Raw genomic sequence first — 72,089 nt, forward strand, 5'->3', positions numbered from 1 at the left:
AGAGGAGGACTGAGGATGGAGCTCCTGTCCTGTTCGGTCCAGATTGACATCCGTGCAGCAGTTCCAATCCCCCCCCATTACAATACATTCCCCTTGACCAACACTACCCAACATGTTTTTTAATAATTTAAAAAGAGTAACCCGTTCAGGACCTTGGTTGTGTGCATACACGTTGATTAAATTAAAAATAATACTGTGTATTTCTACTCTTATAGTCAGAAACCTGCCTGCCATGCTCTCTGTGCTGGATAGAATTGTCATGTTTAAAGAGGGAGAAAATAACACAGCGACTCCTGCGCTCAGGTTAGAGCCATGGCTGAGTATGTGCTGCCCCCCCCACCATACTCCCCAGTCTGTCTCATTCAGGCAATCACTGTGTGTCTCCTGTAAAAAAAGGACATCCAGCTTTTTTACTTTAAAAAGTTCTGATACTAAAAACCTTTTCTGAGCACTTCTACCCCCGTTAATGTTTAATGAGGCTACCCGTAATGCCATGAGAGGATAAAAAATGCAGCTTAAAAAGACACACAGGTACACACAGCAGAAAGAAAACACCCAGTGATGAATGGTCATGGTCAATTTTATTTACAACTTTTTCTTCTCTTGGACCGTATATTACATGGTAGACCTTTTTTAGCCGCAGTGACATGCTTCCTGAGCCTATACCTTCTTTTCTCATCCAGGACATCCGTCCCCACCACCTTCTGCAGTGTACTGACTGTCTGAATGAACTTTCCTACGTCTGGGAAGTACTCCCCTACTTCCACTGCTTTGCCAAATGATTCATCCAGAAACTCATTGACCTCTTTTAATGAATATAAATCTGCGCTTAGTAAGATGCTGTCAGCTAGAGACACATTATCAGATTCATAATCTTCCTCCACATCCATCTCACTAACCTGACTGTTTTTTACTTCAGCCTGTGGTTCTGCCTGCTGTGCAGGACCACACTGCATCTCCTGTTGTTGCTCGGCAACAACCACCTTTTCTATTTCAACCTGTTTCTCACATCTCTTCTTCGACCTCATCGCAGCCACCGGCACTACCGGTACCACCGGAGCCGACCCGGGAGCCGCAGCCACCGGAACCGCATCCGCGGCACCGGGAGCCACCGGAACCGCATCCGCGGCACCGGGAGCCTCAGCCCCCGCAACTGCATCCGCGGTGCATCACCGCGCGGAACCCACTCGCGAACTTCCCGAACCTCCTCAGCTCTCTCTCCAGAGCTTCATTGGGGATGAACGGGGGGACACCGGACACGGTGATCCGGGTGGAAGCTACCGCTAGCGGGGACACTTGAATGAACTCCTCCTCTAAAGTTAAACCGCTCTCAATTAGCTTAGTGACCGAGTCTGGATCTTTAAAAAAGATCACCAGCGCCTTGTTCATCCTGGAAGCGTAAGAGATGTTCTCATGTCCCACCTGCTCCCCCACAGCCAACAGCACCTGCTCCACCGTGGAGCTGAGCTGAGGCACCAGCCTGACGCCATGTCTCAGGGACATCGGCGGCGTCCCTGCGGACGCCATCCCCCCCACAGACACGGCAAACACACAGACAAACTACACTAAACGTACACAAACACTACACAACAATGAACATACAATAAACATACAGAAATCTGAATAAGTTTGAACGCGCTTTCCTTCACCTCCTCTGTCTTCACAACTACACCTCCACCAACGAAGAAGAAGAAGAAGAAGAAGAAGAAGAAGAAGAAGAAGAAGAAGACTTTGACTTTTAAATAACTTTATTTAAGAGACATTATCAAAATAGCTCTTAATTACTCAAAAATTACTTTTTTTTTTTTTTTTTTTTTTTTTTTTTTTTGGGAAAAGACAAGGGATGAAAACATTATATACACGCACACATCATAAACCAACCCTAAAAAGTTAAAACCAGAGACTGGTTCTCCCCCAGTGAGCATAGGACCTGTCCCACCCCCCACACAGCCCTGAAACCCTCCAAATTGCTAGTAAGTGTAAAATACGCATGTTCAATGCTCAGCCGAGCTGCCACAAACCCCCTCAAACAGCGCAGTGGATCGGTCCATCCTCCCCCAGCCATTTTGTTTTTTCTACTAATCCAGGTTGCCATCTTTGCATTAGAAAAAAGAAAATTCATTAAAACCATAGTATGTTTTTTCCTTGCTGTGTACTTGGGTCCAAACACAAAAAGTGGCAACGAGAAAACCTCTCCTAACCCCCCCACCCACTCCTGCAGCTGTTTAAACATTTCAGCTAACCTGGGACAGGACACCACTAAATGCTCCAGGGTCTCAGGCAGTGAACAGAATGGACACCCCCCCTCAGTGCTTGGGTCCAGGTGAGCTCTGTATCTGTTTGTAGCTAGAGCTCCATGTATAATTCTCCACTGGATGTCTGCCATCCGTCTCTCGACCGGAGGTTTATACAGGACCCGCCAGCTGCCACTAGGGGAATAGTCTGAGCCAAAAACCTCAATCCATTTCGACTCCCTGACTCCTTCAAGAGAGCGACAGTTCAGGACCTTCACGCAGCTATGGTAGAGCTGTTTCCCTCCAGAGTTGTTGAAGGTGCCCAGTGCTGGAGTCCTGAGGGCTAGCAGTTGGCCGCTCTCTTCTGTCCACTCCCCCACTGCAGGACTCACCTTCAGGATAGGGAACACGTATTCCTGTGTTTTGGTCCACTGGTCCGCCTGACTTTTGTTCTGGGCGAAGGTCCGCAGAGCCTGGGGCAGTGCCTGCCACACCTCATCCACGAGGCTCCGCAGCATTCTGGTGGATCGAATTCCCGTCACCTCTGCCAGCCTCTCAAGTGACGTCCGGGTCAGGTGGCCCAGCTTCACTATTCCTGCCTCCCTGAACTTGTTTTTTACCGTTGTTGAAGTGGGTGTAGATGTCAGGACTGAAGTGACCAGGAAACCATTATCAAACAGTGGCTCCTCAAATAGCCACATCCCAGGCGCGGGGTCAGGAGGTCTCGTGAAGTTGAGTGTCCTCCAGGCATCTATCACAGAGGTGTAAAACTGCGTGAGTCCAGTTAGTTTGTGCTGCGGAGAGTTCAACAGGAACAGCTGTTTGTCATAACCAAGGCCCCCGGCTCTCCAGAGCAGCAGGCGGGCCACAGCCGACCAGCACAGTGTGGGGCCGTACAGGAGCCTCTGGGCTGCCTGCAGTCTGAAGGCAGCAGTCCTGGCGATGATGTCGGTTAGTCCATGGCCCCCCTCTGCCACAGGGAGGTACAGCACGGACGCCCGCACCCAGTGGTGACCCGACCAGAAGAAGTCCACCAGCAGCCTCTGTAGTTGCTCCATGAGTCCCGGTGGAGGAGTGAGCACATAGAGTCTGTGCCACAGGGATGCTGCAACCAGGTTATTGACTATCAGACTTCTTCCCCTGTAGGACAACTGGGGTAGCAACCATTTCCATTTAGACAACTTGACCTGCACCTTTCCCAGCACTCCCTCCCAGTTCTGCCTCTCTATCTCTTCACTGCCGATATGCAAGCCGAGGACTTTTAACCCTTTAATTCCCCATGTCAGGTTCCCAGGGAGACGGGGTACTCTCCCTGCGTCCCACTGACCAATCACACAGGCTTCACTCTTACCCCAGTTAACTTTTGCCGATGAAGCCTTCGCATACAATGACAGACTGCCCTCTAATTCTTGTATGTCTGCCTGATCCTTGACAAAGATGTTCACATCATCCGCATAAGCTGATATTACTATTGGGGGGCTGTGAGCCAGCTCAGGCAGACGCAGGCCTTTCAGCCGAGTCCTGAGCCGACACAGGAGCGGTTCGATTGCCACACTGTAAAGTTGGCCTGAGATGGGGCATCCCTGCCTTATCCCTCTTTCAACTGGTACAGGTCTGCTCAGCCCTCCCCCCACCTTCAAAACACAACACGTATCATTATATAATAGTTTCACCCAGGACAGAAAATGCTCCCCAACACCGAAAGCCTGCAGTGTGGAAAACAGGAATGAACGATCGACACGATCAAATGCTTTTTCCTGGTCAATGGAAATAATGCCAATATTAATATTACACGTTGTACACAGATCAAAAATGTCTCTCATTAAAAACAAATTGTCTTGCATTGACCTACCTGGTACACAATAGGATTGGTCAGCACCAATAAACACTTCCATAAAAACCTTGAATCTATTTGCTAAAACCTTAGATAAAACTTTATAGTCACTACATAAAAGAGAGACGGGTCTCCAGTTTTTCAGCAGGGTCAGATCCCCTTTCTTCGGCAGGAGTGATATTACAGCTCGTCTGCAGGAGGCTGGAAGAAGCCCCTTCCCAAACGACTCCTTCAAGACATCCAGCAGATCCTGTCCCATAATGTTCCAGAAATGTTTTAAAAAATCTGCCGGTAAACCATCCAAACCTGGTGACTTGCCTGCAGCCATCTGCGAAACTGCAGTGGTCAGCTCCTCCAGAGTGATGTCCGAGCTCAGGATGTCCCTCTCACCTGGACTCAGCTGTGGGAGGTCCTGCAGCAACTCGGCCACAGCTTCAGCGTCACACTCCTCTGCCCCAAACAGGTCGGAATAAAACTCCACTGCGTGTCTCCTCATCTCGGCTGGTTCTGCTGTTATATTCCCATCCGGCAGCCGGAGACCCACCATCTGCTTCCCCTGGGCCACGGATCTCTCCAGATTAAAAAAGAAAGAAGTGGGTGCGTCTATGTCTTTTAATTTCTGGAACCGAGCTCGAACCAGAGCTCCTTTGGCCTTCTCCTGGAGAAAGGAGTTTAGTTGTTGTTTTTTAGTTTTTAATGTCTCCGTGTTGGTAGGTACACTTTCCAGCTCCTTTATGTCGGCCTCTAGCTGCTCCATTGCTCTTTTAATGTTCCCTGAAGAGTACGCAGTGTATTGCTGGCAGAACACCTTAATTTGACCCTTGCCAACCTCCCACCACTGACACAGGGAGGGAAACAACTCTTTCTTTGATTCCCAGTTGGCCCAGAACAGCTTAAAATTCCCACAGAAATTTAAATCCTTTAAAAGCTTAACATTAAAATGCCAGAAGGATCCAGGCTTTCTAACAGGAGATAAAAGTAGATCTACTAGAACTAAATGATGGTCTGTGAAGCCAACCGGGTGAATTTGACAGTTTGTCACACGGGTAATAAAAGGAGCGGATATGTAAAATCTGTCCAGCCGGGCACCATGGATCCTGCCGTCTGTTATCTTTATCCAGGTGTACTGCCTGGCCGAAGGATGTTGCCTCCTCCACGGGTCCACTAGATCTGCCTCCTTGACTGTCTGGCCCAGGAAAGAGGAGGACTGAGGATGGAGCTCCTGTCCTGTACGGTCCAGATTGACATCCGTGCAGCAGTTCCAATCCCCCCCCATTACAATACATTCCCCTTGACCCACACTGCCCAACATGTTTTTTAATAATTTAAAAAGAGTAACCCGTTCAGGACCTTGGTTGTGTGCATACACGTTGATTAAATTAAAAATAATACTGTGTATTTCTACTCTTATAGTCAGAAACCTGCCTGCCATGCTCTCTGTGCTGGATAGAATTGTCATGTTTAAAGAGGGAGAAAATAACACAGCGACTCCTGCGCTCAGGTTAGAGCCATGGCTGAGTATGTGCTGCCCCCCCCACCATACTCCCCAGTCTGTCTCATTCAGGCAATCACTGTGTGTCTCCTGTAAAAAAAGGACATCCAGCTTTTTTACTTTAAAAAGTTCTGATACTAAAAACCTTTTCTGAGCACTTCTACCCCCGTTAATGTTTAATGAGGCTACCCGTAATGCCATGAGAGGATAAAAAATGCAGCTTAAAAAGACAAACAGGTACACACAGCAGAAAGAAAACACCCAGTGATGAATGGTCATGGTCAATTTTATTTACAACTTTTTCTTCTCTTTGACCGTATATTACATGGTAGACCTTTTTTAGCCGCAGTGACATGCTTCCTGAGCCTATACCTTCTTTTCTCATCCAGGACATCCGTCCCCACCACCTTCTGCAGTGTACTGACTGTCTGAATGAACTTTCCTACGTCTGGGAAGTACTCCCCTACTTCCACTGCTTTGCCAAATGATTCATCCAGAAACTCATTGACCTCTTTTAATGAATATAACTCTGCGCTTAGTGAGATGCTGTCAGCTAGAGACACATTATCAGATTCATAATCTTCCTCCACATCCATCTCACTAACCTGACTGCTGTTTACTTCAGCCTGTGGTTCTGCCTGCTGTGCAGGACCACACTGCATCTCCTGTTGTTGCTCGGCAACAACCACCTTTTCTATTTCAACCTGTTTCTCACATCTCTTCTTCGACCTCACCGCAGCCACCGGCACTACCGGTACCACCGGAGCCGACCCGGGAGCCGCAGCCACCGGCACTACCGGTACCACCGGAGCCGACCCGGGAGCCGCAGCCACCGGAACCGCATCCGCGGCACCGGGAGCCGCCGCCCCCGTAACCGCATCCGCGGCACCGGGAGCCGCCGCCCCCGTAACCGCATCCGCGGCACCGGGAGCCGCAGCCACCGGAACCGCATTCGCGGCACCGGGAGCCGCCGCCCCCGGAACCGCATCCGCGGCACCGGGAGCCGCCGCCCCCGGAACCGCAACCGCGGCACCGGGAGCCGCAGCAGCAGAACCAGTAGCCGCAGAGGACGCAGCAGCACCGGCCGACCGGCCCCACCCAGGCCGAGTCACCCCAGCGCTGCCCTCCCCTCCTTCTGCTCCAGCGGCCCCCCCCGCCCGTCTCCCGTTCGGGCACGTCACCTTCTTGTGTCCCACTTCTCCACACTGAAAACACTTCATGCTCCCCGAGCTCGCATAAACCATGTAGAACTGTTCCTCGTAGCGAACCCGGAAAGACACGTCTAGTGTCTGAGACTCATTCTCCAGATACATGAAGGCTTGTCTCCTCAGAGACTGGACATGCTTCAGCTTCGTGTCTCTGCACCCCAGAGCCACCGCGCGGAACCCACTCGCGAACTTCCCGAACCTCCTCAGCTCTCTCTCCAGAGCTTCATTGGGGATGAACGGGGGGACACCGGACACGGTGATCCGGGTGGAAGCTACCGCTAGCGGGGACACTTGAATGAACTCCTCCTCTAAAGTTAAACCGCTCTCAATTAGCTTAGTGACCGAGTCTGGATCTTTAAAAAAGATCACCAGCGCCTTGTTCATCCTGGAAGCGTAAGAGATGTTCTCATGTCCCACCTGCTCCCCCACAGCCAACAGCACCTGCTCCACCGTGGAGCTGAGCTGAGGCACCAGCCTGACGCCATGTCTCAGGGACATCGGCGGCGTCCCTGCGGACGCCATCCCCCCCACAGACACGGCAAACACACAGACAAACTACACTAAACGTACACAAACACTACACAACAATGAACATACAATAAACATACAGAAATCTGAATAAGTTTAAACGCACTTTCCTTCACCTCCTCTGTCTTCACAACTACACCTCCACCAACGAAGAAGAAGAAGAAGAAGAAGAAGAAGAAGAAGAAGAAGAAGAAGAAGAAGAAGAAGAAGAAGAAAAAGACTCAGTGGTAATATCAATAAAGGAAGAAGGAAATTCATTTGTATTCTTTTTTATAGCTGCACAGGACCGACGCGAAGACGTAGGGCCTGTAGCACGTCGGCCGGGGTCCCGGTGACCCGAGGGCACGCGCCGCGAGCATCCCCAGCTGCCAGCGGCGCGTACTCGAGCCTGTTGTTGCTCGGTGATGCGAACGACAAGAAGAAGAGGAAGAAGAAGAAGAAGAAGAAGAAGAAGAAGAAAATGAGGTGGCACACGTTTTTTCTAAAAATTATTTGTATTGCTGCACGCCACGCACAAAGACGGGAGACTGTCACACACAAACAAACACATGCTGGGTCAACCAGACCCTGGGACAACACAAGGGTTAAGAAGACCTTCGTAAGGCTCAGCAAGCAGTCTGTGACCAACATCTTCTCTGACAAATAGTATACGGCTAAGAGCATCAGCTACAATGTTCTGCCGACCCGGGACGTACTTAATATCAAATTCATAACTAGCCAGCTTTGCTACCCAGCGTTGCTCACAACAGTCTAGTTTCGGCTTAGTCAGGATGTGAGTCAGCGGGTTGTTGTCTGTCCAAACTGTGAATTTGTGGCCTTTTAGCCAGTGACTGAATTTGTCACAAACTGACCATTTCAAAGCGAGAAACTCTAACCGGTGGGCTGGATAGTTCTTTTGGGACTGAGACAATGACTTACTGGCAAAAGCAATAGGTCTGGCACGCGTATCGCCTTCCTGGATTTGGGACAACACAGCTCCCAAGCCATCCAGTGATGCATCAGTTGACAGCATGAAGGGTCGGGTGAAGTCAGGGTGGGCCAAGGCAACACTTCCAACTAGCAAGTCCTTCAGGTCTTCAAAAGCTCGGTCCTGCTCTCTAGTCCAGTCAGTTTCATGTAGCTTCCTACTTGACAATTTGATCTTGAGCTGTTTGCCTTTCCTTTTTCCACCTTTCAGCAGATCAAAAAGCGGCTTGGCGATGGCGGAGAACCTGGGCACAAAGTGTTGGTAGTAATTCACCATCCCTAAAAAGGACCTAATTCTCTTCTGAGAAGGTGTCTTGCCATCAGGCTCCATCAAGTCTTTGCTCGTCATGCTTGTGATGCTGTCAACCTTAGATGGGTCTGTTGAAACGCCATTCTCGTCTATAATGTGACCAAGAAATTTTACGGATCTCCTGAGGAAGAAGCATTTCTTAGGGGACAACTTTAGGTTATGACCACGCAACCTACTAAACACCAGCTCCAGCCGTTGCAAGGCAGTCTTCTCGTCGGGTGCAAACACCAGCAGATCATCCAAGTAGCACAGCAGACTCAGATAATTTTGGTCACCAAAGATGCTGGTCATCATGCGCATGAAGCTCTCTGGGCTGTTACAGAGACCTTGTGGCAAACGGTTGTATTCGAACAGGCCCATGGGTGTGGTGAAGGCAGAATACTTCCTATCATCCTTGTGAAGGGGCATGTTGTAAAAGCCGGAGGTCAGATCCATTGTACTGAACAGGCAGTTGCCTCCAAGCGCTGCCAAACAGTCCCCTTGATGAGGAAGAGGGTGGGCGTCCTTCAGGGTTCTCCTATTCAACCACCGAAAATGTCTGTACAGATGCGGAGATCTCCGTTCTTCTTCCACACAAGCACCAGAGGCGATGCATATTCACTGGATGACTTTCTAATGATTTCTTTCTCCTCCATCTCGTTCAACACTTGGCGAAGTTTCTGGTATTGACCAGGGGGCACTCTTATGTATGGGAGTCTAAATGGTCTGTTGTCGGACAGGTATATACGGTGAACAAAACCTTTCGCCTCACCACAGTCTAGGTGGTGTTTTGAAAATATGTCCTCATACTGCAAGACAAGATCGGTAATTTTTCTCTTGCAATCCGCTGACACCTCACATGACTCAATGTCAACATTACTGAGTCTAACTGACATGAGCCGGTCTTTGACAGAATCTGCTTCAGGAGCAAGTGGCACAGTTGACTGAGTGTAACTGGGGAGGGCAACCTCAGGGCTATCAGCAACATCCATATCCTCAAGTGCTACACAGGAGAAGATGTCAGCCAGTTTTGCGTTGCGCCTCATCACTATAGACTTGCTTGTTGTGTTGACTAGCTTGAGTGGGACCCATCTGTCTCCCCAGAGTGTAGTTACAAGGCTCGCAACCATAATGCCTCTCGGAATTGATCGTGATGACGTAGGCTCTGACATGACAGCACTGCCAGGTGAAACAACAGTGTTTTTCTGCAATTTTCCCCAGATGAGATATTCCCGACCAGGCTCGAGACATGTGGCTGAGTTACACCTCACCGTTCCAACTTTGTCAGGAACTGCATCCCCTTTCCAAGGGTTCACACCAGAGAGCATAGACAGGAAATTTACCGTTTCTGAGTCAACGGTTGAGCAGGGACCAGACACTGTGTCCCAATATAATTCACGCTGCTTAGACTGATGCATGACGTGTTTTATGACATTAGTTCCTATGATCAACTCATCATGCTGTCCTGGAACAACTAGTGTGGGAACCAACATCCTACAGCCATACACTTCCATCTCCACATCAAAAGCACATTTGGGTTTAACACGAAGCCCGCCGCAACCAACAAGGACTACATTCACGTCAACACACGTCTGATCTGTAATTGACCCAGCATTTCTCAGTTTCATCTCAGCCTTTTCATTAATACTGCAGGCCATAGAACCACTGTCCAACATACCACCTATCACTAATCCATTCACCACTGCAGGTGTGTTGAAAAGACTGTCACTATTGCCAATTCTGTGAATATTTTGATAAACAACTGTAGAGTTATTACCTGAGTCTTTCGCAGATATGTAAACAGTCTCAGCATCAGACATATCTTCAGTTTGGAAGTTTTTGGTGAAACCTGTACTGCCTCCCTCCAAATACAGGCCAGTTAGTTTCCCTCAGCGTGAGGAGGGGAGGAGCTTTTGACAGGACAATTTGGTCGGGTGTGGCCAGGGGCGTAGCAGCCAAAACACAGTCTCTCGGCCATGCAGTGCGAAGTGGTGGTGTGGCTAGAGTCGTTACACACTCTGCAAAACGCCTCTCTGGAACGTCTGTCGCGAGGGTTATATTGAAACTTACTTCCTCGAGTCGGGCGGTTAATACTGCGCTGCTGCATTCTCTCCATCATCTCCTGAAACATGTCCGCTACGCGAGTGAGGAGCCTATCTTCTGACTGTTGTAGATTTTGTGCCACAGCTGGCACAGGGGCATAATTCTGAGCCGGACGGGATTCACCTTGAATTGTTTCCGACGCTGAAGAGGGGCAAAGGGTGTGATGCTGCTCGGACACTGCTGATGTGGATTGCTCAGGAGCTACAGAGGCAGTGTGGCTTTTTAGCTGACTAGCACTGGTGGTTCTGCTACTAGCTCTCAACTCCCTCTCATAGTCATCAATCCTCAGCTGAACATCACGCGAGTTCCACTCGTGGACTGGTTTACACTTTAGGATGCTCGTGAGCTCTGGGTCTGGACAATGCTTGACAAACATCAGGGCCACTTCATCAGCCATGTCCTCCGTCTGCTTCCCTTGCCTGCGCAGGCCCTCATTGGCTTGATCTGCTGCTTTATTCAGTCTTATCCAGTAATCGACTGGGTTCTCTTTGTGCTTTGGTAGAGTGGCGTAAAAGTCTGCCAGAGGAAGACATGACGAAGCATCACTAAAATACTGGAGAAGAATGTCATACACCAGTTCTGGTTTCTGTCGTACGTCAAGAGCTGGGTTACTGCGTAGGGCGATTTTCACAACATCCCTGGCCTTGCCCATTAAGTGACTTATAATTTCCTCTGCCTGGTCTTGTATAGGAACATCTTGCTTTCTGAGGTAAGTCTTAGTCATGTCAATCCAGTCCTGGACTGAGTTTTTGTCAGTGCTGTCACCTCTGAAAGTCTGTGGTTCTCTGTCAGGCTTAACACGTACAGTCACTTGTGGAACATCATGTCTGGTAGTGTCACTAGGTCTGTTCTCAGTCATAGGAGCAGTATGATTACCACTATTTAAGCTTACAACACCAGCCGACATCAGCTTTGCTACAATAGACTCACCAATCTGAGCTCCTAACTGTCCTACCATGTCTGTGAGATGGTGAATGGCATCAACATCACTGCCAGGAGTGGAAGTATGTGGACCCCCCCCTGTAGGCACATTAGTGGGAGTATAACTTGGGATCTGACCTAACCCAGTATCTGCATAGCCATCCGGCATTGCTGTTGAGCGTCCCACATCCCTACTGTTATTAATAGCACTTATCCATGCACCTCTACCTTTTGGCAGAATAGGACTAGAAAAATCATCCATTGTTAATTAAAACAACTCTTGACCATGAAATGTACTTGCGTTGTGTATAAAAAAATAAAAAAATAATCATATATATATATGTATATAAAAAAAAATGTAAAAAGAAAGGTTAATAAGAAGTACACAGATATTTAGAAATGAAAACAGTTGTCAACACACTGGAGGGGAAGAGAAAAAAATAATAATATATGTATAAATCGCTATGCCCCAATCAAGGGTCTTCTACAGGTCTGACCGCACTATAATCTTGAGACGTGGATCAGGATGGCAGCACAGCATCCACGGCGACGAGCATCAAGCTGGTCTGATGATCCGAAAGGTCACGGCACCAGTGTAACGGATGTAGAAATGTGACTCAGGACTTGGTTTTTGGGTATTTATTCACCTACAAAAACTGCAGACACCTGCAGACAACAACATAGGTTTGCTGTTAAAACCTCCTTTTTCTCCAACGAACGACACCGCGGGACGAACTCTCCTCAGTGATGAAAAACTAAACTGCTCAGTAACACATTATTGGTGAAACAGTTATTAGATCCAAAAAGAAACTCACATACCTGCAGACAACAACATAGGTTTGCTGTTAAAACCTCCTTTTTCTCCATACAAAAGTCTACAAAACAGAACAAATTGACATCAAAGGCTGCCGAAATCCGCGGAGCGAAAACAAAATGGCGGCCGCATTATGTAAATAACATCTCCGTGGATTTCAAACCACAACATTGTCAAAACATATAAACATTCAAAACAACAGCACACTGTACTCATACACGCAACATACAATCCACAACGGTCATTCCTTCAAGGAAAACTACAAAACAGCACAGAGCTTCTACACAGGTGACTCACCCTCAGTGATGAAAAACTAAACTGAGGGAGGGAAGGGCTAACAGGAAGTAACAAACTTTTGGGGAGCACAAAAGGTAGTGCACAACGACATCACCTCCACAAGTAAATTCACAAATACAAATTATAAATAAAATAAATACAGTGCATTCTTAACTCTGTTACACAAGGACTCCAGCGTTAGCATTAGCCAAACGGATAAAAGATAACATTTATTTCACTTTGCCCGGAGTAGGGGGGTGGGGGGGGGGGGGGGGGGGGAGAGGAGCGGACACCCAGCGGCCCCTGCGTGTTCTCCGGTACCGGCTCCGTGTATCTATGAGCCCGGCGAACAACGAACGACACCGCGGGACGAACTCACCTCAAGAGTCGGAAGAAAAGTGAAAGAGTTTGTAGTTTGAATCCTGCACGATGTTTTATTTAGATTCCTGCTTAGCGGCCCCGCCCCATTACGACCAGGTGTCCCATAGTCGTGGCGCCGGCCGGCCGCCAGGGGGCGCTGTTTCCCCTCCAAAGTTTAAAATGTATTCAAAAACATGGTGCAAGTGTGAGGAGCCATGTTCAATATAATACTGATATTTATGCGTTTTTAATTCAACTCACAGTGTATGTGTCATTCAACAGATGCTTATTTAAACCACCTGATTAAACATATAGATACATATACGAGGAATCTTATTCTATGTGCAGCTTTGTGTCGATTAACTGATTCGACAAATGTCATCTTGGTTTTAAGTTATTCCTCATTTCTGGAACAAATGCGTCTAAAGAATAATCTGATCTTGGATTTGTGGGCTGCTATGATTGTATTTATGTTTGTTTATATTTTATTTCATTTACAGATATTGAAACTTAAAAAAAATGGAGACTAATAATACAATTGAATCTAATAAAAAAATTAATCATCTAATTAATAAAAAATATAGGTATATATTTTAAAAGAAAATAAAAATCTAAAAATGTGAAATTTTATAAAAATATATTAATTGAACTATTAAAACCTAGGTTTAAAATAATTAAACAAATCTAATAATACAATTGAATCTAATAAAAAAATTAACCATCTAATTAATAAAAAATATAGGTATATATTTTAATAGAAAATAAAAATCTAAAAATGTGAAATTTTATAAAAATATATTAATTGAACTATTAAAACCTAGGTTTAAAATAATTAAAACAAATCTAATGAAATATAGCCATATCATAATTACAAAACATGTATGAATATGAATTTTTTTTAATAATATTTCTATACATCTTTACATGTATATATACAGTGCCTTGCATAAGTATTCACCCCCCTTGGACTTTTTCCCATTATGTACTGTTACTAACTGGAATTCAATAGACTTAAATAAACTTTTTCCCATTTGATCAACAAAACATGCATAGTACTTTGGAGGTGCAAAATAAATTTTATTGTGACACAAACAATAATGAGAACAAAAAAGTTGACATCTGTTGGGTGCATAAGTATTCACCCCCCTGTGTCAATACTTGATAGAACCCCCTTTCGCTGCAATTACAGCTGCAATTAGAGCTGCAAGTCTTTTGGGGTATGTCTCTACCAGCTTTGCACATCTAGAGATGGAAAGGTTTGTCCATTCTTCTTGGCAAAAAAGATGAAGCTCAGTCAGATTGGATGGAGACCGTCTGTGAACCGCAATCTTCAAGTCTTGCTATAGATTCTCTATTGGATTGAGGTCTGGGCTTTGACTGGGCCATTTTAAGACATTAACATTCTTTAATCCAAACCATTCCTTTGTAGCTCTGGCTGTATGTTTAGGGTCATTGTCCTGCTGGAAGATGAACCTCCGCCCCAGTCTCAAGTCTTTTGCAGACTGCATCAGATTTTCTTCAAGGATTTCCCTGTATTTGGCTCCATCCATCTTTCCCTCTATTCTGACCAGTTTCCCTGTACCTGCTGAAGAGAAGCATCCCCACAGCATGATGCTACCACCACCATGTTTCACTGTTGGGATGGTGTGCTCAGGGTGATGGGCAGTGTTGGGTTTTCGCCACACATAGCGTTTTGCATTGAGGCCAAAAAGTTCAATTTTGGTCTCATCTGACCAGAGCACCTTCTTCCATATGTTTGCTGTGTCTCCCACATGGCTTCTGGCAAACTCCAAACGGGATTTGTGATGGATCCCTTTCAACAATGGCTTTCTTCTTGCCACTCTTCCATAAAGGCCAGATTTGTGGAGTAGACAACTAATAGTTGTCCTGTGGACAGATTCTCCCACCTCAGCTGTGGATCTCTGCAACTCCTCCAGAGTAACCATGGGCCTCCTGGTTGCTTCTCTGATTCATTTTCTCCTTGTCCAACTCTTCAGTTTGGGTGGACGGCCTCCTCTTGGTAGGTTTGCGGTTGTGCCATATTCTTTCCATTTTCTTATGATGGATTTTATGGTGCTCAGAGAGATGTTCAAAGCACTGGATATTTTTGTATAATCTAACCCTGCTTCATATTTCTCCACAACTTTATCCCTGACCTGTTTGGTGAGCTCCTTGGTCTTCATGATGCTGTTTGTTCAGTAATGATCTCCAACAAACTCTGAGTCCGTCACAGAACAGGTGTATTTATACTGAGATTAAATTGCAGACAGGTGGACCCTATTTACTAATTATGTGACTTGCAAATGTGACTTGTGAATGCAATTGGTCGTTAAAATGTAGAAAAGTCCAAAGGGGGTGAATACTTATGCAAGGCACTGTAGATATCTTGGAGAGAGAAGCATCCTTCAGGTTCATTGTAATTGAATATGAAGATAATGAAAACCTTTGAACCCTGAAACTATCTACCTCTGATACATTTATATAGGATGCCTGTCTGCTAAGACTCATGTGAGCTGGAGTTCTTCACCAAAACTATACAAGCTAATTTACCTTGGTGAAGTCTGAGAGGCCTCATCTGTTACAATAGAAGAATCATTAACTGATTTCCTCAGACACACAGAAACCAACCAGCTCCCTGATTAGATGATGAATCAATTCGTAGACAATGATCAGTGAATAAAGGTCTTTGTTAAAAGGAAAGAATCCGTTGTTTCTTCAATCTGATTATTTGCTGGTTTCTCAGTTTTCTTGGATTTTGTTTTTTGACAGCTTGTTGACAAGTTTAAATTATTTAACTAACTAACTATAACTAACTGAAACTGGCTGGTTACTAATACAACTGTGCCTGAGGTTCCGTGAGTGCTTAACTTCTTGTCACAGAGAAACAATTGAAGCAATTTGATAAAATAAAATCAACACAAACATTAACTGAAACAATATTAGTCTTAAAACTAGTTTAAAAACATATCACCATTAAATGGTTAATGGAAGATCCTACATAGATGATATTCTTCTTCACTGGTGCAAACTGGAAAGAAACCTTCAATGAATTAAATTATGTAGTGATGCCATGGAGGGAAAACCTTTGGCTTTTGGGATCCTTGTGTTAGTTTCCCACTTTGCTCAGTTGGTAATCCAGCCATGGGTAGACCAACATATTGAACTTAATAAACTGTGAATATAGACTTACAACTCCAGTAAAAACCGATAAAAGAAAACCTTCATGGGAAATAAAGTGGAACAAACATCTGGTTACCTCTGTCTAATGATGACACAACAAAACAACTTCTTGTGATCAGCAGTGGTAGACAACCGTTTTGTATCTGCCAACATAAGTCACTTGTTTCAAGAGTAAAAAAAACAAACCCCTTAAGAACACACACACACTGAACAGAGAACTCATATCCTGAAACATGAGCCTTTAACCTTCACTGAGAAAAAGCAACAGTGATAATATAAAACATTTGTACAATATTTTCATATTTCAGCCTTTTACCACTTTTGTCGTATTTAACTGTAAAGTGAATATTTCAGGGTTTTGTGTCTAATCTTCAGTTCTTGAAAATACCTGTGAAACAATTATATACAGTCATATTTAACAGTGCAAGATTATTGCTTGGACATTACCTAAATAATTGCCAATAAATTGAATCATCAGTTAACCAATACGTCTCCGGTATCCATGTTCACAGTGGGTGTGTTTTGGGCGACCTGGTGGTCACGTGACCACATTATGACGGACAACACTCAAACATGTCATGGCTTCATAAACACACAATCTAGATACACACATACAAAAGATGGTACAAATAAGAAATATATGAGGCGACAAGCTGCTGAGACACTTTCAACGACACGGTGCTGTTTGATTGTTTGGGCTGCGATGACTAAACAGACCAAACGAGTGGAACCTGTGTCGTTGATCCTGAGGAGCCGGCAGCTCATCGCTCAGCTGCTCCTCCTGGTCTGATCACACAGGTCATCTGACGATGCTATGGCAACTTCCAACACAACACAACTGTCTCAGTTCATCACACACAGACACACACACACACACACTGAGTCGTATGCCCTTTAAGCACCAAAACATGGAAAGAACTAATCATGAGAATGAGCATTTTTAACTACCTTTTATTATTAATAAATTAAAAAGTGCGGAACGTTGCAAAAGTTTGGAATCCAAACTCGTCAATTGTCTTCCGACTCCGCCTCCTGCAGCCATGTGAAGAAGGCTGTGACGGTCTTCAGGGCCACGCCCTTATCCAGCTGATTGGCCGGGTCTTTTCTGGTCCCCGACTTGCAGAATGCGTCCTCGTCGTACATACACTCGAAGAATATCTTGAGGAGGTCTGGAGAACAAATACATGTCAGTCATCGTTTCAGCTGTGACGAAATTGAAATAAATCTCATTTTTCCGTGAGGTGAGACCAATTCCTAATGTTATCAATTCAAGTAATGGGATTTGTATCTAGATAAGAAACCAAAAATTGATGTATTAGAAATAACTGAAGACGGCATTGTGTTTAGCAAAAGTTATTTGGAGTGATGTTTCTCAAATGAACGAATCAAGTTAATGTCAGTGGAGAAAAAATTTGAGATTCAAAGTTTTAATCCAAACTTTTCAAATGTCCTTAAAAAATAGACGGAAATATGAAAATCTCCAATTCCATATAACAAGGCGAAGTTCTTCTGCTGATGAGAATCATGTGACAAGAACTAAAGCTCCAGAAAAGCTACTAAATGGACCTTGTAGTGAGATTGAACTGTTCCACTGGTTGGATCACAACTGAGAACTTGTTACACAGTTTATTCTTAAGAAACAAAGAAAAGGGATGATCTGTGAGTTTCATTTGGAGTGAACTCTGATGCAGAACTTACTTGGAGGATGATCGAGGGCGACGATCAGCGACTGAAGTTCCTGAAGAGCATGCAGATGTCGCTCACTCTCTGAGTTCCGGTACTGGAGCAATACAGGTAATCTCTTTTGAATGAGGGCCGTGTGCACTCGACAGTTGGTGTTATCTGCACAGTGAAGAAGGAGGCAGATTAAATTCATACGCTCGGCAGAGAATAAATATTGTAATCAGCGGTGCGATTTGAGCAGAGGAGTCTTTGCTCCGGCTGGTGGAGAGCTTACTTTTCACTGCTGCCTTACACACAGCCGTCATCAACGCCCTCAGGTAGGGAAACAAGCTCAGGTGAGATTCAGTCAGGTTCTCCTGAGAAACAGAGAGATCAGAGGAGGAGGAGGAGTAAAAACACAGCGTCTGTCAAATTCACAAGAATTAGCTCAGAAGTGATGACACTGAAGAGCAGTAAACACAGAGTTCAAAGTATGTAGATGTGTAACTAACGTATTTCTGGTCTAGAACTGGAGCTTATGTTTTCATTTGTTTAGTCAGTTTGTCAGCAGGATTCATCAAAAGCTACTGAAATGATTCCCATGAATATTTGTGGACCCAGGGAGGAAACCTAACATTTTGGAGCACAGGTGGATCCAGGAATTGTATTGATGAGATCTTACCAACAGTCGTGGACCAACATTAGCTTCAAGGTCCGAAATATAATTATATTCAGTTACTTTACAACAAGGTGTAACTTAGCCCCACTCTGTCTGCCCTTCAGGATTTTTACTACTAACTCGCAGAGACTGGTTGATTTCACTTTTCGTACCTTCAGACACTTGGCTTCGAAGTCTTGGTCCTGTTGAGGAGTGGTGTCAGAAGGCAAAGTTTCAGAGGCGGCCTCTCTGTAAACAGGACTAGAGACACTGCTGCCCTCTGGCTCAGGTTTGTGCTCTGAGACATTCGGTCTCCTAGGCACAGCTCCCTCTGGCTCGCTGTCTCTTGGCGGCTCCTCCGGGGTTGGCTCCTTTGAGCTGCTTCCCCTGGTGTACAGATCAGGCTGAGACGGTGCAGAGCTGAGCGGCTTTGCGCTGCGCTTTCTGTTCTTCCTGCGCTTCCTGCCTGTACGGCTACGAGTGATGGGGGACCAATAAACGAAGAGTCAGGAAGGATGTCAGTGTAAATGAGAAACTCTGAATATCAAGCTTTTCAACCAATTTGGAAAATACTACAAATTATTATCAGTGACCTAAACAGAAGCGAAATAAACAAAAGATTTTTTAAGTCAATGGAAACTAGTTAATCAGAGTTATAAATATCCTGCTAGCAGGAGAGATAAATATCAGAATCACAGACACTCTCCTCATGCTTCAGAGAAACCTAACACCAACAGGATCTTTCAAATCAGACAGCGTTGTCATCTCATACCTTCCCAGAGTTGTCCTGGCTTCGACGTCTGGGTTCTGTTGAGGAGTGGTGTCAGAAGGCAAAGTTTCAGAGGAGGCCTCTCTGTAAGCAGGACTAGAGGCTTGGGGCTGGAGTGCAGCAGGGGGCATGAGAGAAGGCTCAACGGCGGCTGTCTCCAGCTCAGTCTCTGACTCTGCAAGGCTGTTCAAAGCCGTGGGGGCTGCTCCAGACAAGGCAGCCAGAGTTCCAGGGGCGTCTAAGAGAGGCTTGTCTGTGTTCAGAGTCTGAGGTGGCACCAAAGAGGGTTTCAGCTCCTCGACTGAGGACAAGTGAGAAGAAGCTGGTTCCTTGGCTGAGGGACGCTCACTTGAGTTGGCCGCTTCAGGTGGGTTGGCCTGCCGGTTTGGCGCATCCTCTGGAAGAAGGAAAAGTACAGATGAATACATGTCTTCAGAATTCAATCAGCAAAAGGTAATATTTACACTTAACAGTTCTTCACATATAAGTAATGTGAAATTGGCCAAACAGTTACAGATCTTAATTAAATTGAATGTGCTGATTTGGTCACATGAGAAACACATGGAACTGAAATTTGTCATATCACAGATCTTAATTAATGGAGATATGGGCTTTCCAAGATAATTATTTAGGGGTAATCTGACTTTGACTGGTCATATCTCCTTTAACATGAGAAATAAACAACCACAGTCACAACAGTGTGATTAATGGCAGAGAGTGAATGTGTCAGTATTATCGTCCTGTCTGTCCGGTGTTGGACAGTGAAGTGCGTCTCACCAGGCTCTCGGACACTGCTGCCCTCTGGCTCAGGTTTGTGCTCTGAGACACTCGGACTCTGTGGCTGAAGAAACTGGAGTTTCTGTTCGAGTGGAGACAACATTGATATGGTGAGGAAGTATAGAAGAGAAGGACGGCGTGGAAACAATACAAAAAACATTAGAAAGTTCTTATTTGTCTCAATTAGTTAAAAAGTCTTCAAACAGCTGATAGATGGTAACAGAGGGTTTCCCTCCATTGATATTTCTTGAGTCTTGATGAGTGTTGACCTTCATCACTGACCTGTTGTGAGATGAAAGCCTGGACATCCTCTTTCTCCGGCAGAAGGTCAGTCCAGTTGAGGCCTGATTCTTCCCACAGAGAAGCCACAGTACGATGGCCCTGTGGACACGAGACGGGACAACGTCACAAACCTATGCTCTGAAATGTCTTTTCTATTACGTCTAATTTACAGCAGGGAGAAATATTTCATTCATAAACTTACTTAATGAATTAGAAAATATTTGCTTCAAATCAAAAGATCAAATCAGCCTAGTTGATTTCAGTGAGATTTTTCATTTAACTGGTTTATAATAATTATAGCAGAATCACAATAATAACACTGAATGAATAATACAAAAAAAAAAATGCTACAGTGAACTCCAGTGCAGTGTAAAAATATTTCAATAAAGATTGTATACAAGTCAATAATCTATGTGTATTTAAATTATATCTACAGCTGAGTCACTGGTTATAATCCACCTGCTTCATAATGAGAACAGGTAACAGGAAAAAAGAGTGAAGAACAGACTGAAGTGTTTCTTACCATTTGTTTGCATAGTATGAGCAGTATTTCAGAGATCAAGATCCCAGCTCTTCCCACAGGAAGCAAATGTTTGCTTAATTCACTGTGAACAAACAGAACATGACAGAAATTTAAATAAATCTTAAAAGTCTGAGCAGATCTTTACTTCATACACAGCTTAGTTTAGAGCAGAGTTCATCACAGTCAACACGTTTGTGGTCTCGTACCTAAAGAGCTCTCTCATAGAGAAGCCCCCCTCCTTCAGCACAGGGCTGAGCAGCTCAGCCAGGTACAGCCAGATGTGGGGAACGTCGATGGCCATGTCGTCCGCTTGCTCCAGCGTGTCTGCAAACCTGGGAAAAGAAACAAGGACGTTGTGGTTAGGAAAAAGAGCCGCTCCGAAAAACATAGTCAATATAAATTCAGTAAGTTAAGAAGCAGAAAATGTTTACATGTTCCCCAAATAAATAAATGAACGACAATATGGTCTTTTAGAAAACCAAAAACCACTGAAAATTGACGGTCATTCTCGCTTATTCTGGTATCGACAGGTTTTGAAAAATAATTAGCAGGAAGATAAATGGCTGGACAACATCAAATAAATCTTTTTATTTCACCCCAGCCAATGTAGAAGCAAAGGCTGTGTACATTTGCAAATACTGTGCAAAGACCTCTGTTAAGAATGACACAAAGATGCAGAAGCAAATAGTCAAGTGCCCAAAGTTTCCTCAGGGCTCAAATCAGCCTATGACAAAACAAAATGTTTATATTTATGTCTGTATATGACAAGGTAAATACAGTTAGTATAAATTAGCCACACAATGTCCAGTTTATTCCTGTATATTCCCGTATATTCCCGTTTATTCCTATGGAAAGTTTCCAACTTTTAATATTCCCGGAATTTTGCAACCCTAAGTAGAACTGAGCGGGGGAACTGACCCTTTGTAGAACTGGGGTTTGGGCAGGATTCCCTTCTGCGCCAGCTGGAAGAAGAGCTGGCCCAAGTGGTCCCGTGTGATCTGACTGCGCTCCAGAGTCGACTCCACCCCCACGCGTATGAAGATGTGCGACTGAGAGCCCAGATCAAGCTCCACCACACACTGGACAGCCTCCTGCAACAAAACAAAGACGCATGTTCAAGACTTATACTTTAATTCTTCCCTTTAAGAAGGTTTATTCTATGAAATCGAAAAGAAAAAAAATCAGTTATCAGTTGAGTGGATCTCAGCACCTTGAAATCTTTAAGGTGCAGGAACTCGTCGATGATGGACTTGCACTTCCTCTCGATCTCCTCCTCAGACCGAGCAGGTTTCTCTCTCGTCTGAACAGGCTCAGGTTTCACTGTCGATGCAAATAAACAACCAGAGTCACAACAGTGTGATTAATGGCACAGAGTGAATGTGTCAGTGTTATTGTCCTGTCACTCCGGTGTTGGGCAGCAACGTGTGTCTCACCAGGCTCTCGGACTCTGCTGCGCTCTGGCTCAGATTCGACCTCAGTGACTTTCGGTGCAGAGATCAGCGGCTTGTTGCTGCACTTTTTTTCTGTACGGCTACGACTGGTGGGGAACGGATAAACAAAGAGTCAGGAAGGATGTCAATGTAAATGAACATAAAGCTTTCTAACCAATTTGGAAACTACTACAAATTATTATCACTGCCCTAAACAGAGAGGAAACAAAACCCTAATAACAAAACTGATTTATTTTTTAAGTCAATGGAAACTAGTTAATCAGAGTTATAAATATCCTGATAGCAGGAAAGATAAATATCAGGATCACAGAGACACTCTCCTCATGTTTCAGAGAAACCTAACACCAACAGGATCTTTCAAATCAGACAGTGTTGTCATCTCATACCTTCCGTGAGGGCCCAGCTGGATCTTCTCGTCCATCTGCAGAAAGAGAAACAGACCATCAGGCACAAAAAAATGAGCCTTACAACTTTTCACGTTGTCTGTGATCAGTTTCTACTCAGAGGTCACTGCTGATTTCACAAAATATACTATATTCAGCTTCTCTTGTTTTGAAATTGTTTTACATTATTAAACTCATTATACAAATCATTATGTATATTGTTGAATTGATTTACTCTGAGTTGAGGGCGTGAAATCGTGGGCGTGAGGAAGAAGCAGGAACAAATCGACACAAATGCCCCTGTTATGAGTCTTTTATCAGTAATAAGTAGAAAATCTAAGAAACTTGTTTACCAATGTCTGTATGAATCATAAAATATTACATATTTCTGATTATACAAGAGAAACTTAACAAGTCCTGACTCTGCTTTAGGTTCCAGCTTTAATTCAAATTCAAATTTCAAATCTCTCAGATCAAACTATCATTAAATCAAAATTAGTTAAGTTATTTAAATGTTTAAAGTCTGTAGCCAATTCTCCAGATTTTACCCGGAGGTCACGCCTGACAACGGCTTAAGTTTCCATGGAACACGACCAGTTAACACATGGTAATTGTTTGTCATTGTTTTTGTGATTCCAATGTAGAGATATGAGCAAATCAACTATGAGGGACAGAAAGTAAATAGCAGCTTCATGTCTCCTGTAGCAGTGCATTTGTACAAACCTCACAGTAGAAGGTAAGAAAAAGGTAAAATGGTAAGATCTGTGTCGAAGCCTCGGAAAGCTCGTCTCACCTTGGAGATCTTTGGGATCTTGTTGGGGTCGATGGTCCTGCCATTCTTCCTCATGGGCACAGTTTTCCAGGTCTCCTCTCCCTGTACTTGCGGATCTCTCTGCTCCCTCTGCTCCCTCTGATCCCTCTGCTCCCTCTGCTCTCTCTGCTCTCTCTGATCCCTCTGATCCCTCTGCTGTCTCTGCTCTCTCTGCTCTCTCTGCTGTCTCTGCTCTCTCTGCTGTCTCTGCTCTCTCTGCTCCCTCTGCTCCCTTGGATCTGTGGAGACACACCCACACAAAAAAACAAGAAACAAACAGGGAAATACAGGTTTAAGATAAGTTCACAGGAAAAACAGTGGAGTCAAACAGCTGTGAAAGTGGCAGACAGAGTGACATTTCTGACTGTTTTAGTGGCATGCTGCGTTACAGGATGAAATATTATAGGTCAGCTAGCAGATGGGAGGGAGCTAGGGGGCTTTCTGTCTGCTGTTGGGCACAATAGCATCTCTGCAGGCTATAGGGACAGGAAGTCTACAGCCTGTCTTCCTGAGTTACTATAGCTGTGCCAATGTAATTCTAAACCTTAAAGAGGATTTAGACTGCAGGCCTGACCTGGCCGTCTCCTGGTGTCCTTGAAGTACAGTTGCTGCTGCACTTTTCTCTGCTCCTCTTCCTCTTCAAGCTTTGCCTCCTTGTGGATCTGATCAATTGTCTTTGGACCCTGGTTGGCTCTTCTTGACACCCATTTGTGCTGAAGAAAAACAAATGTACAGAACAACAATGACTTCAAACCTGAATCAGACAGATTCTGTAGTGTTAAACAGATGTCTTAGCTCAGCTTCAATCACAGAGGAATATTCTAATGACTGGGGACACACTGATGAATTCATTAAAGATCAATAGTTATCACGTATTCCTCAGGTTTCAACCATTTTTCCCTGTTCGTTGTTTCTATGGAATTTTCTTACATTTCTTCGCCATTATCTATGTATCTATCTATATCAGTCCTTCTAAAAAGCATCAGATCTCCTTAACAACAGCAGTGTAGATATTCATTAAACAGAATAGGACCAGAAAATATAGTATCATGTTCCTGGTCATCAGAGAGATCGATGAAATAAATCTCTCTGGTAAAATCCATCTTACGGTTAAGAATTTGATTCTTGGACTCTTTACAATTGTGCAAATGAAAGAAAAATCACAAAGACCCACTCACCAATCTTAGGTCTATGGTATCCTGCAACATGAACCTTGTGCGTGAAGACGTCTTCCCCTCTCTGATGATTTTTTCCATCTGCTTAAAATAGTGATCCATCCGAGGCTGGTGAGACACAGAGGGAGAGAGACGGTTAATTTGAGACACGAAAGTCATGTTCAGCATGTCTCCATTCAATCTACCAGACAGCAGGTTGCAGATACTATTATTTTCAGAGTTGACCAATTGTCCAGTTTATCACTTGGAACAGTCCTGACCGCCTGAGATGAAACCGGAACATTTCATCAACAGCCGTAAAAGCCGTAAAGCTTCCGTGCTGAGGAAACGACCACAACCTACTTGTAAGCAGCTGCTGTGGGATTGTAAATCAGAATCACCTTCTAAATCACTTATTTGACATTTCCAGAAGAAAACATCTTAGTGGGATGAAAGCAGAGACATGAACTGATCTTTGGCTGCCCTAATGTCAAAAACACTGCTGACAAAAAGTTCTCATCACATCTTCATCCCTGCAAACAATGCATTTCTCTTAATATTTAATTTGAAAGGGAAACCAGCCGCATATTATCCTGTAGATTATATTCAAAGTTTTCAATCTGTAGCCCCTCAGACCTTTCTAAGACCGTAATAAAAGAAATTTAAGATTTATGTAAAATGTACAACCACCAGCTCACCTTGGCCTCCACTAAATCAAAGTCCTTGCCGATGGTGGTGAGCAGCCTGCAGAGACACTCCAGGGAAGCTTCGTCGTGGTTCCCCAGCAGCTTCACCACGCAGTCATGCATGATGGCCTCTGTTAGCATCTTTAGCTTGAACAGTTCACCAATGAACTTTATGTTGCTGATGGATCGCCGCCGGGCAATGTCCTTGGCCTCCTGCAGCTCTACCTGAAGTCGGTCACGCTCCGTCTAATGGGACCAAGGAAACAAACCTCTTGAACAGAGTTGAAACAGAAACTAAATGTTGTTTTGGTAAAGATCCGGTGTCACACTTACCGATGCAGCAGAGTCCAGCTCCTTCTGCTTCCTCTCAAACACCACATCATCCACCTTGTCTTTCTCAAATTCTTTCTGGCAGCGGCTTAGCAGCAGCTTTTGAAAGTTCACTGTGTTGTTGGGAGCGTCAGTGATGGGCACTTTGAGCTGCACATGAAAAGTAAGTGGAATGAATTCAGTAGAGAACATAAGCATTAGAATAAAATAAGTAATGAACTAACCGGGAAAAAAGTTTTCAGCGGTTTAACATTTCTTTTTATATTTCGCAAATTAATATTTTCGTATCTGGATTATTTAGATTTTAATGACTGATATATTTTTAAGGTTATGTTATCAAATGATGGAAGACAGAAAATGTAATAGTTTCTCTAGAACTCTTGTTAATAGTGTCTATAATTAAGGATATGCACGTTTAATAAATTGTGTTTTAAAGGATTATTTGTGACTGATTTTCAAACTCCTTAATAAATAGTGTCGTCTGGTGTACACTCTAGAGGCATCAAAACAATAAAACCTCATCATCACATTGTACTGAATTGTGTTGCTTTTCACAGCATTATTCTGCATCAAGGCAGAGCTGAATATGAACCAATTGATCCATTTGCTGCATAAACATTTAGCAAATTGTTGACTATATATTGAGACACAGTGTGCACACCCCTCCAATAGATGGTTTAAAGATTACACTTAATTCCTCCATCGTGTTTTTGCATCTGATGAATGCGGCAGTTTACGAAAAAGCTATATTTAAGTACTTCTCCAAATCCAATTCAAACAATTACATTGCAAACACAAGACTCTCTCGTTCCAAAGTCGACACACTTCTCTGCTCAACTAAGCGACCAGCTTACCGTGGCGAGGCAGCGGCACATTTTCCCGTAGGCCACCGAGAAGCTGGGCTCGTCGATGGCCTTTTCAAACACCAGGTCGATGACTCCTTTGAGCCGCTCCTCAGTGTCGATGGTCAGGTCCCAGACCTGCTTCACCAGCTGGCTGAACTTCTCCGGCGTCAGCTTGTTCAAGATGCTGCGGACCTTCTTGAACAGGTCCTGAGGGAGTAGGTCATAACATGTACTTAAACTCTGAGGTCATCGATCACAAACACCAATCTCTCACTCCACATGAAAAACTACTCCTGTTGTAAAGCTACTAGTAATACGGAAATTAAATACTCACAATGATTTCCTATATTTACAGATTTAAACAACATTTTTACTGGAATTTCCAATACTTTGAAAATCTTCAATCACGTAGACTAACATTTATTATCAGAAAATTCTGTATATGTAATTTCTATATATGCCCACTGCTTTGTGGATTTCAGATTGTGTATATTTGGTTGTACCTGTGTTTTGTTGGACTCTGGTTCCGCTGGGAGGCTTTCCCTCTTCATGCCTGGTTTCCAGGCATTCTCTGATTTCTTCAGCTGAACATCGTCGTGCAAAGACAGGCCCATGATGATCTTCCTGGGTGGTGGTCGCCGGGCCCCAAGGTTTTTAAGCTTAACACAGGAAAAAAGGGAAAAACAGTATTATTACCATGACAATATCTTTTAAAGAAAAAGACAGGGGGGAGCCAGAGAGAATGAAGACCAAGGTCGGAAGAATGGGTAGATACAAAAATAAAAGGGTCGAAAATAGATAGAAAAAGAGAGAAAGGCTAGGGTGATATGTGATCAATATTTAGCATGGCCCTTGAAGGAGATTCTAAATATTGAAATGGCCCTTGATAGAAAAAAAGGTTCCCCTACCCCTGAATGAGAGCAACCATCAACTGTAAACAGGTCAGTGTGTTTCTTTCACCTGTGCAGCCCGCAGGGAAGGGAAAGGCATGGGTGCCATGGGCTTCATGATTGGCTGATTAGTTGGGTAGACGGCTAGAGGAGTCTGTGAGACAGGCTGTTTGGAAGACGTGTTTGTCGGGATGGTGGGCCTAGCAGTCTGTATCTGAGTCCTCTGGAAAAACTGTAGGTAAGATGGGAGAGAAACACAGAAGACATTAAGAACGATCCCAGAGACAGCTGACTCATTTCTGCAGGCTGCCATGCTTTGATCTAAAGTACAAACAAGTTCAGTTTTTTAGACGACTATTCTTCTTATGTTTAAGTCAAAGTTCAGATGGACATCTATTAAATAACATTATATACAATTCCAAAAAGTTTTACGAATAACCAGGGAATAATTACCTGATGATGTGTCTGTCACGTCTCAGTAGCAATCTGTTGGGTTTCTGATATATCACCTAGCCCTTGATCTTTAGTGGACAAAGTCAAAAGCCAAAGTTTAGCAAATAGTACAGGGAGCTAGGCACAAAAACCATATCAATAATTATCGTAATATAATTCTCATCAATAATTGAATAACTACATTCACATTCGACATTCCCTTATATCTTTGTCTTCTGACACTGGGAAAAGATATGGTTATGATGATGATGGTGGAAGAAGAGAAGCAGGAGGGAACTTACAGTTGGGTAAATTACCAGATGATGCGTCTGTCGTGACTGTAGCAAACTGGTGGGTTGTGAGGAGATGTCCAGCAATGAGGGAGAGAAGGAATGATGTCAAATAAACGTCAAAGGAATAACAGAGCACATTATAGAACAGAGAGCATCACTCTGGAGAGAAAAAATATCTGCCTATAAACTTACAAAAAAAAAATGAATTGTGTCATTTATCATGATAATTCCTGATATATCACCTAGCCCTTGATCTTTAGTGGGCAAAGTCAAAAGCCAAAGTTGGCAAATAGTACAGGGAGCTAGATACAAAAATGATATCAATAATTAACGTAATATAATTCTCATCAATAACTGAATAACTAAAGACATTCCCTTATATCTTTGTCTTCTGACACTGGGAAAAGATACGGTTTTGATGATGATGGTGGAAGAAGAGAAGCAGGAGGGAACTTACAGTTGGGTAAATTACCAGATGATGCGTCTGTCGTGACTCTGTAACAAACTTGTGGTTTGTGAGTAGATGTCCAGCAATGAGGGAGAGAAGGAATGACTACAAATAAACATCAAAGGAATAACATAGGACATTATAGGACAAAGAAAAATCTTCCTTTAAGCCGAGGCGCATCATGGACAAAGAAAAATCTGCCTTTAAGCCGAGGCGCATCTTGGACAAGCTGCAGTTCACTGGGTGGCCACTAGTGGCGGGCTCCAAGAAGGGGTCAATTCCCATGTTAATGAAAAGAAACTCACTGTAAAATAATGTTATGTGTTGTGTATGTTCCATCTGGTTCTTATAGTTTATTCTGTGTTCAGCAGGTGGAAGCACCACAGATTTTCAAACAGAACCGATGTACTGGGCTCTGGGTTTGTATCCTCATGGTTAAATGCACATATTGTAAGACGCTTTGGATAAACGTATTGAAAGAAATAAAACATTGTACAAATAGATAAAATGTCTTTCTACCTCATCTGTAATATTCAAGGTGATAATCTCCCACAGAGCTGTTGATAACAGTCCACATCAAGTCTCTCCACTTCTCTCTGAAGACATAATTATACACTTAATATTAGAACGGTTTACAACACCGGTGTGTGCAGATTATAATCATATCTAAACTGTAACCAAAAAGAGGGGGATGAGTGTGGCGTGACAGGTCACATGTCAAAATCACGACTGTTTGCTGTCCTGGCTCCTAAATGGTGGAATGAGGTCCCCATCGACATCCGGACACCAGAAAGTTCACACATCTGCCGCAAACTAAAAACTTACCTCTTCCGACTATACCTTGAATAAAAATTTGAAACTAACAATTTAGTAGCACTTAAAATGCACTTACTTATAGCACTTTGTAGTTTTGCTTTATTTTTGAAGAAATTGTACTTTCTTGATTCTTGTTGTTCTAGGTTTGTACCCTCAGGGTTGAATGCACTTATTGTAAGTCTGTTTGGATAATAGCGTCAGCTAAATGTAATGTAATGTAATCTTGTGGAAATGCAACGCTGCGACCATGAGGAGCAGTCTGCAGTTATCCAGCAAAGGTAAGGATCATATAAACATATAAAAGTGATATCAAAGTGAAATATCGCAGTGTTCAGAGTTGACAAACTCGTTCTCTGGTTGAGACTCACTCTTTCTTCTCTGTGCCCTTTCCTTCCTTCTCCTCCCCGGCTTCGTCATCGGCCTTCTGCTCTCCGTTCTCTGTGGGCCCTGCATCGCCTGCCCCCGCCTTGCTGTCACCCTCCTTAGTCTCAGCCTCCTTGGTTGAAGATGCTGCCGGCTCCTCCTCCGTGGCTTCGGGCTCTGAGGGGGAGACAAGAATGAGCTGCCCTCTTTTTTTAAACTTAAATTATAGTTAATAGTGAACAGAGGACCCTTTAAGTATTTTTGTATCCACTGGTAGAGATGTTCAGCATCTCCTTCAGTTGTGACAAAACTAGATAATTAAAGACACCATCCATGTTTTCACCGCTGTCAAATTACAACTGCAAAGGGGGAGCAGCACACTAAGTGGAAAGAAGCAGATTGGGTCAGAGAAGAACCAATTACATTTGGAGCAAATTAACTTTTAATTGAACCCTAACAATGGAAAAAACTGATTTATTATCATTTTCTTTATGGTCTATATCTGTATAGTTGTTTTCTAGTCTTGATGACCTCTCAAAGTGCTTTAGTACTGTTCTTGCCATTCAACAATTCACACATCAACATGTATTCATACACGCAACATACAATCCACAGGTGACTCACCCTCAGTGATGAAAAACTAAACTGAGGGAGGGAAGGGCTAACAGGAAGTAACAAACTTTTGGGGAGCACAAAAGGTGGTGCACAACGACATCATCTCCACAAGTAGCACTATCAAAATAAAATAGTAACTTAATAAAATTCACAAATACAAATATACAATACAAAAATACAAAATATCTATACAAAGTAACATTTATTTCGACATAAACATTACTGAATAAAAATATATAAAAGATAAAAAATGTAAAAAGTGATATGCAAAATGCAAAACAGTAAACAGTGTCCGATTGCAATATGCAATGTGATGCAGTATAGTATAATATGATGTAATGTGTTAATTTAACACATCCTAAAGGTGAGGGGGCGGAATAAAAGTCTGAGTCAGGTGGGGGTCCCGGGCCTTGTTTATGAGGCCAACTGCAGCCGGTAAGAAGCTGGTCTTGTGGCGGGAGGTTTTGGTCCTGATGGCCCGCAGCCTCCTGCCCGAGGGAAGAACCTCAAATAGTTTGTGACCCGGGTGGGAGGGATCAGCCACAATCTTACCTGCCCGCCTCAGGGTCCTAGAGGCAAACAGGTCCTGAAGAGATGGCAGATTGCAGCCGATCACCTTCTCAGCAGAACGGATGATCCGCTGCAGCCTCCTTTTGTCGTTGGCAGTGGCAGCAGCGAACCAGATGGAGATGGAGGAGGTGAGGATGGACTCGATGATGCAGGTGTAGAAGTGCACCATCATTGTCTTTGGCAGGTCCATCAACTGGCAACGGGGTGCCTTGTACACCCCACAAGACCCTAACACATTGTGTAATGCAACTTGTGCATAGCAGAAAACAAAAACAATGGAGTATTAAACCAAAACAAAACATTCAGACTTATTAAGGCGTAGACTAGCTGAATAAAACCCTAATCATTGAACGCTTGGAACATAGACTACACACCAAACTTGTCCTGAACAACATCCTGCCTAGACATGGTTTGTAGGAACCTGTTAACAGGTTTAACCAGCCGACCAAATCTAGATCTAACCTGAGTTTGTGCAAAAGAGTGGTCACAGGGTATTTGTGAAGTCTGGTCTACAGTATGTTCCACGTCAGTATGAGAAGTCTTTGTCACAGTATCACAGTCCGACTCCCTCACATGTGCTGAATTGTCCACAGCAGTCCCAGGGCTGACATTACAAATAACTGAGTCAGCTAGCAGATTGTCCTCTTGTAAAACCGAGGATTCTTGGGAACCAAAGGTCACGCTCTGGTGGTCAGAAATAGCCACTACTGATGGACATGGCGTCGACAGTTGAGTGATCCAATCTATGGTCCTCCTCTCAGAATCTACAGGTTCTAGTTCAGTCGATACACCCTGACTAAGTACATCAGATGCAGGTGAATCTTTGTCATCGTCAGCATCAAGACTGCCACTGGCAATAAAAGACACACTGTCACTCTCAAACTGGGTCTCTCCGGCTCCTTCCACATTAACAGTTCCTGACACTGACGATCCCATAACAGACTCAGACGAGGTAGGTTCAGAGGTTTCACTTGTGTCCCCAACAGGGAGGAAATTGACTGGCATCAGTAAGTTCCTATGGATAACCTTCTCTTGACCACTGATCGTGTCACGGATCCTGTACGTGTGTGTCCCTTCATTCATGTCCACTACAGTATAAATGGTTGAGTCCCATCTATCAGCAAGCTTCTTTTTACCCCTGTCTTTCTTGTTGGCCATGAGCACTCTGTCACCGATGTTAATGTCGGAACCTTTCACTTTCCTGTTGTACAACTGTGCATGCCTGTACTGCTCTCTACCAGCATGGTCTTTGGCAATCTCCATCGCTTCCTTCAGATCTTCAGTGAGACATGTAACGTACTTTTCATAGCTTGTCACTGCAGAGTCATGGAGCACACTACGAAAAAGAACATCAACAGGCAGACGGGGGACACGTCCGAACATTAGGTAAAAGGGCGCATAACCCGTTGTTTCGTGGGCAGTGCAGTTGTACATGAACGTCAGAGTCTGCAAGCGCCTTGGCCAATCACTTTTTTCATCAGGGGACAATGCACGGATCATGCCACCCAAGGTACGGTTCTACACTCCCATTTCCCATAGGATGGTAGGGGGTAGTGTGTGATTTCCGGATGCCTGAGACTCTGAGAAGCTCACTAATCAGGTGACTCTCGAAGTTAGCACCCTGGTCACTGTTGATCCTTTCGGGAAAAATCACAAAAGTAACGATCCCAGAGAACTCTTCCGAGCTGTTTGGCTGTCTGATCCCTACATGGAAATGCCTGAGCCATTTTTGTGAAATGGTCCGTAACCACTAAGACGTCAATGGACCTGTTCTTGGAATCCTCGGCTGACCAAAAGTCAATACAAACTAATTCTAATGGCCTTGTAGATGTGATGCTCTCTAACTGGGCTCTACCCTCAGGCTCAACCTTCTTGCTAACAATGCATCGCTGACAATGACGAACATAATCTCTCACGTCTCTATCAAGATTTGTCCAGAAAAACCTATGTCTAGTCAGACCTAGAGTCCTGAACTGAGCCTGGTGACCTGCTCTGTCATGAACACCTTGCAGGACCACAGACCTCAGTGAATCAGGGACAATGTACTGAAAACGCTTTGCCTTAGTTTTGTGGTCCTTAGAAACCCTGTACAACACACCGTTAATGACACTCAGCCTATCCCAATGCTTCAAGTACCTTGTAACAGAGACAGACTCTTTAAACCTTTCTCTTCTGGAAGGCTTCCGATGCCTCTCAACATAGAAGAAAACACGGGAGAGGGCCTCATCCTCCAACTGTTTATCGCGAAGTTCTTTCTCGGTGTAAGCAGGTAAGGCGTCCAGCCCAGGCGGAATCAACTGAGGTAGATGCTGCAACACTTCAGCTGCACGGACCCTTGAACATGTGTCCCACTCAATGTGTGACTGCAGCATGGCAGACACGTCCTACATCACAACAGACTGAACTTGCATATGAACTGGAGTGCACGTGGACTGAATGTCATTCCTATCCAAATGGGATGTATGGTGACCACTGGAAGATTTGAAGGCTTTCTGAACAGAAGCACTAGACACATTTGAGACCTCGTTAACCCTCGTGTTGTCCCTGCTTCCCCATGCTGTTGGCTGTGAGCGTTTGGGTAGCGATTTGACTAACGCTTGTTTGCAATACCCTGCTTCAAACACACAGACGCACGCGCACACGCACAGCCCACCACACATCAGCTCGCGCATGTAGGGCAATAGAAAAGCGAACAGCCCTTGCAGATGTATTTGTCACACCCGCTCCAAGTTGCGTGCCGGTGTGACGTAGGACCCCTGGGATGCCCGCGTTGGCGAGTCTCATCGACCTGGGTCTCTGAGACCCGAAGGCTCGCGCTGAGGGGCTTGCGCGGCCGCTCGCGTTGAGGACCGTCTCTCCCATCGGCGTCCCCGTGACCCTGAGACTTGCGGACGCGGTTTCCCGCGTCGTGTCCTCGAGCCTGTTCTTGCTCCGTGATGAGAAGAAGAAGAAGAAGAAGAAGAAGAAGAAGAAGAAGAAGAAGAAGAAGAAGAAGAAGAAGAAGAAGAAGAAGAAGAAGAAGAAAAAAAACACATTTTTATTATTTCTCTTATAGCTGAACGACTCGCGAGGCTGGACCGACCCGGCTGCCAGTGTCGTGCACTCGAGACTGTTCTTGCTCGGTGATGAGAAGGAGAAGAAGGAGAAGGAGAAGGAGAAGGAGAAGAAAAAGAAGACTCGTGCGCAGTAATAATAATAAAAAAGAAACACATTTTTATTATTTCTCTTATAGCTGCAAGACACACGCAAAGACGTAGGGCCGGTGTGACATGAGGCCGGTCGCTTGTCGGTCGGGGTCCCTGTGACCCTTAGACTCGCGACGCTGGACCGACCCGGCTGCCAGTGTCGTGCACTCGAGACTGTTCTTGCTCGGTGATGAGAAGGAGAAGAAGGAGAAGGAGAAGGAGAAGGAGAAGAAAAAGAAGACTCATGCGCAGTAATAATAATAAAAAAGAAACACATTTTTATTATTTCTCTTATAGCTGCAAGACACACGCAAAGACGTAGGGCCGGTGTGACATGAGGCCGGTCGCTTGTCGGTCGGGGTCCCTGTGACCCTTAGACTCGCGACGCTGGACCGACCCGGCTGCCAGTGTCGTGCACTCGAGACTGTTCTTGCTCGGTGATGAGAAGGAGAAGAAGGAGAAGGAGAAGGAGAAGGAGAAGAAAAAGAAGACTCGTGCGCAGTAATAATAATAAAAAAGAAACACATTTTTATTATTTCTCTTATAGCTGCAAGACACACGCAAAGACGTAGGGCCGGTGTGACATGAGGCCGGTCGCTTGTCGGTCGGGGTCCCTGTGACCCTTAGACTCGCGACGCTGGACCGACCCGGCTGCCAGTGTCGTGCACTCGAGACTGTTCTTGCTCGGTGATGAGAAGGAGAAGAAGGAGAAGGAGAAGGAGAAGAAAAAGAAGACTCGTGCGCAGTAATAATAATAAAAAAGAAACACATTTTTATTATTTCTCTTATAGCTGCAAGACACACGCAAAGACGTAGGGCCGGTGTGACATGAGGCCGGTCGCTTGTCGGTCGGGGTCCCTGTGACCCTTAGACTCGCGACGCTGGACCGACCCGGCTGCCAGTGTAGTGCACTCGAGACTGTTCTTGCTCGGTGATGAGAAGGAGAAGAAGGAGAAGGAGAAGAAAAAGAAGACTCGTGCGCAGTAATAATAATAAAAAAGAAACACATTTTTATTATTTCTCTTATAGCTGCAAGACACACGCAAAGACGTAGGGCCGGTGTGACATGAGGCCGGTCGCTTGTCGGTCGGGGTCCCTGTGACCCTTAGACTCGCGACGCTGGACCGACCCGGCTCCCTCCGTTGCGTAATGGAACCTGTCCCTGCTTTCAAACGCACGCGCACACGTGCACACGCACAGCCCACCACACATCAGCACGCGCAAGAAGGGCAATAGAAAAGGGAACAGCTCTTGCAGATGTATTTGTCACACCCGCGGCACTTTGTGTGAGTTTTACAGTCCTTGTTCCTGGGGCATATCTGACACCTCTTCCTCTTGCTCGCGGCGAGCGGGGCCGCGGCGGCCGCGACGGCCAGGGCTAGACTGGAGGCCGGACCCTGGGATTGTTGCTGTTGCTGTCGTTGTTGCTGTCTTTGTTCTTTTCGCTGCGGGACTAGGGCCGGAGGGGCAGCCGGACGCTCGGGCCGAGCGTCGTCTCGGTCGCTGTCATCGTCTCTCTGCTCGGCGGCGGCTGCGGTTTCGGCTGCGGCGGCCGCGGCCACTTTCACGGCCTTCACGACCGCGGCAGACGCCTCGGTGCGTGGAACGCGCTCCCGCCGCGCGATGTAAGGCGCCACGAGAGCCTTTCCTAGCCGCTCGAGGAACACCCTGCGCTTGTTCCGCTTGCCCGGCATCCAGTCGGGGTTGACCTCTCGCCATATCACAAAGGCGTTGTAGGAAGAGACGTCGAGGATGTTGTGGAAGACGACCAGGGGCCAGCGCGCGGTCATCCTCCTGCAGCTGTACGTTCCGATCACCTTGTCCAGGTTGTCCACGCCTCCTTTGTTGCGGTTGTAGTCCAGGACGACGACCGGTTTGCCGTCCGCGCGGTCGCTGACGTCGGCCTCCGAGTGCCGCGTGCTCAGGAGCACCACGTTCCTGTTTTTCTTCCTCGGGACGTACGACACCAGAGTGGCGGCGGGCGTGAAGGCGAACACGGAGGAGAATGCCGCTCGTCCCTTGACGGCGAGCAGCCGGGGCGGGAGCTCGGGCTTGTTCTTCCGAACCGTGCCGACCACGGTGACGTTCCTCTCCAGGAGCTGCCGCGCGAGTTCGTAGGAGGTGAAGTAATTGTCGCACGTGACGTTGCGCCCGCTCAGTCCCTCCGTGAGGTCGAGCACGACCCGCAGCCCCAGGTTCCTCTCCGGACGCCCGCCGCTCGGCTTTCCGGTGTAGACTTGCATCTTCCAAGCGTAGCTTGATCTGGCGTCGCACGCCACCCACGACTTGATCCCGTATTTCGCCGGTTTGCTGGGCATGTACTGTCGGAAAGGACAGCGGCCTGGCGCGAGTGAGCGCGTGTGTGTGAGCGCGTGTGTGTGAGTGCGTGTGTGTGAGTGCGTGTGTGCGTGTGTGTGTGTGTGGGGGGGGGGGGGGGGGGCAAACATGAATATCGACAATATCTTCGGCGGCGCTTACTCGAGCCTGTTGTTCCTCGGTGATGCGAACGACAACAAGACGAAGAAGAAGAAGAAGAAGAAGAAGAAGAAGAAGAAGAAGAAGAAGAAGAAGAAGAAGAAGAAGAAGAAGAAGAAGAAAAAGACTCATGCTCAGTGGTAATATCAATAAAGGAAGAAGGAAATTCATTTGTATTCTTTTTTATAGCTGCACAGGACCGACGCGAAGACGTAGGGCCTGTAGCACGTCGGCCGGGGTCCCGGTGACCCGAGGGCACGCGCCGCGAGCATCCCCGGCTGCCAGCGGCGCGTACTCGAGCCTGTTGTTGCTCGGTGATGCGAACGACAAGAAGAAGAGGAAGAAGAAGAAGAAGAAGAAGAAGAAGAAGAAGAAGAAGAAGAAGAAGAAGAAGAAGAAAATGAGGTGGCACACGTTTTTTCTAAAAATTATTTGTATTGCTGCACGCCACGCACAAAGACGGGAGACTGTCACACACACACAAACACATGCTGGGTCAACACAAGGGTTAAGAAGACCTTCGTAAGGCTCAGCAAGCAGTCTGTGACCAACATCCTCTCTGACAAATAGTATACGGCTAAGAGCATCAGCTACAATGTTCTGCCGACCCGGGACGTACTTAATATCAAATTCATAACTAGCCAGCTTTGCTACCCAGCGTTGCTCACAACAGTCTAGTTTCGGCTTAGTCAGGATGTGAGTCAGCGGGTTGTTGTCTGTCCAAACTGTGAATTTGTGGCCTTTTAGCCAGTGACTGAATTTGTCACAAACTGACCATTTCAAAGCGAGAAACTCTAACCGGTGGGCTGGATAGTTCTTTTGGGACTGAGACAATGACTTACTGGCAAAAGCAATAGGTCTGGCACGCGTATCGCCTTCCTGGATTTGGGACAACACAGCTCCCAAGCCATCCAGTGATGCATCAGTTGACAGCATGAAGGGTCGGGTGAAGTCAGGGTGGGCCAAGGCAACACTTCCAACTAGCAAGTCCTTCAGGTCTTCAAAAGCTCGGTCCTGCTCTCTAGTCCAGTCAGTTTCATGTAGCTTCCTACTTGACAATTTGATCTTGAGCTGTTTGCCTTTCCTTTTTCCACCTTTCAGCAGATCAAAAAGCGGCTTGGCGATGGCGGAGAACCTGGGCACAAAGTGTTGGTAGTAATTCACCATCCCTAAAAAGGACCTAATTCTCTTCTGAGAAGGTGTCTTGCCATCAGGCTCCATCAAGTCTTTGCTCGTCATGCTTGTGATGCTGTCAACCTTAGATGGGTCTGTTGAAACGCCATTCTCGTCTATAATGTGACCAAGAAATTTTACGGATCTCCTGAGGAAGAAGCATTTCTTAGGGGACAACTTTAGGTTATGACCACGCAACCTACTAAACACCAGCTCCAGCCGTTGCAAGGCAGTCTTCTCGTCGGGTGCAAACACCAGCAGATCATCCAAGTAGCACAGCAGACTCAGATAATTTTGGTCACCAAAGATGCTGGTCATCATGCGCATGAAGCTCTCTGGGCTGTTACAGAGACCTCGTGGCAAACGGTTGAATTCGAACAGGCCCATGGGTGTGGTGAAGGCAGAATACTTCCTATCATCCTTGTGAAGGGGCATGTTGTAAAAGCCGGAGGTCAGATCCATTGTACTGAACAGGCAGTTGCCTCCAAGCGCTGCCAAACAGTCCCCTTGATGAGGAAGAGGGTGGGCGTCCTTCAGGGTTCTCCTATTCAACCACCGAAAATGTCTGTACAGATGCGGAGATCTCCGTTCTTCTTCCACACAAGCACCAGAGGCGATGCATATTCACTGGATGACTTTCTAATGATTTCTTTCTCCTCCATCTCGTTCAACACTTGGCGAAGTTTCTGGTATTGACCAGGGGGCACTCTTATGTATGGGAGTCTAAATGGTCTGTTGTCGGACAGGTATATACGGTGAACAAAACCTTTCGCCTCACCACAGTCTAGGTGGTGTTTTGAAAATATGTCCTCACACTGCAAGACAAGATCGGTAATTTTTCTCTTGCAATCCGCTGACACCTCACATGACTCAATGTCAACATTACTGAGTCTAACTGACATGAGCCGGTCTTTGACAGAATCTGCTTCAGGAGCAAGTGGCACAGTTGACTGAGTGTAACTGGGGAGGGCAACCTCAGGGCTATCAGCAACATCCATATCCTCAAGTGCTACACAGGAGAAGATGTCAGCCAGTTTTGCGTTGCGCCTCATCACTATAGACTTGCTTGTTGTGTTGACTAGCTTGAGTGGGACCCATCTGTCTCCCCAGAGTGTAGTTACAAGGCTCGCAACCATAATGCCTCTCGGAATTGATCGTGATGACGTAGGCTCTGACATGACAGCACTGCCAGGTGAAACAACAGTGTTTTTCTGCAATTTTCCCCAGATGAGATATTCCCGACCAGGCTCGAGACATGTGGCTGAGTTACACCTCACCGTTCCAACTTTGTCAGGAACTGCATCCCCTTTCCAAGGGTTCACACCAGAGAGCATAGACAGGAAATTTACCGTTTCTGAGTCAACGGTTGAGCAGGGACCAGACACTGTGTCCCAATATAATTCACGCTGCTTAGACTGATGCATGACGTGTTTTATGACATTAGTTCCTATGATCAACTCATCATGCTGTCCTGGAACAACTAGTGTGGGAACCAACATCCTACAGCCATACACTTCCATCTCCACATCAAAAGCACATTTGGGTTTAACACGAAGCCCGCCGCAACCAACAAGGACTACATTCACGTCAACACACGTCTGATCTGTAATTGACCCAGCATTTCTCAGTTTCATCTCAGCCTTTTCATTAATACTGCAGGCCATAGAACCACTGTCCAACATACCACCTATCACTAATCCATTCACCACTGCAGGTGTGTTGAAAAGACTGTCACTATTGCCAATTCTGTGAATATTTTGATAAACAACTGTAGAGTTATTACCTGAGTCTTTCGCAGATATGTAAACAGTCTCAGCATCAGACATATCTTCAGTTTGGAAGTTTTTGGTGAAACCTGTACTGCCTCCCTCCAAATACAGGCCAGTTAGTTTCCCTCAGCGTGAGGAGGGGAGGAGCTTTTGACAGGACAATTTGGTCGGGTGTGGCCAGGGGCGTAGCAGCCAAAACACAGTCTCTCGGCCATGCAGTGCGAAGTGGTGGTGTGGCTAGAGTCGTTACACACTCTGCAAAACGCCTCTCTGGAACGTCTGTCGCGAGGGTTATATTGAAACTTACTTCCTCGAGTCGGGCGGTTAATACTGCGCTGCTGCATTCTCTCCATCATCTCCTGAAACATGTCCGCTACGCGAGTGAGGAGCCTATCTTCTGACTGTTGTAGATTTTGTGCCACAGCTGGCACAGGGGCATAATTCTGAGCCGGACGGGATTCACCTTGAATTGTTTCCGACGCTGAAGAGGGGCAAAGGGTGTGATGCTGCTCGGACACTGCTGATGTGGATTGCTCAGGAGCTACAGAGGCAGTGTGGCTTTTTAGCTGACTAGCACTGGTGGTTCTGCTACTAGCTCTCAACTCCCTCTCATAGTCATCAATCCTCAGCTGAACATCACGCGAGTTCCACTCGTGGACTGGTTTACACTTTAGGATGCTCGTGAGCTCTGGGTCTGGACAATGCTTGACAAACATCAGGGCCACTTCATCAGCCATGTCCTCCGTCTGCTTCCCTTGCCTGCGCAGGCCCTCATTGGCTTGATCTGCTGCTTTATTCAGTCTTATCCAGTAATCGACTGGGTTCTCTTTGTGCTTTGGTAGAGTGGCGTAAAAGTCTGCCAGAGGAAGACATGACGAAGCATCACTAAAATACTGGAGAAGAATGTCATACACCAGTTCTGGTTTCTGTCGTACGTCAAGAGCTGGGTTACTGCGTAGGGCGATTTTCACAACATCCCTGGCCTTGCCCATTAAGTGACTTATAATTTCCTCTGCCTGGTCTTGTATAGGAACATCTTGCTTTCTGAGGTAAGTCTTAGTCATGTCAATCCAGTCCTGGACTGAGTTTTTGTCAGTGCTGTCACCTCTGAAAGTCTGTGGTTCTCTGTCAGGCTTAACACGTACAGTCACTTGTGGAACATCATGTCTGGTAGTGTCACTAGGTCTGTTCTCAGTCATAGGAGCAGTATGATTACCACTATTTAAGCTTACAACACCAGCCGACATCAGCTTTGCTACAATAGACTCACCAATCTGAGCTCCTAACTGTCCTACCATGTCTGTGAGATGGTGAATGGCATCAACATCACTGCCAGGAGTGGAAGTATGTGGACCCCCCCCTGTAGGCACATTAGTGGGAGTATAACTTGGGATCTGACCTAACCCAGTATCTGCATAGCCATCCGGCATTGCTGTTGAGCGTCCCACATCCCTACTGTTATTAATAGCACTTATCCATGCACCTCTACCTTTTGGCAGAATAGGACTAGAAAAATCATCCATTGTTAATTAAAACAACTCTTGACCATGAAATGTACTTGCGTTGTGTATAAAAAAATAAAAAAATAATCATATATATATATGTATATAAAAAAAAATGTAAAAAAAAAGGTTAATAAGAAGTACACAGATATTTAGAAATGAAAACAGTTGTCAACACACTGGAGGGGAAGAGAAAAAAATAATAATATATGTATAAATCGCTATGCCCCAATCAAGGGTCTTCTACAGGTCTGACCGCACTATAATCTTGAGACGTGGATCAGGATGGCAGCACAGCATCCACGGCGACGAGCATCAAGCTGGTCTGATGATCCGAAAGGTCACGGCACCAGTGTAACGGATGTAGAAATGTGACTCAGGACTTGGTTTTTGGGTATTTATTCACCTACAAAAACTGCAGACACCTGCAGACAACAACATAGGTTTGCTGTTAAAACCTCCTTTTTCTCCAACGAACGACACCGCGGGACGAACTCTCCTCAGTGATGAAAAACTAAACTGCTCAGTAACACATTATTGGTGAAACAGTTATTAGATCCAAAAAGAAACTCACATACCTGCAGACAACAACATAGGTTTGCTGTTAAAACCTCCTTTTTCTCCATACAAAAGTCTACAAAACAGAACAAATTGACATCAAAGGCTGCCGAAATCCGCGGAGCGAAAACAAAATGGCGGCCGCATTATGTAAATAACATCTCCGTGGATTTCAAACCACAACATTGTCAAAACATATAAACATTCAAAACAACAGCACACTGTACTCATACACGCAACATACAATCCACAACGGTCATTCCTTCAAGGAAAACTACAAAACAGCACAGAGCTTCTACACAGGTGACTCACCCTCAGTGATGAAAAACTAAACTGAGGGAGGGAAGGGCTAACAGGAAGTAACAAACTTTTGGGGAGCACAAAAGGTAGTGCACAACGACATCACCTCCACAAGTAAATTCACAAATACAAATTATAAATAAAATAAATACAGTGCATTCTTAACTCTGTTACACAAGGACTCCAGCGTTAGCATTAGCCAAACGGATAAAAGATAAAATTTATTTCACTTTGCCCGGAGTAGGGGGGTGGGGGGGGGGGGGGGGGAGAGAGGAGCGGACACCCAGCGGCCCCTGCGTGTTCTCCGGTACCGGCTCCGTGTATCTATGAGCCCGGCGAACAACGAACGACACCGCGGGACGAACTCACCTCAAGAGTCGGAAGAAAAGTGAAAGAGTTTGTAGTTTGAATCCTGCACGATGTTTTATTTAGATTCCTGCTTAGCGGCCCCGCCCCATTACGACCAGGTGTCCCATAGTCGTGGCGCCGGCCGGCCGCCGGGGGGCGCTGTTTCCCCTCCAAAGTTTAAAATGTATTCAAAAACATGGTGCAAGTGTGAGGAGCCATGTTCAATATAATACTGATATTTATGCGTTTTTAATTCAACTCACAGTGTATGTGTCATTCAACAGATGCTTATTTAAACCACCTGATTAAACATATAGATACATATACGAGGAATCTTATTCTATGTGCAGCTTTGTGTCGATTAACTGATTCGACAAATGTCATCTTGGTTTTAAGTTATTCCTCATTTCTGGAACAAATGCGTCTAAAGAATAATCTGATCTTGGATTTGTGGGCTGCTATGATTGTATTTATGTTTGTTTATATTTTATTTCATTTATAGATATTGAAACTTAAAAAAAATGGAGACTAATAATACAATTGAATCTAATAAAAAAATTAATCATCTAATTAATAAAAAATATAGGTATATATTTTAAAAGAAAATAAAAATCTAAAAATGTGAAATTTTATAAAAATATATTAATTGAACTATTAAAACCTAGGTTTAAAATAATTAAACAAATCTAATAATACAATTGAATCTAATAAAAAAATTAACCATCTAATTAATAAAAAATATAGGTATATATTTTAATAGAAAATAAAAATCTAAAAATGTGAAATTTTATAAAAATATATTAATTGAACTATTAAAACCTAGGTTTAAAATAATTAAAACAAATCTAATGAAATATAGCCGTATCATAATTACAAAACATGTATGAATATGAATTTTTTTTAATAATATTTCTATACATCTTTACATGTATATATACAGTGCCTTGCATAAGTATTCACCCCCCTTGGACTTTTTCCCATTATGTACTGTTACTAACTGGAATTCAATAGACTTAAATAAACTTTTTCCCATTTGATCAACAAAACATGCATAGTACTTTGGAGGTGCAAAATAAATTTTATTGTGACACAAACAATAATGAGAACAAAAAAGTTGACATCTGTTGGGTGCATAAGTATTCACCCCCCTGTGTCAATACTTGGTAGAACCCCCTTTCGCTGCAATTACAGCTGCAATTAGAGCTGCAAGTCTTTTGGGGTATGTCTCTACCAGCTTTGCACATCTAGAGATGGAAAGGTTTGTCCATTCTTCTTGGCAAAAAAGATGAAGCTCAGTCAGATTGGATGGAGACCATCTGTGAACCGCAATCTTCAAGTCTTGCTATAGATTCTCTATTGGATTGAGGTCTGGGCTTTGACTGGGCCATTTTAAGACATTAACATTCTTTAATCCAAACCATTCCTTTGTAGCTCTGGCTGTATGTTTAGGGTCATTGTCCTGCTGGAAGATGAACCTCCGCCCCAGTCTCAAGTCTTTTGCAGACTGCATCAGATTTTCTTCAAGGATTTCCCTGTATTTGGCTCCATCCATCTTTCCCTCTATTCTGACCAGTTTCCCTGTACCTGCTGAAGAGAAGCATCCCCACAGCATGATGCTACCACCACCATGTTTCACTGTTGGGATGGTGTGCTCAGGGTGATGGGCAGTGTTGGGTTTTCGCCACACATAGCGTTTTGCATTGAGGCCAAAAAGTTCAATTTTGGTCTCATCTGACCAGAGCACCTTCTTCCATATGTTTGCTGTGTCTCCCACATGGCTTCTGGCAAACTCCAAACGGGATTTGTGATGGATCCCTTTCAACAATGGCTTTCTTCTTGCCACTCTTCCATAAAGGCCAGATTTGTGGAGTAGACAACTAATAGTTGTCCTGTGGACAGATTCTCCCACCTCAGCTGTGGATCTCTGCAACTCCTCCAGAGTAACCATGGGCCTCCTGGTTGCTTCTCTGATTCATTTTCTCCTTGTCCAACTCTTCAGTTTGGGTGGACGGCCTCCTCTTGGTAGGTTTGCGGTTGTGCCATATTCTTTCCATTTTCTTATGATGGATTTTATGGTGCTCAGAGAGATGTTCAAAGCACTGGATATTTTTTTATAATCTAACCCTGCTTCATATTTCTCCACAACTTTATCCCTGACCTGTTTGGTGAGCTCCTTGGTCTTCATGATGCTGTTTGTTCAGTAATGATCTCCAACAAACTCTGAGTCCGTCACAGAACAGGTGTATTTATACTGAGATTAAATTGCAGACAGGTGGACCCTATTTACTAATTATGTGACTTGCAAATGTGACTTGTGAATGCAATTGGTCGTTAAAATGTAGAAAAGTCCAAAGGGGGTGAATACTTATGCAAGGCACTGTAGATATCTTGGAGAGAGAAGCATCCTTCAGGTTCATTGTAATTGAATATGAAGATAATGAAAACCTTTGAACCCTGAAACTATCTACCTCTGATACATTTATATAGGATGCCTGTCTGCTAAGACTCATGTGAGCTGGAGTTCTTCACCAAAACTATACAAGCTAATTTACCTTGGTGAAGTCTGAGAGGCCTCATCTGTTACAATAGAAGAATCATTAACTGATTTCCTCAGACACACAGAAACCAACCAGCTCCCTGATTAGATGATGAATCAATTCGTAGACAATGATCAGTGAATAAAGGTCTTTGTTAAAAGGAAAGAATCCGTTGTTTCTTCAATCTGATTATTTGCTGGTTTCTCAGTTTTCTTGGATTTTGTTTTTTGACAGCTTGTTGACAAGTTTAAATTATTTAACTAACTAACTATAACTAACTGAAACTGGCTGGTTACTAATACAACTGTGCCTGAGGTTCCGTGAGTGCTTAACTTCTTGTCACAGAGAAACAATTGAAGCAATTTGATAAAATAAAATCAACACAAACATTAACTGAAACAATATTAGTCTTAAAACTAGTTTAAAAACATATCACCATTAAATGGTTAATGGAAGATCCTACATAGATGATATTCTTCTTCACTGGTGCAAACTGGAAAGAAACCTTCAATGAATTAAATTATGTAGTGATGCCATGGAGGGAAAACCTTTGGCTTTTGGGATCCTTGTGTTAGTTTCCCACTTTGCTCAGTTGGTAATCCAGCCATGGGTAGACCAACATATTGAACTTAATAAACTGTGAATATAGACTTACAACTCCAGTAAAAACCGATAAAAGAAAACCTTCATGGGAAATAAAGTGGAACAAACATCTGGTTACCTCTGTCTAATGATGACACAACAAAACAACTTCTTGTGATCAGCAGTGGTAGACAACCGTTTTGTATCTGCCAACATAAGTCACTTGTTTCAAGAGTAAAAAAAACAAACCCCTTAAGAACACACACACACTGAACAGAGAACTCACATCCTGAAACATGAGCCTTTAACCTTCACTGAGAAAAAGCAACAGTGATAATATAAAACATTTGTACAATATTTTCATATTTCAGCCTTTTACCACTTTTGTCGTATTTAACTGTAAAGTGAATATTTCAGGGTTTTGTGTCTAATCTTCAGTTCTTGAAAATACCTGTGAAACAATTATATACAGTCATATTTAACAGTGCAAGATTATTGCTTGGACATTACCTAAATAATTGCCAATAAATTGAATCATCAGTTAACCAATACGTCTCCGGTATCCATCTTCACAGTGGGTGTGTTTTGGGCGACCTGGTGGTCACGTGACCACATTATGACGGACAACACTCAAACATGTCATGGCTTCATAAACACACAATCTAGATACACACATACAAAAGATGGTACAAATAAGAAATATATGAGGCGACAAGCTGCTGAGACACTTTCAACGACACGGTGCTGTTTGATTGTTTGGGCTGCGATGACTAAACAGACCAAACGAGTGGAACCTGTGTCGTTGATCCTGAGGAGCCGGCAGCTCATCGCTCAGCTGCTCCTCCTGGTCTGATCACACAGGTCATCTGACGATGCTATGGCAACTTCCAACACAACACAACTGTCTCAGTTCATCACACACAGACACACACACACACACTGAGTCGTATGCCCTTTAAGCACCAAAACATGGAAAGAACTAATCATGAGAACGAGCATTTTTAACTACCTTTTATTATTAATAAATTAAAAAGTGCGGAACGTTGCAAAAGTTTGGAATCCAAACTCGTCAATTGTCTTCCGACTCCGCCTCCTGCAGCCATGTGAAGAAGGCTGTGACGGTCTTCAGGGCCACGCCCTTATCCAGCTGATTGGCCGGGTCTTTTGCGTCCTCGTCGTACATACACTCGAAGAATATCTTGAGGAGGTCTGGAGAACAAATACATGTCAGTCATCGTTTCAGCTGTGACGAAATTGAAATAAATCTCATTTTTCCGTGAGGTGAGACCAATTCCTAATGTTATCAATTCAAGTAATGGGATTTGTATCTAGATAAGAAACCAAAAATTGATGTATTAGAAATAACTGAAGACGGCATTGTGTTTAGCAAAAGTTATTTGGAGTGATGTTTCTCAAATGAACGAATCAAGTTAATGTCAGTGGAGAAAAAATTTGAGATTCAAAGTTTTAATCCAAACTTTTCAAATGTCCTTAAAAAATAGACGGAAATATGAAAATCTCCAATTCCATATAACAAGGCGAAGTTCTTCTGCTGATGAGAATCATGTGACAAGAACTAAAGCTCCAGAAAAGCTACTAAATGGACCTTGTAGTGAGATTGAACTGTTCCACTGGTTGGATCACAACTGAGAACTTGTTACACAGTTTATTCTTAAGAAACAAAGAAAAGGGATGATCTGTGAGTTTCATTTGGAGTGAACTCTGATGCAGAACTTACTTGGAGGATGATCGAGGGCGACGATCAGCGACTGAAGTTCCTGAAGAGCATGCAGCTGTCGCTCACTCTCTGAGTTCCGGTACTGGAGCAATACAGGTAATCTCTTTTGAATGAGGGCCGTGTGCACTCGACAGTTGGTGTTATCTGCACAGTGAAGAAGGAGGCAGATTAAATTCATACGCTCGGCAGAGAATAAATATTGTAATCAGCGGTGCGATTTGAGCAGAGGAGTCTTTGCTCCGGCTGGTGGAGAGCTTACTTTTCACTGCTGCCTTACACACAGCCGTCATCAACGCCCTCAGGTAGGGAAACAAGCTCAGGTGAGATTCAGTCAGGTTCTCCTGAGAAACAGAGAGATCAGAGGAGGAGGAGGAGTAAAAACACAGCGTCTGTCAAATTCACAAGAATCAGCTCAGAAGTGATGACACTGAAGAGCAGTAAACACAGAGTTCAAAGTATGTAGATGTGTAACTAACGTATTTCTGGTCTAGAACTGGAGCTTATGTTTTCATTTGTTTAGTCAGTTTGTCAGCAGGATTCATCAAAAGCTACTGAAATGATTCCCATGAATATTTGTGGACCCAGGGAGGAAACCTAACATTTTGGAGCACAGGTGGATCCAGGAATTGTATTGATGAGATCTTACCAACAGTCGTGGACCAACATTAGCTTCAAGGTCCGAAATATAATTATATTCAGTTACTTTACAACAAGGTGTAACTTAGCCCCACTCTGTCTCCCCTTCAGGATTTTTACTACTAACTCGCAGAGACTGGTTGATTTCACTTTTCGTACCTTCAGACACTTGGCTTCGAAGTCTTGGTCCTGTTGAGGAGTGGTGTCAGAAGGCAAAGTTTCAGAGGCGGCCTCTCTGTAAACAGGACTAGAGACACTGCTGCCCTCTGGCTCAGGTTTGTGCTCTGAGACATTCGGTCTCCTAGGCACAGCTCCCTCTGGCTCGCTGTCTCTTGGCGGCTCCTCCGGGGTTGGCTCCTTTGAGCTGCTTCCCCTGGTGTACAGATCAGGCTGAGACGGTGCAGAGCTGAGCGGCTTTGCGCTGCGCTTTCTGTTCTTCCTGCGCTTCCTGCCTGTACGGCTACGAGTGATGGGGGACCAATAAACGAAGAGTCAGGAAGGATGTCAGTGTAAATGAGAAACTCTGAATATCAAGCTTTTCAACCAATTTGGAAAATACTACAAATTATTATCAGTGACCTAAATAGAAGCGAAATAAACAAAAGATTTTTTAAGTCAATGGAAACTAGTTAATCAGAGTTATAAATATCCTGCTAGCAGGAGAGATAAATATCAGAATCACAGACACTCTCCTCATGCTTCAGAGAAACCTAACACCAACAGGATCTTTCAAATCAGACAGCGTTGTCATCTCATACCTTCCCAGAGTTGTCCTGGCTTCGACGTCTGGGTTCTGTTGAGGAGTGGTGTCAGAAGGCAAAGTTTCAGAGGAGGCCTCTCTGTAAGCAGGACTAGAGGCTTGGGGCTGGAGTGCAGCAGGGGGCATGAGAGAAGGCTCAACGGCGGCTGTCTCCAGCTCAGTCTCTGACTCTGCAAGGCTGTTCAAAGCCGTGGGGGCTGCTCCAGACAAGGCAGCCAGAGTTCCAGGGGCGTCTAAGAGAGGCTTGTCTGTGTTCAGAGTCTGAGGTGGCACCAAAGAGGGTTTCAGCTCCTCGACTGAGGACAAGTGAGAAGAAGCTGGTTCCTTGGCTGAGGGACGCTCACTTGAGTTGGCCGCTTCAGGTGGGTTGGCCTGCCGGTTTGGCGCATCCTCTGGAAGAAGGAAAAGTACAGATGAATACATGTCTTCAGAATTCAATCAGCAAAAGGTAATATTTACACATAACAGTTCTTCACATATAAGTAATGTGAAATGGGCCAAACAGTTACAGATCTTAATTAAATTGAATGTGCTGATTTGGTCACATGAGAAACACATGGAACTGAAATTTGTCATATCACAGATCTTAATTAATGGAGATATGGGCTTTCCAAGATGATTATTTAGGGGTAATCGGACTTTGACTGGTCATATCTCCTTTAACATGAGAAATAAACAACCACAGTCACAACAGTGTGATTAATGGCAGAGAGTGAATGTGTCAGTATTATCGTCCTGTCTGTCCGGTGTTGGACAGTGACGTGCGTCTCACCAGGCTCTCGGACACTGCTGCCCTCTGGCTCAGGTTTGTGCTCTGAGACATTCGGTCTCCTAGGCACGGCTCCCTCTGGCTCGCTGTCTCTTGGCGGCTCCTCCGGGGTTGGACTCTCCAGCAGCTCCTTTGAGCTGCTTCCCCTGGTGTACAGATCAGGCTGAGACGGTGCAGAGCTCAGCGGCTTTGCGCTGCGCTTTCTGTTCTTCCTGCGCTTCCTGCCTGTACGGCTACGAGTGGTGGGGGACGAATAAACAAAGAGTCAGGAAGGATGTCAATGTAAATGAGAAACTCTGAATATCAAGCTTTTCAACCAATTTGTAAAATACTACAAATTATTATCAGTGACTTAAACAGAAGCGAAATAAAACCCTAATAACAAAACAGATTTTTTAGGTCAATGGAAACTAGTTAATCAGAGTTATAAATATCCTGCTAGCAGGAGAGATAAATATCAGAATCACAGACACTCTCCTCATGTTTCAGAGAAACCTAACACCAACAGGATCTTTCAAATCAGACAGCGTTGTCATCTCATACCTTCCCAGAGTTGTCCTGGCTTCGATGTCTGGGTTCTGTTGAGGAGTGGTGTCAGCAGGTAAAGTTTCAGAGGAGGCCTCTCTGTAAGCAGGACTAGAGGCTTGGGCCTGTAGTGAAGCGGGGGGCATGAGAGAAGGCTCAACAGCGGCTGTCTCCAGCTCAGTCTCTGACTCTGCAAGGCTGTTCAAAGCCTGCATGTTTGGCGCATCATCTGGAAGAAGGAAAAGTACAGATGAATACATGTCTTCAGAATTCAATCAGCAAAAGGTAATATTTACACTTAACAGTTCTTCACATATAAGTAATGTGAAATTGGCCAAACAGTTACAGATCTTAATTAAATTGAATGTGCTGATTTGGTCACATGAGAAACACATGGAACTGAAATTTGTCATATCACAGATCTTAATTAATGGAGATATGGGCTTTCCAAGATAATTATTTAGGGGTAATCTGACTTTGACTGGTCATATCTCCTTTAACATGAGAAATAAACAACCACAGTCACAACAGTGTGATTAATGGCAGAGAGTGAATGTGTCAGTATTATCGTCCTGTCTGTCCGGTGTTGGACAGTGAAGTGCGTCTCACCAGGCTCTCGGACACTGCTGCCCTCTGGCTCAGGTTTGTGCTCTGAGACACTCGGACTCTGTGGCTGAAGAAACTGGAGTTTCTGTTCGAGTGGAGACAACATTGATATGGTGAGGAAGTATAGAAGAGAAGGACGGCGTGGAAACAATACAAAAAACATTAGAAAGTTCTTATTTGTCTCAATTAGTTAAAAAGTCTTCAAACAGCTGATAGATGGTAACAGAGGGTTTCCCTCCATTGATATTTCTTGAGTCTTGATGAGTGTTGACCTTCATCACTGACCTGTTGTGAGATGAAAGCCTGGACATCCTCTTTCTCCGGCAGAAGGTCAGTCCAGTTGAGGCCTGATTCTTCCCACAGAGAAGCCACAGTACGATGGCCCTGTGGACACGAGACGGGACAACGTCACAAACCTATGCTCTGAAATGTCTTTTCTATTACGTCTAATTTACAGCAGGGAGAAATATTTCATTCATAAACTTACTTAATGAATTAGAAAATATTTGCTTCAAATCAAAAGATCAAATCAGCCTAGTTGATTTCAGTGAGATTTTTCATTTAACTGGTTTATAATAATTATAGAAGAATCACAATAATAACACTGAATGAATAATACAAACAAAAAAATGCTACAGTGAACTCCAGTGCAGTGTAAAAATATTTCAATAAAGATTGTATACAAGTCAATAATCTATGTGTATTTAAATTATATCTACAGCTGAGTCACTGGTTATAATCCACCTGCTTCATAATGAGAACAGGTAACAGGAAAAAAGAGTGAAGAACAGACTGAAGTGTTTCTTACCATTTGTTTGCATAGTATGAGCAGTATTTCAGAGATCAAGATCCCAGCTCTTCCCACAGGAAGCAAATGTTTGCTTAATTCACTGTGAACAAACAGAACATGACAGGAATTTAAATAAATCTTAAAAGTCTGAGCAGATCTTTACTTCATACACAGCTTAGTTTAGAGCAGAGTTCATCACAGTCAACACGTTTGTGGTCTCGTACCTAAAGAGCTCTCTCATAGAGAAGCCCCCCTCCTTCAGCACAGGGCTGAGCAGCTCAGCCAGGTACAGCCAGATGTGGGGAACGTCGATGGCCATGTCGTCCGCTTGCTCCAGCGTGTCTGCAAACCTGGGAAAAGAAACAAGGACGTTGTGGTTAGGAAAAAGAGCCGCTCCGAAAAACATAGTCAATATAAATTCAGTAAGTTAAGAAGCAGAAAATGTTTACATGTTCCCCAAATAAATAAATGAACGACAACATGGTCTTTTAGAAAACCAAAAACCACTGAAAATTGACGGTCATTCTCGCTTATTCTGGTATCGACAGGTTTTGAAAAATAATTAGCAGGAAGATAAATGGCTGGACAACATCAAATAAATCTTTTTATTTCACCCCAGCCAATGTAGAAGCAAAGGCTGTGTACATTTGCAAATACTGTGCAAAGACCTCTGTTAAGAATGACACAAAGATGCAGAAGCAAATAGTCAAGTGCCCAAAGTTTCCTCAGGGCTCAAATCAGCCTATGACAAAACAAAATGTTTATATTTATGTCTGTATATGACAAGGTAAATACAGTTAGTATAAATTAGCCACACAATGTCCAGTTTATTCCTGTATATTCCCGTATATTCCCGTTTATTCCTATGGAAAGTTTCCAACTTTTAATATTCCCGGAATTTTGCAACCCTAAGTAGAACTGAGCGGGGGAACTGACCCTTTGTAGAACTGGGGTTTGGGCAGGATTCCCTTCTGCGCCAGCTGGAAGAAGAGCTGGCCCAAGTGGTCCCGTGTGATCTGACTGCGCTCCAGAGTCGACTCCACCCCCACGCGTATGAAGATGTGCGACTGAGAGCCCAGATCAAGCTCCACCACACACTGGACAGCCTCCTGCAACAAAACAAAGACGCATGTTCAAGACTTATACTTTAATTCTTCCCTTTAAGAAGGTTTATTCTATGAAATCGAAAAGAAAAAAAATCAGTTATCAGTTGAGTGGATCTCAGCACCTTGAAATCTTTAAGGTGCAGGAACTCGTCGATGATGGACTTGCACTTCCTCTCGATCTCCTCCTCAGACCGAGCAGGTTTCTCTCTCGTCTGAACAGGCTCAGGTTTCACTGTCGATGCAAATAAACAACCAGAGTCACAACAGTGTGATTAATGGCACAGAGTGAATGTGTCAGTGTTATTGTCCTGTCACTCCGGTGTTGGGCAGCAACGTGTGTCTCACCAGGCTCTCGGACTCTGCTGCGCTCTGGCTCAGATTCGACCTCAGTGACTTTCGGTGCAGAGATCAGCGGCTTGTTGCTGCACTTTTTTTCTGTACGGCTACGACTGGTGGGGAACGGATAAACAAAGAGTCAGGAAGGATGTCAATGTAAATGAACATAAAGCTTTCTAACCAATTTGGAAACTACTACAAATTATTATCACTGCCCTAAACAGAGAGGAAACAAAACCCTAATAACAAAACTGATTTATTTTTTAAGTCAATGGAAACTAGTTAATCAGAGTTATAAATATCCTGATAGCAGGAAAGATAAATATCAGGATCACAGAGACACTCTCCTCATGTTTCAGAGAAACCTAACACCAACAGGATCTTTCAAATCAGACAGTGTTGTCATCTCATACCTTCCGTGAGGGCCCAGCTGGATCTTCTCGTCCATCTGCAGAAAGAGAAACAGACCATCAGGCACAAAAAAATGAGCCTTACAACTTTTCACGTTGTCTGTGATCAGTTTCTACTCAGAGGTCACTGCTGATTTCACAAAATATACTATATTCAGCTTCTCTTGTTTTGAAATTGTTTTACATTATTAAACTCATTATACAAATCATTATGTATATTGTTGAATTGATTTACTCTGAGTTGAGGGCGTGAAATCGTGGGCGTGAGGAAGAAGCAGGAACAAATCGACACAAATGCCCCTGTTATGAGTCTTTTATCAGTAATAAGTAGAAAATCTAAGAAACTTGTTTACCAATGTCTGTATGAATCATAAAATATTACATATTTCTGATTATACAAGAGAAACTTAACAAGTCCTGACTCTGCTTTAGGTTCCAGCTTTAATTCAAATTCAAATTTCAAATCTCTCAGATCAAACTATCATTAAATCAAAATTAGTTAAGTTATTTAAATGTTTAAAGTCTGTAGCCAATTCTCCAGATTTTACCCGGAGGTCACGCCTGACAACGGCTTAAGTTTCCATGGAACACGACCAGTTAACACATGGTAATTGTTTGTCATTGTTTTTGTGATTCCAATGTAGAGATATGAGCAAATCAACTATGAGGGACAGAAAGTAAATAGCAGCTTCATGTCTCCTGTAGCAGTGCATTTGTACAAACCTCACAGTAGAAGGTAAGAAAAAGGTAAAATGGTAAGATCTGTGTCGAAGCCTCGGAAAGCTCGTCTCACCTTGGAGATCTTTGGGATCTTGTTGGGGTCGATGGTCCTGCCATTCTTCCTCATGGGCACAGTTTTCCAGGTCTCCTCTCCCTGTACTTGCGGATCTCTCTGCTCCCTCTGCTCCCTCTGATCCCTCTGCTCCCTCTGCTCTCTCTGCTCTCTCTGATCCCTCTGATCCCTCTGCTGTCTCTGCTCTCTCTGCTCTCTCTGCTGTCTCTGCTCTCTCTGCTGTCTCTGCTCTCTCTGCTCCCTCTGCTCCCTTGGATCTGTGGAGACACACCCACACAAAAAAACAAGAAACAAACAGGGAAATACAGGTTTAAGATAAGTTCACAGGAAAAACAGTGGAGTCAAACAGCTGTGAAAGTGGCAGACAGAGTGACATTTCTGACTGTTTTAGTGGCATGCTGCGTTACAGGATGAAATATTATAGGTCAGCTAGCAGATGGGAGGGAGCTAGGGGGCTTTCTGTCTGCTGTTGGGCACAATAGCATCTCTGCAGGCTATAGGGACAGGAAGTCTACAGCCTGTCTTCCTGAGTTACTATAGCTGTGCCAATGTAATTCTAAACCTTAAAGAGGATTTAGACTGCAGGCCTGACCTGGCCGTCTCCTGGTGTCCTTGAAGTACAGTTGCTGCTGCACTTTTCTCTGCTCCTCTTCCTCTTCAAGCTTTGCCTCCTTGTGGATCTGATCAATTGTCTTTGGACCCTGGTTGGCTCTTCTTGACACCCATTTGTGCTGAAGAAAAACAAATGTACAGAACAACAATGACTTCAAACCTGAATCAGACAGATTCTGTAGTGTTAAACAGATGTCTTAGCTCAGCTTCAATCACAGAGGAATATTCTAATGACTGGGGACACACTGATGAATTCATTAAAGATCAATAGTTATCACGTATTCCTCAGGTTTCAACCATTTTTCCCTGTTCGTTGTTTCTATGGAATTTTCTTACATTTCTTCGCCATTATCTATGTATCTATCTATATCAGTCCTTCTAAAAAGCATCAGATCTCCTTAACAACAGCAGTGTAGATATTCATTAAACAGAATAGGACCAGAAAATATAGTATCATGTTCCTGGTCATCAGAGAGATCGATGAAATAAATCTCTCTGGTAAAATCCATCTTACGGTTAAGAATTTGATTCTTGGACTCTTTACAATTGTGCAAATGAAAGAAAAATCACAAAGACCCACTCACCAATCTTAGGTCTATGGTATCCTGCAACATGAACCTTGTGCGTGAAGACGTCTTCCCCTCTCTGATGATTTTTTCCATCTGCTTAAAATAGTGATCCATCCGAGGCTGGTGAGACACAGAGGGAGAGAGACGGTTAATTTGAGACACGAAAGTCATGTTCAGCATGTCTCCATTCAATCTACCAGACAGCAGGTTGCAGATACTATTATTTTCAGAGTTGACCAATTGTCCAGTTTATCACTTGGAACAGTCCTGACCGCCTGAGATGAAACCGGAACATTTCATCAACAGCCGTAAAAGCCGTAAAGCTTCCGTGCTGAGGAAACGACCACAACCTACTTGTAAGCAGCTGCTGTGGGATTGTAAATCAGAATCACCTTCTAAATCACTTATTTGACATTTCCAGAAGAAAACATCTTAGTGGGATGAAAGCAGAGACATGAACTGATCTTTGGCTGCCCTAATGTCAAAAACACTGCTGACAAAAAGTTCTCATCACATCTTCATCCCTGCAAACAATGCATTTCTCTTAATATTTAATTTGAAAGGGAAACCAGCCGCATATTATCCTGTAGATTATATTCAAAGTTTTCAATCTGTAGCCCCTCAGACCTTTCTAAGACCGTAATAAAAGAAATTTAAGATTTATGTAAAATGTACAACCACCAGCTCACCTTGGCCTCCACTAAATCAAAGTCCTTGCCGATGGTGGTGAGCAGCCTGCAGAGACACTCCAGGGAAGCTTCGTCGTGGTTCCCCAGCAGCTTCACCACGCAGTCATGCATGATGGCCTCTGTTAGCATCTTTAGCTTGAACAGTTCACCAATGAACTTTATGTTGCTGATGGATCGCCGCCGGGCAATGTCCTTGGCCTCCTGCAGCTCTACCTGAAGTCGGTCACGCTCCGTCTAATGGGACCAAGGAAACAAACCTCTTGAACAGAGTTGAAACAGAAACTAAATGTTGTTTTGGTAAAGATCCGGTGTCACACTTACCGATGCAGCAGAGTCCAGCTCCTTCTGCTTCCTCTCAAACACCACATCATCCACCTTGTCTTTCTCAAATTCTTTCTGGCAGCGGCTTAGCAGCAGCTTTTGAAAGTTCACTGTGTTGTTGGGAGCGTCAGTGATGGGCACTTTGAGCTGCACATGAAAAGTAAGTGGAATGAATTCAGTAGAGAACATAAGCATTAGAATAAAATAAGTAATGAACTAACCGGGAAAAAAGTTTTCAGCGGTTTAACATTTCTTTTTATATTTCGCAAATTAATATTTTCGTATCTGGATTATTTAGATTTTAATGACTGATATATTTTTAAGGTTATGTTATCAAATGATGGAAGACAGAAAATGTAATAGTTTCTCTAGAACTCTTGTTAATAGTGTCTATAATTAAGGATATGCACGTTTAATAAATTGTGTTTTAAAGGATTATTTGTGACTGATTTTCAAACTCCTTAATAAATAGTGTCGTCTGGTGTACACTCTAGAGGCATCAAAACAATAAAACCTCATCATCACATTGTACTGAATTGTGTTGCTTTTCACAGCATTATTCTGCATCAAGGCAGAGCTGAATATGAACCAATTGATCCATTTGCTGCATAAACATTTAGCAAATTGTTGACTATATATTGAGACACAGTGTGCACACCCCTCCAATAGATGGTTTAAAGATTACACTTAATTCCTCCATCGTGTTTTTGCATCTGATGAATGCGGCAGTTTACGAAAAAGCTATATTTAAGTACTTCTCCAAATCCAATTCAAACAATTACATTGCAAACACAAGACTCTCTCGTTCCAAAGTCGACACACTTCTCTGCTCAACTAAGCGACCAGCTTACCGTGGCGAGGCAGCGGCACATTTTCCCGTAGGCCACCGAGAAGCTGGGCTCGTCGATGGCCTTTTCAAACACCAGGTCGATGACTCCTTTGAGCCGCTCCTCAGTGTCGATGGTCAGGTCCCAGACCTGCTTCACCAGCTGGCTGAACTTCTCCGGCGTCAGCTTGTTCAAGATGCTGCGGACCTTCTTGAACAGGTCCTGAGGGAGTAGGTCATAACAGGTACTTAAACTCTGAGGTCATCGATCACAAACACCAATCTCTCACTCCACATGAAAAACTACTCCTGTTGTAAAGCTACTAGTAATACGGAAATTAAATACTCACAATGATTTCCTATATTTACAGATTTAAACAACATTTTTACTGGAATTTCCAATACTTTGAAAATCTTCAATCACGTAGACTAACATTTATTATCAGAAAATTCTGTATATGTAATTTCTATATATGCCCACTGCTTTGTGGATTTCAGATTGTGTATATTTGGTTGTACCTGTGTTTTGTTGGACTCTGGTTCCGCTGGGAGGCTTTCCCTCTTCATGCCTGGTTTCCAGGCATTCTCTGATTTCTTCAGCTGAACATCGTCGTGCAAAGACAGGCCCATGATGATCTTCCTGGGTGGTGGTCGCCGGGCCCCAAGGTTTTTAAGCTTAACACAGGAAAAAAGGGAAAAACAGTATTATTACCATGACAATATCTTTTAAAGAAAAAGACAGGGGGGAGCCAGAGAGAATGAAGACCAAGGTCGGAAGAATGGGTAGATACAAAAATAAAAGGGTCGAAAATAGATAGAAAAAGAGAGAAAGGCTAGGGTGATATGTGATCAATATTTAGCATGGCCCTTGAAGGAGATTCTAAATATTGAAATGGCCCTTGATAGAAAAAAAGGTTCCCCTACCCCTGAATGAGAGCAACCATCAACTGTAAACAGGTCAGTGTGTTTCTTTCACCTGTGCAGCCCGCAGGGAAGGGAAAGGCATGGGTGCCATGGGCTTCATGATTGGCTGATTAGTTGGGTAGACGGCTAGAGGAGTCTGTGAGACAGGCTGTTTGGAAGACGTGTTTGTCGGGATGGTGGGCCTAGCAGTCTGTATCTGAGTCCTCTGGAAAAACTGTAGGTAAGATGGGAGAGAAACACAGAAGACATTAAGAACGATCCCAGAGACAGCTGACTCATTTCTGCAGGCTGCCATGCTTTGATCTAAAGTACAAACAAGTTCAGTTTTTTAGACGACTATTCTTCTTATGTTTAAGTCAAAGTTCAGATGGACATCTATTAAATAACATTATATACAATTCCAAAAAGTTTTACGAATAACCAGGGAATAATTACCTGATGATGTGTCTGTCACGTCTCAGTAGCAATCTGTTGGGTTTCTGATATATCACCTAGCCCTTGATCTTTAGTGGACAAAGTCAAAAGCCAAAGTTTAGCAAATAGTACAGGGAGCTAGGCACAAAAACCATATCAATAATTATCGTAATATAATTCTCATCAATAATTGAATAACTACATTCACATTCGACATTCCCTTATATCTTTGTCTTCTGACACTGGGAAAAGATATGGTTATGATGATGATGGTGGAAGAAGAGAAGCAGGAGGGAACTTACAGTTGGGTAAATTACCAGATGATGCGTCTGTCGTGACTGTAGCAAACTGGTGGGTTGTGAGGAGATGTCCAGCAATGAGGGAGAGAAGGAATGATGTCAAATAAACGTCAAAGGAATAACAGAGCACATTATAGAACAGAGAGCATCACTCTGGAGAGAAAAAATATCTGCCTATAAACTTACAAAAAAAAAATGAATTGTGTCATTTATCATGATAATTCCTGATATATCACCTAGCCCTTGATCTTTAGTGGGCAAAGTCAAAAGCCAAAGTTGGCAAATAGTACAGGGAGCTAGATACAAAAATGATATCAATAATTAACGTAATATAATTCTCATCAATAACTGAATAACTAAAGACATTCCCTTATATCTTTGTCTTCTGACACTGGGAAAAGATACGGTTTTGATGATGATGGTGGAAGAAGAGAAGCAGGAGGGAACTTACAGTTGGGTAAATTACCAGATGATGCGTCTGTCGTGACTCTGTAACAAACTTGTGGTTTGTGAGTAGATGTCCAGCAATGAGGGAGAGAAGGAATGACTACAAATAAACATCAAAGGAATAACATAGGACATTATAGGACAAAGAAAAATCTTCCTTTAAGCCGAGGCGCATCATGGACAAAGAAAAATCTGCCTTTAAGCCGAGGCGCATCTTGGACAAGCTGCAGTTCACTGGGTGGCCACTAGTGGCGGGCTCCAAGAAGGGGTCAATTCCCATGTTAATGAAAAGAAACTCACTGTAAAATAATGTTATGTGTTGTGTATGTTCCATCTGGTTCTTATAGTTTATTCTGTGTTCAGCAGGTGGAAGCACCACAGATTTTCAAACAGAACCGATGTACTGGGCTCTGGGTTTGTATCCTCATGGTTAAATGCACATATTGTAAGACGCTTTGGATAAACGTATTGAAAGAAATAAAACATTGTACAAATAGATAAAATGTCTTTCTACCTCATCTGTAATATTCAAGGTGATAATCTCCCACAGAGCTGTTGATAACAGTCCACATCAAGTCTCTCCACTTCTCTCTGAAGACATAATTATACACTTAATATTAGAACGGTTTACAACACCGGTGTGTGCAGATTATAATCATATCTAAACTGTAACCAAAAAGAGGGGGATGAGTGTGGCGTGACAGGTCACATGTCAAAATCACGACTGTTTGCTGTCCTGGCTCCTAAATGGTGGAATGAGGTCCCCATCGACATCCGGACACCAGAAAGTTCACACATCTGCCGCAAACTAAAAACTTACCTCTTCCGACTATACCTTGAATAAAAATTTGAAACTAACAATTTAGTAGCACTTAAAATGCACTTACTTATAGCACTTTGTAGTTTTGCTTTATTTTTGAAGAAATTGTACTTTCTTGATTCTTGTTGTTCTAGGTTTGTACCCTCAGGGTTGAATGCACTTATTGTAAGTCTGTTTGGATAATAGCGTCAGCTAAATGTAATGTAATGTAATCTTGTGGAAATGCAACGCTGCGACCATGAGGAGCAGTCTGCAGTTATCCAGCAAAGGTAAGGATCATATAAACATATAAAAGTGATATCAAAGTGAAATATCGCAGTGTTCAGAGTTGACAAACTCGTTCTCTGGTTGAGACTCACTCTTTCTTCTCTGTGCCCTTTCCTTCCTTCTCCTCCCCGGCTTCGTCATCGGCCTTCTGCTCTCCGTTCTCTGTGGGCCCTGCATCGCCTGCCCCCGCCTTGCTGTCACCCTCCTTAGTCTCAGCCTCCTTGGTTGAAGATGCTGCCGGCTCCTCCTCCGTGGCTTCGGGCTCTGAGGGGGAGACAAGAATGAGCTGCCCTCTTTTTTTAAACTTAAATTATAGTTAATAGTGAACAGAGGACCCTTTAAGTATTTTTGTATCCACTGGTAGAGATGTTCAGCATCTCCTTCAGTTGTGACAAAACTAGATAATTAAAGACACCATCCATGTTTTCACCGCTGTCAAATTACAACTGCAAAGGGGGAGCAGCACACTAAGTGGAAAGAAGCAGATTGGGTCAGAGAAGAACCAATTACATTTGGAGCAAATTAACTTTTAATTGAACCCTAACAATGGAAAAAACAGATTTATTATCATTTTCTTTATGGTCTATATCTGTATAGTTGTTTTCTAGTCTTGATGACCTCTCAAAGTGCTTTAGTACTGTTCTTGCCATTCAACAATTCACACATCAACATGTATTCATACACGCAACATACAATCCACAGGTGACTCACCCTCAGTGATGAAAAACTAAACTGAGGGAGGGAAGGGCTAACAGGAAGTAACAAACTTTTGGGGAGCACAAAAGGTGGTGCACAACGACATCATCTCCACAAGTAGCACTATCAAAATAAAATAGTAACTTAATAAAATTCACAAATACAAATATACAATACAAAAATACAAAATATCTATACAAAGTAACATTTATTTCGACATAAACATTACTGAATAAAAATATATAAAAGATAAAAAATGTAAAAAGTGATATGCAAAATGCAAAACAGTAAACAGTGTCCGATTGCAATATGCAATGTGATGCAGTATAGTATAATATGATGTAATGTGTTAATTTAACACATCCTAAAGGTGAGGGGGCGGAATAAAAGTCTGAGTCAGGTGGGGGTCCCGGGCCTTGTTTATGAGGCCAACTGCAGCCGGTAAGAAGCTGGTCTTGTGGCGGGAGGTTTTGGTCCTGATGGCCCGCAGCCTCCTGCCCGAGGGAAGAACCTCAAATAGTTTGTGACCCGGGTGGGAGGGATCAGCCACAATCTTACCTGCCCGCCTCAGGGTCCTAGAGGCAAACAGGTCCTGAAGAGATGGCAGATTGCAGCCGATCACCTTCTCAGCAGAACGGATGATCCGCTGCAGCCTCCTTTTGTCGTTGGCAGTGGCAGCAGCGAACCAGATGGAGATGGAGGAGGTGAGGATGGACTCGATGATGCAGGTGTAGAAGTGCACCATCATTGTCTTTGGCAGGTCCATCAACTGGCAACGGGGTGCCTTGTACACCCCACAAGACCCTAACACATTGTGTAATGCAACTTGTGCATAGCAGAAAACAAAAACAATGGAGTATTAAACCAAAACAAAACATTCAGACTTATTAAGGCGTAGACTAGCTGAATACAACCCTAATCATTGAACGCTTGGAACATAGACTACACACCAAACTTGTCCTGAACAACATCCTGCCTAGACATGGTTTGTAGGAACCTGTTAACAGGTTTAACCAGCCGACCAAATCTAGATCTAACCTGAGTTTGTGCAAAAGAGTGGTCACAGGGTATTTGTGAAGTCTGGTCTACAGTATGTTCCACGTCAGTATGAGAAGTCTTTGTCACAGTATCACAGTCCGACTCCCTCACATGTGCTGAATTGTCCACAGCAGTCCCAGGGCTGACATTACAAATAACTGAGTCAGCTAGCAGATTGTCCTCTTGTAAAACCGAGGATTCTTGGGAACCAAAGGTCACGCTCTGGTGGTCAGAAATAGCCACTACTGATGGACATGGCGTCGACAGTTGAGTGATCCAATCTATGGTCCTCCTCTCAGAATCTACAGGTTCTAGTTCAGTCGATACACCCTGACTAAGTACATCAGATGCAGGTGAATCTTTGTCGTCGTCAGCATCAAGACTGCCACTGGCAATAAAAGACACACTGTCACTCTCAAACTGGGTCTCTCCGGCTCCTTCCACATTAACAGTTCCTGACACTGACGATCCCATAACAGACTCAGACGAGGTAGGTTCAGAGGTTTCACTTGTGTCCCCAACAGGGAGGAAATTGACTGGCATCAGTAAGTTCCTATGGATAACCTTCTCTTGACCACTGATCGTGTCACGGATCCTGTACGTGTGTGTCCCTTCATTCATGTCCACTACAGTATAAATGGTTGAGTCCCATCTATCAGCAAGCTTCTTTTTACCCCTGTCTTTCTTGTTGGCCATGAGCACTCTGTCACCGATGTTAATGTCGGAACCTTTCACTTTCCTGTTGTACAACTGTGCATGCCTGTACTGCTCTCTACCAGCATGGTCTTTGGCAATCTCCATCGCTTCCTTCAGATCTTCAGTGAGACATGTAACGTACTTTTCATAGCTTGTCACTGCAGAGTCATGGAGCACACTACGAAAAAGAACATCAACAGGCAGACGGGGGACACGTCCGAACATTAGGTAAAAGGGCGCATAACCCGTTGTTTCGTGGGCAGTGCAGTTGTACATGAACGTCAGAGTCTGCAAGCGCCTTGGCCAATCACTTTTTTCATCAGGGGACAATGCACGGATCATGCCACCCAAGGTACGGTTCTACACTCCCATTTCCCATAGGATGGTAGGGGGTAGTGTGTGATTTCCGGATGCCTGAGACTCTGAGAAGCTCACTAATCAGGTGACTCTCGAAGTTAGCACCCTGGTCACTGTGGATCCTTTCGGGAAAAATCACAAAAGTAACGATCCCAGAGAACTCTTCCGACCTGTTTTGCTGTCTGATCCCTACATGGAAATGCCTGAGCCATTTTTGTGAAATGGTCCGTAACCACTAAGACGTCAATGGACCTGTTCTTGGAATCCTCGGCTGACCAAAAGTCAATACAAACTAATTCTAATGGCCTTGTAGATGTGATGCTCTCTAACTGGGCTCTACCCTCAGGCTCAACCTTCTTGCTAACAATGCATCGCTGACAATGACGAACATAATCTCTCACGTCTCTATCAAGATTTGTCCAGAAAAACCTATGTCTAGTCAGACTTAGAGTCCTGAACTGAGCCTGGTGACCTGCTCTGTCATGAACACCTTGCAGGACCACAGACCTCAGTGAATCAGGGACAATGTACTGAAAACGCTTTGCCTTAGTTTTGTGGTCCTTAGAAACCCTGTACAACACACCGTTAATGACACTCAGCCTATCCCAATGCTTCAAGTACCTTGTAACAGAGACAGACTCTTTAAACCTTTCTCTTCTGGAAGGCTTCCGATGCCTCTCAACATAGAAGAAAACACGGGAGAGGGCCTCATCCTCCAACTGTTTATCGCGAAGTTCTTTCTCGGTGTAAGCAGGTAAGGCGTCCAGCCCAGGCGGAATCAACTGAGGTAGATGCTGCAACACTTCAGCTGCACGGACCCTTGAACATGTGTCCCACTCAATGTGTGACTGCAGCACGGCAGACACGTCCTACATCACAACAGACTGAACTTGCATATGAACTGGAGTGCACGTGGACTGAATGTCATTCCTATCCAAATGGGATGTATGGTGACCACTGGAAGATTTGAAGGCTTTCTGAACAGAAGCACTAGACACATTTGAGACCTCGTTAACCCTCGTGTTGTCCCTGCTTCCCCATGCTGTTGGCTGTGAGCGTTTGGGTAGCGATTTGACTAACGCTTGTTTGCAATACCCTGCTTCAAACACACAGACGCACGCGCACACGCACAGCCCACCACACATCAGCTCGCGCACGTAGGGCAATAGAAAAGCGAACAGCCCTTGCAGATGTATTTGTCACACCCGCTCCAAGTTGCGTGCCGGTGTGACGTAGGACCCCTGGGATGCCCGCGTTGGCGAGTCTCATCGACCTGGGTCTCTGAGACCCGAAGGCTCGCGCTGAGGGGCTTGCGCGGCCGCTCGCGTTGAGGACCGTCTCTCCCATCGGCGTCCCCGTGACCCTGAGACTTGCGGACGCGGTTTCCCGCGTCGTGTCCTCGAGCCTGTTCTTGCTCCGTGATGAGAAGAAGAAGAAGAAGAAGAAGAAGACTTGACTTTTAAATAACTTTATTTAAGAGACATTATCAAAAAAGCTCTTAATTACTCAATAATTACTTTTTTTTAGAAAAAGACAAGGGATGAAAACATTATATACACGCACACATCATAAACCAACCCTAAAAAGTTAAAACCAGAGACTGGTTCTCCCCCAGTGAGCATAGGACCTGTCCCACCCCCCACACAGCCCTGAAACCCTCCAAATTGCTAGTAAGTGTAAAATACGCATGTTCAATGCTCAGCCGAGCTGCCACAAACCCCCTCAAACAGCGCAGTGGATCGGTCCATCCTCCCCCAGCCATTTTGTTTTTTCTACTAATCCAGGTTGCCATCTTTGCATTAGAAAAAAGAAAATTCATTAAAACCATAGTATGTTTTTTCCTTGCTGTGTACTTGGGTCCAAACACAAAAAGTGGCAACGAGAAAACCTCTCCTAAACCCCCCACCCACTCCTGCAGCTGTTTAAACATTTCAGCTAACCTGGGACAGGACACCACTAAATGCTCCAGGGTCTCAGGCAGTGAACAGAAAGGACACCCCCCCTCAGTGCTTGGGTCCAGGTGAGCTCTGTATCTGTTTGTAGCTAGAGCTCCATGTATAATTCTCCACTGGATGTCTGCCATCCGTCTCTCGACCGGAGGTTTATACAGGACCCGCCAGCTGCCACTAGGGGAATAGTCTGAGCCAAAAACCTCAATCCATTTCGACTCCCTGACTCCTTCAAGAGAGCGACAGTTCAGGACCTTCACGCAGCTATGGTAGAGCTGTTTCCCTCCAGAGTTGTTGAAGGTGCCCAGTGCTGGATTCCTGAGGGCTAGCAGTTGGCCGCTCTCTTCTGTCCACTCCCCCACTGCAGGACTCACCTTCAGGATAGGGAACACGTATTCCTGTGTTTTGGTCCACTGGTCCGCCTGACTTTTGTTCTGGGCGAAGGTCCGCAGAGCCTGGGGCAGTGCCTGCCACACCTCATCCACGAGGCTCCGCAGCATTCTGGTGGATCGAATTCCCGTCACCTCTGCCAGCCTCTCAAGTGACGTCCGGGTCAGGTGGCCCAGCTTCACTATTCCTGCCTCCCTGAACTTGTTTTTTACCGTTGTTGAAGTGGGTGTGGATGTCAGGACTGAAGTGACCAGGAAACCATTATCAAACAGTGGCTCCTCAAATAGCCACATCCCAGGCGCGGGGTCAGGAGGTCTCGTGAAGTTGAGTGTCCTCCAGGCATCTATCACAGAGGTGTAAAACTGCGTGAGTCCAGTTAGTTTGTGCTGCGGAGAGTTCAACAGGAACAGCTGTTTGTCATAACCAAGGCCCCCGGCTCTCCAGAGCAGCAGGCGTGCCACAGCCGACCAGCACAGTGTGGGGCCGTACAGGAGCCTCTGGGCTGCCTGCAGTCTGAAGGCAGCAGTCCTGGCGATGATGTCGGTTAGTCCATGGCCCCCCTCTGCCACAGGGAGGTACAGCACGGACGCCCGCACCCAGTGGTGACCCGACCAGAAGAAGTCCACCAGCAGCCTCTGTAGTTGTTGCATGAGTCCCGGTGGAGGAGTGAGCACATAGAGTCTGTGCCACAGGGATGCTGCAACCAGGTTATTGACTATCAGACTTCTTCCCCTGTAGGACAACTGGGGTAGCAACCATTTCCATTTAGACAACTTGACCTGCACCTTTCCCAGCACTCCCTCCCAGTTCTGCCTCTCTATCTCTTCACTGCCGATATGCAAGCCGAGGACTTTTAACCCTTTAATTCCCCATGTCAGGTTCCCAGGGAGACGGGGTACTCTCCCTGCGTCCCACTGACCAATCACACAGGCTTCACTCTTACCCCAGTTAACTTTTGCCGATGAAGCCTTCGCATACAATGACAGACTGCCCTCTAATTCTTGTATGTCTGCCTGATCCTTGACAAAGATGTTCACATCATCCGCATAAGCTGATATTACTATTGGGGGGCTGTGAGCCAGCTCAGGCAGACGCAGGCCTTTCAGCCGAGTCCTGAGCCGACACAGGAGCGGTTCGATTGCCACACTGTAAAGTTGGCCTGAGATGGGGCATCCCTGCCTTATCCCTCTTTCAACTGGTACAGGTCTGCTCAGCCCTCCCCCCACCTTCAAAACACAACACGTATCATTGTATAATAGTTTCACCCAGGACAGAAAATGCTCCCCAACACCGAAAGCCTGCAGTGTGGAAAACAGGAATGAACGATCGACACGATCAAATGCTTTTTCCTGGTCAATGGAAATAATGCCAATATTAATATTACACGTTGTACACAGATCAAAAATGTCTCTCATTAAAAACAAATTGTCTTGCATTGACCTACCTGGTACACAATAGGATTGGTCAGCACCAATAAACACTTCCATAAAAACCTTGAATCTATTTGCTAAAACCTTAGATAAAACTTTATAGTCACTACATAAAAGAGAGACGGGTCTCCAGTTTTTCAGCAGGGTCAGATCCCCTTTCTTCGGCAGGAGTGATATTACAGCTCGTCTGCAGGAGGCTGGAAGAAGCCCCTTCCCAAACGACTCCTTCAAGACATCCAGCAGATCCTGTCCCATAATGTTCCAGAAATGTTTTAAAAAATCTGCCGGTAAACCATCCAAACCTGGTGACTTGCCTGCAGCCATCTGCGAAACTGCAGTGGTCAGCTCCTCCAGAGTGATGTCTGAGCTCAGGATGTCCCTCTCACCTGGACTCAGCTGTGGGAGGTCCTGCAGCAGCTCGGCCACAGCTTCAGCGTCACACTCCTCTGCCCCAAACAGGTCGGAATAAAACTCCACTGCGTGTCTCCTCATCTCGGCTGGTTCTGCTGTTATATTCCCATCCGGCAGCCGGAGACCCACCATCTGCTTCCCCTGGGCCACGGATCTCTCCAGATTAAAAAAGAAAGAAGTGGGTGCGTCTATGTCTTTTAATTTCTGGAACCTAGCTCGAACCAGAGCTCCTTTGGCCTTCTCCTGGAGAAAGGAGTTTAGTTGTTGTTTTTTAGTTTTTAATGTCTCCGTGTTGGTAGGTACACTTTCCAGCTCCTTTATGTCGGCCTCTAGCTGCTCCATTGCTCTTTTAATGTTCCCTGAAGAGTACGCAGTGTATTGCTGGCAGAACACCTTAATTTGACCCTTGCCAACCTCCCACCACTGACACAGGGAGGGAAACAACTCTTTCTTTGATTCCCAGTTGGCCCAGAACAGCTTAAAATTCCCACAGAAATTTAAATCCTTTAAAAGCTTAACATTAAAATGCCAGAAGGATCCAGGCTTTCTAACAGGAGATAAAAGTAGATCTACTAGAACTAAATGATGGTCTGTGAAGCCAACCGGGTGAATTTGACAGTTTGTCACACGGGTAATAAAAGGAGCGGATATGTAAAATCTGTCCAGCCGGGCACCATGGATCCTGCCGTCTGTTATCTTTATCCAGGTGTACTGCCTGGCCGAAGGATGTTGCCTCCTCCACGGGTCCACTAGATCTGCCTCCTTGACTGTCTGGCCCAGGAAAGAGGAGGACTGAGGATGGAGCTCCTGTCCTGTTCGGTCCAGATTGACATCCGTGCAGCAGTTCCAATCCCCCCCCATTACAATACATTCCCCTTGACCCACACTGCCCAACATGTTTTTTAATAATTTAAAAAGAGTAACCCGTTCAGGACCTTGGTTGTGTGCATACACGTTGATTAAATTAAAAATAATACTGTGTATTTCTACTCTTATAGTCAGAAACCTGCCTGCCATGCTCTCTGTGCTGGATAGAATTGTCATGTTTAAAGAGGGAGAAAATAACACAGCGACTCCTGCGCTCAGGTTAGAGCCATGGCTGAGTATGTGCTGCCCCCCCCACCATACTCCCCAGTCTGTCTCATTCAGGCAATCACTGTGTGTCTCCTGTAAAAAAAGGACATCCAGCTTTTTTACTTTAAAAAGTTCTGATACTAAAAACCTTTTCTGAGCACTTCTACCCCCGTTAATGTTTAATGAGGCTACCCGTAATGCCATGAGAGGATAAAAAATGCAGCTTAAAAAGACAAACAGGTACACACAGCAGAAAGAAAACACCCAGTGATGAATGGTCATGGTCAATTTTATTTACAACTTTTTCTTCTCTTTGACCGTATATTACATGGTAGACCTTTTTTAGCCGCAGTGACATGCTTCCTGAGCCTATACCTTCTTTTCTCATCCAGGACATCCGTCCCCACCACCTTCTGCAGTGTACTGACTGTCTGAATGAACTTTCCTACGTCTGGGAAGTACTCCCCTACTTCCACTGCTTTGCCAAATGATTCATCCAGAAACTCATTGACCTCTTTTAATGAATATAACTCTGCGCTTAGTGAGATGCTGTCAGCTAGAGACACATTATCAGATTCATAATCTTCCTCCACATCCATCTCACTAACCTGACTGCTGTTTACTTCAGCCTGTGGTTCTGCCTGCTGTGCAGGACCACACTGCATCTCCTGTTGTTGCTCGGCAACAACCACCTTTTCTATTTCAACCTGTTTCTCACATCTCTTCTTCGACCTCACCGCAGCCGCCGGCACTACCGGTACCACCGGAGCCGACCCGGGAGCCGCAGCCACCGGCACTACCGGTACCACCGGAGCCGACCCGGGAGCCGCAGCCACCGGCACTACCGGTACCACCGGAGCCGACCCGGGAGCCGCAGCCACCGGAACCGCATCCGCGGCACCGGGAGCCACCGGAAACGCATCCGCGGCACCGGGAGCCTCAGCCCCCGCAACCGCATCCGCGGCACCGGGAGCCGCCGCCCCCGGAACCGCGGCACCGGGAGCCGCCGCCCCCGGAACCGCAACCGCGGCACCGGGAGCCGCAGCAGCAGAACCAGTAGCCGCAGAGGACGCAGCAGCACCGGCCGACCGGCCCCACGCAGGCCGAGTCACCCCAGCGCTGCCCTCCCCTCCTTCTGCTCCAGCGGCCCCCCCCGCCCGTCTCCCGTTCGGGCACGTCACTTTCTTGTGTCCCACTTCTCCACATTGAAAACACTTCATGCTCCCCGAGCTCGCATAAACCATGTAGAATTGTTCCTCGTAGCGAACCCGGAAAGACACGTCTAGTGTCTGAGACTCATTCTCCAGAAACATGAAGGCTTGTCTCCTCAGAGACTGGACGTGCTTCAGCTTCGTGTCTCTGCACCCCAGAGCCACCGCGCGGAACCCACTCGCGAACTTCCCGAACCTCCTCAGCTCTCTCTCCAGAGCTTCATTGGGGATGAACGGGGGGACACCGGACACGGTGATCCGGGTGGAAGCTACCGCTAGCGGGGACACTTGAATGAACTCCTCCTCTAAAGTTAAACCGCTCTCAATTAGCTTAGTGACCGAGTCTGGATCTTTAAAAAAGATCACCAGCGCCTTGTTCATCCTGGAAGCGTAAGAGATGTTCTCATGTCCCACCTGCTCCCCCACAGCCAACAGCACCTGCTCCACCGTGGAGCTGAGCTGAGGCACCAGCCTGACGCCATGTCTCAGGGACATCGGCGGCGTCCCTGCGGACGCCATCCCCCCCACAGACACGGCAAACACACAGACAAACTACACTAAACGTACACAAACACTACACAACAATGAACATACAATAAACATACAGAAATCTGAATAAGTTTAAACGCACTTTCCTTCACCTCCTCTGTCTTCACAACTACACCTCCACCAACGAAGAAGAAGAAGAAGAAGAAGAAGAAGAAGAAGAAGAAGAAGAAGAAGAAGAAGAAGAAGAAGAAGAAGAAGAAAAAAAAACACATTTTTATTATTTCTCTTATAGCTGAACGACTCGCGAGGCTGGACCGACCCGGCTGCCAGTGTCGTGCACTCGAGACTGTTCTTGCTCGGTGATGAGAAGGAGAAGAAGGAGAAGGAGAAGGAGAAGGAGAAGAAAAAGAAGACTCGTGCGCAGTAATAATAATAAAAAAGAAACACATTTTTATTATTTCTCTTATAGCTGCAAGACACACGCAAAGACGTAGGGCCGGTGTGACATGAGGCCGGTCGCTTGCCGGTCGGGGTCCCTGTGACCCTTAGACTCGCGACGCTGGACCGACCCGGCTGCCAGTGTCGTGCACTCGAGACTGTTCTTGCTCGGTGATAAGAAGGAGAAGAAGGAGAAGGAGAAGGAGAAGGAGAAGAAAAAGAAGACTCGTGCGCAGTAATAATAATAAAAAAGAAACACATTTTTATTATTTCTCTTATAGCTGCAAGACACACGCAAAGACGTAGGGCCGGTGTGACATGAGGCCGGTCGCTTGTCGGTCGGGGTCCCTGTGACCCTTAGACTCGCGACGCTGGACCGACCCGGCTGCCAGTGTCGTGCACTCGAGACTGTTCTTGCTCGGTGATGAGAAGGAGAAGAAGGAGAAGGAGAAGGAGAAGGAGAAGAAAAAGAAGACTCGTGCGCAGCAATAATAATAAAAAAGAAACACATTTTTATTATTTCTCTTATAGCCTCAAGACACACGCAAAGACGTAGGGCCGGTGTGACATGAGGCCGGTCGCTTGTCGGTCGGGGTCCCTGTGACCCTTAGACTCGCGACGCTGGACCGACCCGGCTGCCAGTGTCGTGCACTCGAGACTGTTCTTGCTCGGTGATGAGAAGGAGAAGAAGGAGAAGGAGAAGGAGAAGGAGAAGAAAAAGAAGACTCGTGCGCAGTAATAATAATAAAAAAGAAACACATTTTTATTATTTCTCTTATAGCTGCAAGACACACGCAAAGACGTAGGGCCGGTGTGACATGAGGCCGGTCGCTTGTCGGTCGGGGTCCCTGTGACCCTTAGACTCGCGACGCTGGACCGACCCGGCTGCCAGTGTCGTGCACTCGAGACTGTTCTTGCTCGGTGATGAGAAGGAGAAGAAGGAGAAGGAGAAGGAGAAGAAAAAGAAGACTCGTGCGCAGTAATAATAATAAAAAAGAAACACATTTTTATTATTTCTCTTATAGCTGCAAGACACACGCAAAGACGTAGGGCCGGTGTGACATGAGGCCGGTCGCTTGTCGGTCGGGGTCCCTGTGACCCTTAGACTCGCGACGCTGGACCGACCCGGCTGCCAGTGTAGTGCACTCGAGACTGTTCTTGCTCGGTGATGAGAAGGAGAAGAAGGAGAAGGAGAAGAAAAAGAAGACTCGTGCGCAGTAATAATAATAAAAAAGAAACACATTTTTATTATTTCTCTTATAGCTGCAAGACACACGCAAAGACGTAGGGCCGGTGTGACATGAGGCCGGTCGCTTGTCGGTCGGGGTCCCTGTGACCCTTAGACTCGCGACGCTGGACCGACCCGGCTGCCAGTGTAGTGCACTCGAGACTGTTCTTGCTCGGTGATGAGAAGGAGAAGAAGGAGAAGGAGAAGAAAAAGAAGACTCGTGCGCAGTAATAATAATAAAAAAGAAACACATTTTTATTATTTCTCTTATAGCTGCAAGACACACGCAAAGACGTAGGGCCGGTGTGACATGAGGCCGGTCGCTTGTCGGTCGGGGTCCCTGTGACCCTTAGACTCGCGACGCTGGACCGACCCGGCTCCCTCCGTTGCGTAATGGAACCTGTCCCTGCTTTCAAACGCACGCGCACACGTGCACACGCACAGCCCACCACACATCAGCACGCGCAAGAAGGGCAATAGAAAAGGGAACAGCTCTTGCAGATGTATTTGTCACACCCGCGGCACTTTGTGTGAGTTTTATAGTCCTTGTTCCTGGGGCATATCTGACACCTCTTCCTCTTGCTCGCGGCGAGCGGGGCCGCGGCGGCCGCGACGGCCAGGGCTAGACTGGAG

The 72,089-nt window shown here is 44.9% G+C and overlaps 2 protein-coding genes across 2 annotated transcripts; both read right to left on the bottom strand.

The window, feature by feature from the left end:
* Window positions 1-17,187: 17,187 nt before the first annotated feature.
* LOC128456167 (eukaryotic translation initiation factor 4 gamma 3-like) lies at window positions 17,188-28,075 on the bottom strand. The gene is made up of 21 exons (XM_053440247.1): window positions 28,067-28,075; window positions 27,497-27,658; window positions 27,040-27,195; window positions 26,546-26,743; window positions 25,689-25,841; window positions 25,374-25,607; window positions 24,700-24,804; window positions 24,096-24,234; window positions 23,504-23,760; window positions 22,714-22,748; window positions 22,310-22,413; window positions 22,087-22,196; window positions 21,795-21,967; window positions 21,083-21,208; window positions 20,877-20,958; window positions 20,341-20,452; window positions 19,469-19,691; window positions 18,699-18,999; window positions 18,142-18,244; window positions 17,904-18,029; window positions 17,188-17,374 (listed from the first exon to the last, which is right to left on the bottom strand). Exons 1-21 carry the CDS (start codon window positions 28,073-28,075, stop codon window positions 17,214-17,216), a joined length of 3,069 nt encoding a protein of 1,022 aa, XP_053296222.1. The 3' UTR covers window positions 17,188-17,213.
* Window positions 28,076-46,388: 18,313 nt separating this feature from the next.
* On the bottom strand, window positions 46,389-58,433 carry LOC128456168 (eukaryotic translation initiation factor 4 gamma 3-like). The gene is made up of 23 exons (XM_053440248.1): window positions 58,425-58,433; window positions 57,855-58,016; window positions 57,398-57,553; window positions 56,904-57,101; window positions 56,047-56,199; window positions 55,732-55,965; window positions 55,058-55,162; window positions 54,454-54,592; window positions 53,862-54,118; window positions 53,072-53,106; window positions 52,668-52,771; window positions 52,445-52,554; window positions 52,153-52,325; window positions 51,441-51,566; window positions 51,235-51,316; window positions 50,699-50,810; window positions 49,839-50,049; window positions 49,383-49,528; window positions 48,696-48,918; window positions 47,926-48,226; window positions 47,369-47,471; window positions 47,131-47,256; window positions 46,389-46,601 (listed from the first exon to the last, which is right to left on the bottom strand). The coding sequence occupies exons 1-23, from the start codon at window positions 58,431-58,433 to the stop codon at window positions 46,462-46,464; spliced, it is 3,405 nt and encodes a 1,134-aa protein (XP_053296223.1). The 3' UTR covers window positions 46,389-46,461.
* Window positions 58,434-72,089: the final 13,656 nt, after the last annotated feature.

Source organism: Pleuronectes platessa, chromosome 14 (assembly GCF_947347685.1).
Source record: "Pleuronectes platessa chromosome 14, fPlePla1.1, whole genome shotgun sequence".
NCBI lineage: Eukaryota > Metazoa > Chordata > Actinopteri > Pleuronectiformes > Pleuronectidae > Pleuronectes > Pleuronectes platessa.

What these genes read in the sequence shown, in the direction of transcription:
- LOC128456167 (XM_053440247.1), bottom strand. An exon ending in TTGATTTAGTGGAGGCCAAG is followed by an intron (nt 24,805 to 25,373) that starts GTGAGCTGGTGG and finishes GTGTCTCACCAG; the next exon opens with CCTCGGATGGATCACTATTT. An exon ending in TGCACCTTAAAGATTTCAAG is followed by an intron (nt 21,968 to 22,086) that starts GTGCTGAGATCC and finishes GTTTTGTTGCAG; the next exon opens with GAGGCTGTCCAGTGTGTGGT.
- LOC128456168 (XM_053440248.1), bottom strand. An exon ending in TGCACCTTAAAGATTTCAAG is followed by an intron (nt 52,326 to 52,444) that starts GTGCTGAGATCC and finishes GTTTTGTTGCAG; the next exon opens with GAGGCTGTCCAGTGTGTGGT. An exon ending in GCCAGGACAACTCTGGGAAG is followed by an intron (nt 49,529 to 49,838) that starts GTATGAGATGAC and finishes CACCACTCGTAG; the next exon opens with CCGTACAGGCAGGAAGCGCA.